Below are 70618 nucleotides of genomic sequence, written 5' to 3' on the forward strand. Positions count from 1 at the left end.
CAGGCGTCGTTGAAAGAAAAGAAAGTAAGCTCAGCTCACTCTACGTTTGAAAGCAGTTATAATATTGAATGTGTTTAATTGGCAAAACATTTTTTTGATGTGGACGTGTAAGATGTTTTGGCGTGCAGGGAAATTGATGTCTGAATGACTGTGCACTTCCTTGATGTGTTTATTATGTGGAATTCCAATGTCTGGGCGAATGTTGATGAATTCTGTTCTGAATGGGAGGTATACGTGTTTCCCCATCTCTGTTAATTACTACGTGTTTTTCTGTTAGCGAAGAGTCATTGTTTTTATAAATGCTCTAGTGTGATTTCCCTGGTGTTTTTGCATCATTGTCTAGCCTTCAAGGTATTTGCTGATGATGCCCAGAAAAAACTTGCCTATCCCTGGAGAAGTGAAATAGAGAGTTTGGTTGCTTACACTGATGACCTGCGCTTTTACACTTGCCAGGGTTACCCTACCTTCATTGATGCCCAGCAAGAGCTCATGCTAGTCTTTTACCGAAAGCAGCTGAGGTGGTTGAAGGAGCAAATCAGCCTAAGCTCCGCAGCTCTCTGGATGCGGGCCTGTCATATGTTCTTCCGGGCCAAAACACTGTGCGAGACAAGGTGAGCTGAGTGAGGGTGAGACGGAGGGGACCTGGCAGGCAGCAGCTAAACCCCCACAGCATTCAAAGTGGAGTCCCTGGCGAGCTGCAAGCCAGTCAGAGGGATGCTACTGGTGTGAGGAAGCTGGGCATATGCATGCCATTGCCCAGTGTAAGCGCCAGCCCCCCTGCAATCCTGCTCCTATCCCAGCGTCTAAATTCCCTTGTGTCAGAACACCTGTGGCTTGGATGGCTGGGCCCGGTTCACAGACTCTGTGTAGACTGCATCCTGGAGGGCGTTCCATGGCGAGTCTTGGTCGATATGGGGTCCACCATTTACCTCGTCAGGCCCAGCATGCTTCCCAGCACAGATGAGTCAAGACCACTAGGCTGGCCAGTAACACCAGGTGGACATATCCCGGGTGCAGCTCTGCCTGGGTGCTGAAACCGTGGCCCTTCACACCACTGTTGGATCCATCAACCAGTGGCTGCCCTTACCTAAACATCAGTCCAAAGAGCGTTGCAGCTGCCCATTGAAGAGTAGCTGCCCATAGCCCATCAAATTCCTGTCCTGCGTCCTCAACTGGAACCACACCCACGAGAGAAGAGACTGAGTGCCACAATGTTCAACAAGGTCGTTGTGTCATAGAGCCTGCCTGCTGCAGTCCTCAACCAGGTTGTCATCAGCAGAGAATGGCCGTTAACAGTGAATCAGCAGGGGAACAGAGAACTACAGCATCAACGCCAAACACCTCAAGGAAGCCGGCTCGCTTTCACTGCCGCCAAGGACAGCTTCAGCATAGGAGAGCTGCCAGGACCCGGAGTCAATCCAGAGAACCTTCACATCACCACTGCCAAATCCAGGGGAAGAATCTTTGTGCCCAAGCAGCCGCCTCCACAGCCAGCAGCAGCCACACGGAGAGACGCACGCACCACGTACGAAAACCAGCACACTGAGACCGCCATCGCCAGCTGAGACCAGGCAGTGCCATTGAAGTGCTGTACCAGCAGAGACATGAGTGGATGGAAAAGGGTCAGAGACGTCAGCTACAAGAGCTTCTAGAACAGTTCACCAACCTCTTCACTTCCACCCTTGCAACATGCCCGGCTCTGGTCCCGGTTTTATTGTCTGGGCTGTGGGCAGGACGTAGCTGCATGCTCATCGGTATAATGCCTGAATAGCAAAGAAGGGAACGACCAGGTGCTCACATGCCCCACTGCAACAATACCAGGTGGGGGCTCCCATGGAGAAAAATGACTGCACTAAGAGAAGCGTTCAAGAGAGAGCTGGCTAAATTGGAAGCCGAGTAAGCCGGAGTAATTTCACCTAGTAACTACAGCTAATGGGCTGCTCCCACAGAGAAAAGATGACAGACAAGGTGGCGACTACAGGGACACCATAAATCCATAGTTGAATGTGGAACAATATACTTTACCCAGAACCTGACTGTTAACATGTACAAAGGGTTGTATCATTACAGTTGGTTGATATATGGTGTAGCAAGCACACCAGCAATCTTTCAAAAGATCATGGATCAAGTCCTTCAGGGCGTGTAATCTGTTACAGAGGTATATAGAGAGTTATCTATGGAACTTATGTAACTTAGGAGACTAGACTAGGGTAAAACTGTGAACTCATGCAGAGCAGTGTGTCATATCTAGGGCATGTCATAGATGCAATGGGTATCCAGCCAAATGAACGAAAGGACACATGCTATTTCAGACGGCGTTAGTTCCAAAAAATGTACCTGAACACATTCTCCCCTCTGTTACACTACTAAAGGGAAGTTTATCCCTAACCTATCGACCTTGATTCAGCCGATGATGACACGTTACTGCACAAACATGCAACCTGGGAATGGTGTGAGAAATGTCAGTCAAACAAAGTGTTACTACATTATAACCCTGAGTTACCCATCAGTTTTGGCCAGTGATGAGTCCCCTAATGGGGTGGGTTCTGTAGTTAGCCACAAAATGTAAGATGGAAGTGAGAGACTAAACTAAATTTGCACGAAGAAAAAACAACTAAACAAAATGACTCACCAATTGAGAAAGAGGCACTCAGTAATAGATCTCTCTCACAGCTAGAAAAATGCCTAAAGGTAACAGACTTCTCACAGCTAAAGATACCTAATAAAGATCCTGTTTCGGAAGAGTGCTGAAACAGCTGGTATTGACACGCTGGCCTTAACCTGTATGCAATAAGTCACTGAAACCTTTTTAGAAAACCTTGGAAGATGATTGCCTAGGTTATGGTAGTTGCTGAAAAACTGAGAGACAGGTTACATCAGAATTGCATGAGCACTACTGGGGAATGGTTAAGATGAAATCCTTGTTCAGAAGTCTCTTCTGGTTGCCCACAGTGTAGTATGCTTGCTACCGCACCAGTACACACATGGAAATGGGCTGAAAGTCCCTTGGAGATAATGCGCCTTGATTTTGCTGAGGACAATGAGCAGATGTTTTTGGTAGTGATGGATGCGTTTGCTAGATAGCCAGAGATAGGCATTTACTTCCACACTACTACAAAAACAACTGAAGCAGTGAGACATGTGTTTGATGCTTATGGCTTACCAAAAGAAGTAGACAATGGACCTCAGTTGGTATCATAACAATTTGAGCCACTTCTAATCAAAAATTGGGTGAAACACATTAAATGACCTGCATAACACCATGCAAGTAAAGTAATGGTTTAGCCGGAAGATCAGTGCAATAGCTCAAGAGATCACTAGTCAGAATCGAGCCATTGGTGGGGTAACATTTGAACATTGTGTAGCCAATTTTCTGTTTGGATACAGAACAACACCCCCATACTGTGACAAGGAAGACCTTGGCTGAGCTATTTCTGCGAAAACCTGGTTTGCACCTGTCTTCTCAGAATGCAAAATGAACCCGACCCAAACCTTCCTCATGTCAGATCTTTCATGGTTGGCCAACAGGTGTTCGTTGAGAATTACAGGGGAGGGAAGACATGGCGGGAGGGAGTCCTGTTACTTCCCTTGTGCGAAAAAAACATGTAAATCAGATGCTGAGTATTTAGAGAGAGCAAACTTGGTTGTCACAGGGACGGGACTCTTCTGCTGTAGGATGTTGGGACTCTGATGAGTTGAGTGCAGACAATGAGTTGGAACAATAGTCTCTACCACATACTGGGGAGGAACAGCCAAGAGCTACACCACCACAGCGCCACCAATTGAACACTCATCCAAACGTCCTCCTTTAAAATTGAACAAGTGACCGAGATGTAGATGAGGAAGTGTTTTTTGTTGTTGTTGAAGAATACACTAGGGGTTATTGGTTGAGGGTAAAGGGGATATTTGAGGACCCTTAATAAAAGTTTAATTAGGCCAATTTACAGGGGCGGTGGTGTTCTTGAGACACAGGAAATGCAGATGATTTGAATTTTGTGCATATTTATGTAAACTGGTTACTGATTTGTAATAAGCTGTGGTGGAGCAGGTCACTTGCTGGGTGCATATAAGAAAACAAACCTGCTTCTAACAGTGACTCTATAGATGGATAGCCAGGGTTAAGTAGATGCTGCATTAAATAGTTAACTCCGTGTTCGTGATCTTGACATGTGAATATTCCTGTTTATACGTGAACATTCATAAACAGGTTATATAATGTAAATATACAACAATGTCTTCATGTGCTGATGCGCATCTATGTCCTATTTGCATTCTGCCTACTGTGGTGTCAGCCCTTTCAAAGAGGACTTATTGGAAGGCTATAGTCTAGTCTTTTAATAGATGCTCTTTGCTAGTACTAAGACAAGTAATGTACTGCATCTTAACAATTTTAACTGCCTGTGAAAAAGCTGACTCGTGACAACCAGTAGTGGTGCACCTACATAGCTGCCAGCTGAATGTGCTGCTCCGTCTCTACCACTCACTGAAGTGTGCCTCTCACTCACAGGGCAGTATTGGTGTCACTCTCATGGAAAGTAGCTCAGGTTTGTCCAAAAAGTAACTCGATTTGTCTTTATGTGCTGTTTTGGCAGCATACAGAGAGGGTGACAGGGAGAAGCGCAGGCTCGTACACCGAGTGCTAAAGAGGAGCCTGAAGCAGGCCAAGAAGGAATATAAGAAGAAGGTGGAAAGGAAGCTGCAGCACAACAACACCAGAGAGGTGTGGAGGGGAATGAAGACCATCACAGGCTTCAAGCAGAAGGGCAGTCTGGCCCCTGATGTGGCCAAGGCCAATGACTTCAACAACTTCTACAACAGGTTTGACTCAGCGGCCTCATCATCATCATCAGCTCCCCCCCCCCACTTCTCCTCCAGCAGCAGCCTGCCCTCTCCCTTCACCAGCTCCTCCTCACATCACAGATGAGCCCCCTCCCCCACCAATCCTCCCCCTGTGCCTCACAGCTGACGCGGTTAAGGTGGAGCTGAAGACATTGAACGCAGGAAAGGCGGCCCGGATGAAGTGTGCCCGAGGCTGCTGAAGGTCTGTGCTGATCAACTGTCCGTGGGAAACGTCATGTCTCGGGCCGGTACCCAAGACTGGACGCCCGGCCGTGCTCAATGACTACAGACCGGTGGCCCTCACATCCCACGTCATGAAGACACTTGAGCGGCTGGTTCTTCGTCACCTGAGACCTCTGACTGAACAGGCACTGGACCCCCTGCGGTTCGGGTACAGGGAGATAGTAGGAGTGGATGATGCTGTCCTCTACTTGCTTCACCGGGCCTACTCCTACCTGGACGAGCCGGGAAGTCAAGTGAGGATTTTGTTCTTTGACTTTTCGAGCGCTTTTAACACCATCCAGCCTTTCCTACTTGGAGAAAAGCTTGAAAGGATGGGGGTGGAACCCTTCTTTACATCCTGGATAACGGACTACCTAACAGGACGGCGCAGTTTGTCAGACTGGGGAGCTGTGCCTCTGACATAGTTGTGAGTAGCACTGGGGCTCCGCAGGGGACTGTGCTGGCTCCGTTCCTGTTCACCCTCTACACGTCAGACTTCAGCTATAATTCTGAGTCCTGTCACGTCCAAAAATATTCTGACGACACAGCTATAGTGGCGTGTGTGAGGGACGAGCAGGAGGGGGAGTACAGGGAACTGACGAGAGCCTTCGGCGACTGGAGTGACAGGAATGGCCTACTTCTAAACACCAGCAAGACCAAGGAGTTGGTCATTGACGTACGTAGGTCTAAGCCACATCTGCAGCCTATTACCATTCAGGGCAAGGACATCGCGGTGGTGCAGACCTACAAGTTCCTGGGGGTGCATCTAGACGACAAGCTGAACTGGTCAGCTAACGCAGGTGCGACATACAAAAAGGGACAGAGCAGATTGTTCTTCCTGAGGACACTCAGGTCCTTTGATGTATGCAAAGAGATGCTGCGCATGTTTTATCAATCTGTCATGGCGAGCGTGCTCTTTTTTGCTGCAGTCTGCTGGGGATGCAACATGTCTAAGTGGGACACTGGGCAGCTGGACAAACTGGTCAAAAAGGCGAGCTCAGTGGTGGAGCAGACCCTGGACTCTCTGGGGACTGTGGTTGAGAGACGGATGTGGGGCAAGCTCTTGGCCATCATGGGCAATGTTAATCACCCCCTCCACCATGTCCTGGCAGGACAGTCCAGCAGCCTCTGTAGCGGGCGGCTCAACACGCTACGTTCAAGGACTGAGCGACATAGGAGGTCCTTTGTCCCAGCTGCCATTAAACTTTAATTATTATGCACTTTACACAATACATCCTTCATCCTACACTGTACAAAGTTCAATTGTATTGTTTGTATTGTATCATATTTTCTGTATATATTGTTTGTAATTATTGTAAATATGAGAGAGCTGCAAGATACCAGAATTTCCCCACAGGATTAATAAAGTATTTATCTATCTATCTATCTATCTTTGAAAAAGCATCTTTAAATGTCAGAATCTTTTAGGTCACAAAGAGGGACAATAGCAAGATCAGTTGCCAAGGCACATGGAATCTGCCATTTAACACCAAACAGATATTGCAAATCACTGCAGAAGTTGAGAACCCAGTGGTCCTTTCATCTTCACAGTGTAGGTTACCGGAGGTTACTTTGAGATGCAGGAGGAAGAACCTTAGATAAGGTGTGAGACCTCTGAGATGACCTCTGTGATGATCTTTAACATCTTATTCACAGCCTAGCAAATTATGCTGCTGTACTACAAGACTAACTTACATAATGGTAGCAGAATGTTGGGTGACATCGCAGAACCGCTGGCTCACAGTGTTACACGTGACACAAGGTAGAGCTAGTTAGCCATTACATTTTTGTCCATGGGAAAACTGCTAATATTGCTATCGCCTCCTAATTATAAAACCAACTGTTTTCACAAAATAGGAGTTTATTGAGAGTACTGAGTCACTTATTCTCCAATAGGATTCCATCCAAATAGAACAACCTCTGGTCTCCTCTTGAAGACCCCATAGCTGTTTCGCGTTTTCACCCAAAAGACCTCCTTCTAGAACATCTGTACTCATTCCCACTAGGGGTGTAAATCACACCCATCATGGCGATTCGATTCAGTATCGATTTCCTGACCCAACGATTCGATTATTTTCGATACTCATGAATACACCACGATACGATTCGATTTCGATTCGATTCGATTAATTTGTTCTTTTTTTTACCTTACAGGCTAGACAATGTTTCAGATTTGAAATAAATCAATGAAAGCTGTTATATCGTTATGCATTTTATTTGAGAAACAACAGCCAATAACAGAAGTAGAAAAGTTGTACTCCACCTAGGCCTATGACAACCTCATTCACTGAAAAATAATAATGCCCCTGTTATAGATTCTGAAAGGCCTTGCATCAAAAAGTACTGTACAAAGTACAAAGTGTTAAGTAACAAAAATAGGCCTATACCACATTCACTATAGAATAACAATACTCAACAAAATCAGTGCAAAAGTGCACTAGCAGCAAACTGTAACAAAAAAAAAGGCCTGTAGTTAATTCAATTTAAAATGACAATGCTCCACAAAATCAGTGCAATGAGTGCAAATGTGCACTAGTAGCAGCAAATGGTAACAAAAAATACCCCTGTAGGCCTACTTCATTCACTATAAAATAAAAATACTCATCAAAGTGCACTAGCAACAAAAAGTAAAAAAAAAAAATTTAAATCGATACTTGCGGACGTGTCGATGCATCGTATCGTCGGCTGTTGGATCGATGCATCGATGCAAAACGATTCTTTTTTACACCCCTAATTCCCACACTCTATTCAAGCAGTTTAGACAGATGGAATTTGAATCCGCTGGCACAATCCTGACTCCCGAGGCTTAAATGGCTCAGATATAATAATGAAAATTGTGGAATTTAGTTGAATTTGTTATGCCGATATTGTATTGGTTAATTGTACATTGAGTGTGTGTAGATATTAAAAGGTTCAGGACTAAGAAGATACTTGTGCATCCATTGGAAACAAACAGCACCATTATCCGTATCCTTTTTTTCCATTTTGACCCTTTATTGTCAGAAAGTAGAAGAATGGTGTAACTGCTGGACCTGATTCCGTGTACTTGATGATACCTGAGCATAAATGGCATCAACATTCTTCCGGATTTGGACTGTGATAAGCCTGCATTGTAACCGAGGTGGATGATGATATAAGTTAGCATTGGATACAGATACAATCAGGAATAACTTTTACTGTGCCCACATAAAGGGGCAGAATTATTATGGAACCACAGAACTGAAATGTTGTCTCAACAAGTTGGTTTGATTGTAGAACTGAAAATGCATGAGTTCTCTGTTCATGTATAGGCTACTTGGTGGCTATAATAGTAGGCCTACTCACTGACACTACAACTAATTCTATATTTTTATAGACTGTTTTTCATACTACACTGATTATTACTACTCCTGTTATAATAAAATCAACAAGGGAGAGTGGACTAGTAAGTAAAATGTCAATTTATTGGCATAGACATAATTCAAACAATATGTTATCATTCAATTTCATACACAAAAGACTGTTAAGACCTGGCACACACAGCGGTGAGGCTCATACTCAAAATCTCTACCTAAAAGCTTATAGAATGGCATTTTTGTTGTTAAACCCCACAACATTGACATTTATGAATTAAAAATGTAAGTCTTATTTTACACTTCTAAAGTTATCTTCATATCTCAATTATCACACTCTTGATTTCATGATGGCACGCATTGTAAGTAATCTAGTAGAAATTTGTGATTTTATAGAGCTTTTAAGATAAATGCAGTGTCTGCACTGCCTTATAGTTGTAGCACCACCTTCTCTTTAGCACATTGTTTTAGACAGCAGCAAAGCAAATGAATACAGAGTATCTGAAAACCTGCACAAATTGAATGAAAAAAAAACCTTCACCAGAAACTCCCTTGCTTTAAGTGCACTCTCTCAAATTATCGGATGTGACATACATAAACGATTCTATGCATTTCACACGTTGATTATGTATTGGGATCTTTATACTGTTGTACAGCCGATTGTACAGCCCATCAGGAAAATGTTGTGTGATGCACTGCACAAATGTGAATATGAAAAGATATGCCCATTCTTTTGGGTGTAATAGTATTTCTGTCGCATAATGCCTATATGGACTGTAATGAAACTCCACAAGAATCCACGTGTGCTTGAGTTAGGGTCCATATGTCTAACATATAGCATTGACCCTGTTCTTCAAGATGTTACGGTGCAGGCCCTCCCATGGACGCAACCCTGGCATCCATATGTGACACATACATTACTCACGCCAAGAGTTGGTGTATCCATTTAAAATACTCTAGGAGTAGAAAATATAGAGGGTATTTATCAATAACGTGAGAATGCAGTGAACTTGCCATGGTATCTGTTTAAGAACCAACATGCAGAATGACTTTAAAGCCTGTGGAGCTTTGAAGTGGTGGAGATGGTTTGGAGAAAGACAGAGAGAAAGAGAGAGACCAGATTGTTGTGCATGTGAGATTAAGGGTCTTAAATCCAATAATCTGGGTGGTTTATATTAAACCAAATAGTTTGATCACAGAATTAGGTTTTACAAAGTAAAGGCTTTTAAAAAAAAAAAAAGGAAACAGCCTGAGAAATGTAATTGACCACGTAGGGACCATTCCTTTTAAAGTCAGATACATGAGAAGTTATTACTTCTACTATCTTGTTAAATTAGAACAAAGAAGAAGCAGAAATGGTAGATGATGACTAGAGAGCAGAGAGCAGTAACATGCCCATGGCGTTCCACCTGCTTAATCTCATTTTGAAGCTAGCAAAGAGCATTAACACAGGTCCTACCAGCGGATTTTTTTCCCCCCTATGCCTATGACCAATTCATTTTAGGTATGTTATTTTTTCATAAAAAGTTTTGACAAGTACAGGAAAACAAAACCTGAAAAGGACGTGTGACATGGCTAAACATTTTACATGACTGCAAGAGCTTTATGCACTATACCTGTGGACAATACAAAGATTGGTTTGATTGACCTGTAAGATCTACAAACATTGTGCTTAATTTCCTACAAAATTTCAAGGAATTGTAAAGCTGACATCAGATTTATTTGCAGTCCCCAATGTCAGAGGGCTGTGATGGGTAAAAGGATGGCCTTTCCATTTTGGTACATATAGCACATATCCTAAAGTTTCAAAAAGTATTTTAAAATGTAAGGACTAAATATAAGTTTGTACAAGAAATTTAAGTTGCATGGAATGTGACACACTCTTATAAAAATAACAAAGCTTAGTTGAGAAAGTCATAAGCATTCCATTAGTTTGAACATGGTGAATGTATTAACTGAATATCCAGTTTTTAATAAATGGGCAGCCAAAAAAAATCATATATCAAACTTCCCATTACTTGAAAGTCACTTGAGAGTAATTATTATACAGTACTTAATCAGTGTTTAGTTTTTCTAGAGTGAATGGGAGGTTCAAGTTACAATTCATTTCAATAAAGATAGCAATGCATATCTCATCTAATGGCTGTTGGCATATCTAATGGCAATAGCAGTACCTTCAGTGTAGCAATATTGTAATGTGTTGTAAGGAGTAAAAACTAGTTTTTTTGCAATGCTTGGCTCATTTGTGTTTAAGCCCTGAACATTTCGTCATTTCGTGCTCACAACAAGCGTCCACTAGCCAGGATATTTTGTCAAAATAACATTACTTCCATCAGCATGCCTACATCCTCAGCACTTGATGTCTATGGGAAATCTTTCTGAATTTTCAGCAAGTAAACTGATTCTTGGCATTCAAAAAAAGAAAAAACATACAGATGGTGCTGGTTTACCTAAACTTTTCATTCCTCATGGCCAAGCCCATATCAGCAATGTAAGAATAAGTTTTGACAGCAGCCTAGCTTTTTAAGAGCCACATTTGTGCCAGATGCCTGTGTTGTCTGCGATAAATTCTCCATTACTTAAAATGGACATGTGACACCATTTATTATGTACTGTTGCTTGTAATTAGGGTTGGTTTCCATTGATATGATTGTATTGAAGTTGGCTCCTCTGTTTGTGAAATGTTAATGTTCTTTGGCAAAACTTCTTCCCTTCTCTCAAAGTTTAGTTTTTCCCTTGTCTCAATGTTTGTGTTAATCTGTAAAGCATTTAATAAAAAAACTGTATAAATCCAAAATACTGCTACTGTGTTATATAAATGGCCTGACTGGATATAGTCTTACAGAGGTTATAAACTCTGGTAGCTACAGCAACAACAATAATTGTTTAAACCCCATAGTGTAACAGAGACCTCTCAACTCTATATAGTAATGATGTCAACCTGTACGGGGAGGTATAATATTAGCATGTTGAGTCTGAATATTTACATAGCAAACTTCAGTTCTTCTGTTTCCTTAACACACTTTCCCAAAACCCCATTTAGTTTACAGAAAATCATCTGAGAGCAGAGTTCATTTGGGAAATTTGTCTCAGAAAAAAAAATAAAAAAATACTGAAACACACCAATGATTATTATTCTGCAAATCTTTTTGCAGCCACTTCACTATCAGTATAAAAGTAAAGTATCTTCAGAACATACATTACCCTGCTCCAAACTGGTCGGTGGAACTGTGTTATGAATACATGTTCTTAGAACCCATCCATCACTCAAAATAAAAACTTTACAAGGACAATTAAAAGTTATTATTTAATGATAATAACAATAGAAATGTTTTCAATTATATTGAAATGTTATTATTAATGAAAGCAAAATATTAATGTAAACATACAGAATTTATATCAGTCGCTCTATTCACAATATAATATTTTAGAATTCAATGTTGCATTGGAGAACATTGGTTTCTGATAATGAGTTACTGAAATGAATTCCCAAAATGGCCTTGACAGGTTGTCATTATGATTATGTATTCCAGCAGAATCTCTTATCCCTGCCTAACCTAGGCAGAATGAAAACCACACTAAACATATCCACTAACAGAAACTGTTTACAATAATTTTATGTTTATGACTCTGGCTCTCTATTTAGAACAATAGGCATTTACCACTGGTTTTGTGGTTAAAAACACATTCAGAAATTCTTGGCAAACAGAAAATGTCACAACGGTAAACAACGGGCATGCATTTCTCTAACTTGAAAACAGTGTGATTGTCAAACGTGACAAAACAAACACACACACACACACACCCACAAACCCACCAACTCATACGAAACACATATAAAGTTGAAGAGAGAGCAGATGATACGTACCTCTAAGGGGTTGACTGAAAAGAAAAATGGACGAGGCCAGAGACTCTGTGGCTGTGCACAGCCCTGGAGTCTTTTGGGAGTGTAGCTTACATAGGACACCCACCATCTTTCTGGGGCAAATTGCAACAACAAGATGGCGGAGAAAGAACCTCAAGAACATATCCTCAGTGGCTGATGAAGGACCTCTAGCTGAGGCCACATAAAGGCTTACTCATAATGTACTGTTTATGATACTGAGCTTCCAATATGAAATCAACTGTACTTCCTCCAATGACACATGAGGGTTTGTTTCAGTATAATTCGAAAAACCATAAAAAGAACGTGGTGGGTAAAGAGAGTTCCGACTATTCTTTAGTATAAAAAAGGTGAAGAGACAAGTGAGCGCCAAGTTGCCCACATCTAGCATCGTGTCTCACAGGCTTCATCCTTGTGTTTCAACTGCGTTCATTTTCTCTGTGCGTCTATTTGACTGCCTTTATCTTTCCACAAAAAAAGTGCCTTTCACTTTGCAGTATTAAAAATAGTTCCTTATTCCTTCATGCTATTCTCTTCTCCCATCTCCTGTAACTCTCCCTGCGGCCCAAACCCCAACCCCAGCCCCACTACACCCACCTCCCCTCTGTCTGTCCCTCTATTGCACTGCTGAACAGCCAATCGCGTAAAGCTCCACTCAATGCTTTTGCTGTTGCTGCTGTTGTAACTGCTGCTGCTGCTGCTGCACCTGAAAGACATTAATTTTGCTGGTGTTCTTGAGCGTCTGCCGGCGGTTGCAGAACCAGACGCGCACCACCTCACGGTCATAGTTGAGCTCCTTGGCGATCTGCGTGATCTCCTGGCCCGTGGGCAGCGCATTCTTCTCGAAGTAGGAGTTGAGCACCTCGATGGCCTGCGGTGTGAAGCTGGTGCGCCGCTTGCGCTTCTTGGACGGTTCTCCACCCACAAACTCCATCAGGTTCTGCTGGCCCTTCTGGTTCCAGAGCTCAGCCTCGGCCAGCCAGCGCTCCAGGACTGGCTTCAACTTCTGGGCACTCTTGGGGGTGATGTCCAGCTTCTCAAACCTGAAAAATGAGATGACTGAATTGAGATCACATGTGTGTGATGTTTTTTCTTTAGATACCTATGCCTACAAATTACATATTTCAAAATGTCATAGTGTATTGTAGCCTATACTTTCTATTTAGTCTCACTTATATACTTCAATGCAACATGAGTGATCTGCCCTCCCCATTGTCGATAAGAGTGGTATAACCCCTGGCACAGCAAGTGTTTCACACGCGCAGTCTATCCCTGAAGTGTTCTGGAACATTTCATTCATGAGTTCATGTGTGAATGGGAGCAGGGATCGATATTCAGGGACATTTGTACTCTCAATTTCCCACTTCAAGACCTAGAACATTTCTGGAGAAAAGAAATATATGGCTGTGTTATGAATGAAAGCATTAACATAGCAAGGCATAGTTTGTAAATCCATCTGCCGCCATCAGCTGGACTGTCCCTTGCTCCATCTATTCCAGCATTGCCATAGCATGTGTGAAAAGGCACCAGAGGGTAATGTTCCTGAATGTTATTGCATGCCTGAATAGTGAAAATCACCAGCGGTGCTTGAAAAGTTTTCCCACTAATTTACCAGGAACTACGTGTAATAGAGGCTTGAACGTGGCCACCTCTGATGCAGAAGTAACTCTGCGGTCCTTTCTCTTGTTCTGTGTGTGTGTGAACTTACCTGCAGATGGCAGACTGGCTGTAGGCGGGACCCTCTGTGGCCGTGAGTGCTTGGCCCACCTGCGTCTGTGTGAGGCCCAGCGAGAGCCGGCGGATCTTGAAAGTCTTCGCAAATTCACGGATCTCCTCGAGGTTTATGCACTCTTCATCCGTGCCCCCCTGCTGAGGCTCTGAAGACAGACATGTGCAGACCATGTGTAGACATCCTTGTAAGTCGCTTTGGATAAAAGCGTCTGCTAAATGACTAAATGTAAATGTAACACAGGCCAGGTTTACACTGAGCTGCTTTAAATCAAAATCAGATCGACTTCATTCAAGGGCAACATAAACCAAAATCCAAAGGACGCTTTCTCCCATTCCCCTTTACCTGGTACAGGGGGCAGAAGTCCACATGACAAAATTGTACCCATGATTGTACACTTACAGGTTGAGATTTTAAAGACAGATCAGCTAAACATAGTTAAATGTTAACACACATGAACGATTTGTTGATGTGTTAACAAACATTGAGGTTCAATGACATTGATATATAACTGTTCTAAACACTGGGAAAATATCCAGATAATACAAATTTGAGCCAGTATGATGAAATGCCTGTAACCAAAGAAAAGGGGCAATAAAAAACGATACTAATTATGGGGGGGTGCCATCAAATCCTGACACAGTGTGCAGTGTAGTGAAACAGAAGCATGGCAAGGACAGTCCATATAAGATTAACGTTCTCAAGAACAAATTAATTGAACTTTGAAGTATAGGGCATATGTCATCTTTACTAAAAGAGTACAGGGAGCCTGTGTTGATATCACCAGGCAGGCACCAAAGCACTGATCGTGCAAAGCCATTTATATCGTAGAGCTCACATCCCCTGCCGGTATCCATTCCTAAATGGGATGTTGTGATTATAAATAATAAATAAATAAAGAACGCTATGTTCTCAGGCATCCCGCCAAGGTTGCCAGGCGTAATTTAACTTTGGGCTAATTTGGACCTTGTGCCCAACATGGAGGATCATAATCAACAGCAAAACAGAGGCTACGCACTGCTGACAAGCTGCCCGACGGTGGGTGCCTCTCCGCAGGCCAAGGGTACTGCGGACGCCAGTGAAGGGGGTGCTGGTTTCACCACAGAGGGCTGTGGAGCGATGACGACAGGGGACTGGGCCACAGTCACCACAGGACCCTGGAAGAGTAAACAAATGGAATCAAACACACGTTTTTTTTAGAAGTGGCATAAAGTTGAATTATTTATTACTGCTGTGTGTAGTGAACATGAAAACAGTGCCTGCTGCTACAAGATATTCACATACAAAGCGTTCAACATCGAGTGTGAACTACTGAATCACACCATTTCACATCATTTCTGTGCAAATAGATAACTCTAGCCAAATCCAGCTTTGGCTCTACCTGGGAGGCTGGCTTGGTGAGAGTCAGAGCTGCCGGGGGCTTAGGAAGGACAGTGGAGGAGGTGGGCACCTGGGCAGGGCCATTGCCGATGGTGGCGATGATCTGGCCCTGTGCATTGAGCAACAGCTGAGGGGACATCGTCTGCAGCTGGAGGCCCTGCGTGGACAAGGCTTGTGTGGTGGCACCACCTGCCAGGGAGGCAGGATTCAACATCAGGGGTAAGGTGCCAATCACCTGAAAAAGGGAGTGACAAAAGCACGTGGAGTTTATAATAACCAATACTCTGCAAACTGCATAGATATATACCCTAGCAGGTACCAGGGCACCAAAACATGGTGCAGAAACAGGGATTACATTTCTGCTTAGAGAATTAAACTCAACTTAAGAGAATAAAACATCTGTATGCATTCACAAACAACACTGGAGTTCACTGTGGATGAAAAGGTGTAGAGCCACATTTTGAGGGCTAAATCTGGGTTGCCACTGGCCTAATCACTAGTCACAATTTGTCCTCCTTTCCCTCTCCATCACTGCACAACCATTCCCTTGACTGAATTTCTGAGAAAAGAAACATCTCTTCCAGGTTCTCAAAAATGAATACAACTAAATGAGTATATCTATCTCGAGTAGCGCACAAATGTGACTGTGTTGTTAGGTCCCTATAACACCCACATGGGGTGCCTAGGCAGTCATCTGTGATAATCCTTTAATTTAAACAGTATTGACAAGAATAATGTAGAGCTAAGAGAAGAAACCAGATGCATTTCAATTCACATACATTATTGGGGTTATAGCATTCATTTTATACTCCATGAGAACAATTTAAAAAAAATTGTAGTGGCCATAATATGACTGCAATTGTCTAGTCCGTTGTGATTCACCTGTCCTTGGGCATTGGTGATGATCTGGTGACTGGTGAGTCCAGCCATATTGGGCATGGCACTTGTGAAGATGGGAGTTGTAGTCAGGGAGCTGATAAATTGTGGCTGGGCACCCAGAGAGGCTGCACTGAACTGTGAAAAAGACAATTATATGAATAATAAAATCAGGTATCCACCGTATAATTATAGACACATTAGATACACTGGAATTGATTTTTACTTCACAATGTAGATTACTGTGGTACAAAAGCTGCACTGTGGCTCAGTGAGCAAAATAAAAAAAGGAAAGCCCTAAAATGCAAAATGTAATAAGTTCAGTAGCCCCAAGGTTTTTCCAGAGGATTGTTCTCCTTCCTTTCGAGTTCCAAGCTGAACTTGACAGCACAAATTATGGGGTTCATAATTTAACCACAGCAGAAACTCCCTGGACGCAGACCCACATTTCCCTGTCTGCACATCACTGAGCACACTGACTCCAGCAGCGTCTTTTAAACGATTCCCCATGGAAGAGTTTCAACAAGAACAAAAAGCATCCGTACTATGGCGGGGTTTAATGAGAGCCCGGCCGTCTGCAGCGTCGCCACAGATGCGCCCGGCTCAGAGACCTTAGGAGTGGCCGCCGTCGTTGCTGTCGCAATCTGTGCTGCGGTGGTCGGCGTGCTCTGTGTGCATGTCTGAACTGCGGCCTGCATCGACTGCAAGGTCTGGGGGGCGAAGAGCGTCTGTGCAGGCATCTGCAGCTGCGGCTGGACTGAATTCAGCATGGTGGCAGCTGGGAGGAGAGAGAAACAAGGGGAACAGATGAAGCCCCACAAACCAGCAGACCCACGGTCATCTCTGATGTTCCGCGGCCATGAAGAACTCATTCAGCACCAGCCAAGCCCTGCTACTACTGTACGCAAGCCCAGCAAAGGTCCAGCTTCCTCGTTGAGGTGGCCACAGCAGGGCTCTCTAATCTAGACATGTGAATACATTTACAGTGGCCTACTCCAAGAAGCCTATAACATCCGTGCTATTACAAATGTCCCCAGATTATACCAGCAATGTACTGTTGTTTAGAACCCAACGCTTATACAGGGATCAGGTCTCACCCTGCAGGCCAGCGAATGGCAGCTTCAGGCCGGGCAGGGTGGCCATGGTGGCTGTGGGGAAGGTGAGCAGTGCCATGCCTCCTTGCCCCGTCACAGAGTTGCCCATGCTGAAGGGGATGAGCAGAGGCTGCCCCAGGGAGCCGTGTGGGGCCATCATGCTTGTCATTAGGGTGGCCAAGCCTTCCTGTGTCAGCACCTGGAAGAGCATTCCAGAGGTCAGAGGGCACACAACAGCTTAGATACTTTGACATGTATACTGTCTTGTGAAAACAGTTCAACAATTCATCATTTTTAGGTTTTCATTTCATACTGTCTTTAGATGTGTGCTTGTTTTTCAATTAACTGTAATGGTTCATGTCAGATAAATAAAAGAAGAAGAAAGGTGTATTTCTGTGGATGGAATTGAGATGAACCTGACTTCCTGCAGTGTAAAACCAAACTCGAAATCATCCAGAAGCACCTTCTATGTTGATATGTGAGAGACAGTGATGGTCTATAGAGGCTGCGGGAGGCTCACCTGGGGACAGGCCTGAACAGTGATGGGCAGAGTGGTCTGTGGCTGATGGACAGACACACTGACTCCTTCATGGCCAGACAGAATCTGAGCAGCAGGCGTTGAAACCTCGGCAGACACCACCGCCTCTCCCAATGCTGTCCGTACACACCACACACATACACACATACACACACAAGCATGCAACACACACACACACACACACGAGAAACACCTCAAATAAAATGATACAGTTTACTAATATCTAGAATGTCAGTTCTCTATAGTGCTATTGACACATATATGTCTCACAAAATGGCAGTGGGTCTACTGCTGCATGAACACATTGTAAGAGTAGCCAATCAAGAGCTTAGAACTGTGCTTCAAATGCTTTGGAGAGCATATGACTTAAGAAACTGAAATGCTTTGACTGTCAGCACCTCACCTCCAGTCTTTGTCTTATTGGCTTCAGTGGGACTGCTCTGAGCCCTTCCCTCTGAGGTCAGCTTACCCCCCTCCTCGCCCTCCGCCACTGCCTTCCCATCCGAGGACGTTAGGGAACCGTCAACCTCCACCTCAAGGACACGGATCGTCTCATGGCCAGACATCACAATGACCTGCAAGAGTGAGAGGGGATGCTCAGGGACATCAGGTCAACAGATAACTCAATCTAGCTACTCTGTGGTAGACTGAGGAGCAAATTACAGAAATACCACCTGGGCACTGCTGTTTAGTACAGCTGCTCTATCAGAGTGAGTATTTCACTGTTGGTCATTTTTCTAAAGAAGAGGAACCCCAGGAATTCTGTGAAGTTGCATGAAATACCAGCTGAACTTGCAGAAGTAAGGAACTGTTCAGTTTCACAAGTGAATCTAGAACTACACTCCTGGTCTGCATCTCACCCTAGCTAATCCACCAAGTGAAAAAAAAAAAAGATTTTTGGTCAGTCCTAGCCCCCCAAAACACCCAGACAAGGCGGGAGGGCTTCAGAGGAAATGAAGAGGAGAGGGTGGAGTGAAGTGCACCTGAGCAAGACATGGAGCATTCAACGAAACAAAGGAGGAGAGACAGTTTGCATACCTGGTCGTCATGAGCAGAGAATTTCACAGTGCAGGAACCTAATGGCTGCAAAAAACACTTCTGCAGTCAGACAGTGAATGGCTAAGGAGAACAGAGAGGCCAAGCACACATTAGGACACAATGAATCAAAGTAAACTAAAAACTGAAACACTAAAGAAAAGAAGACACACACAAACACACACACGTGACATGAGTAGAGCACACTTAAGCAACAGCACAAGCCCACGAATAGCATAAGCAATATTTTTAATGTGCCAGCCTCAAACGACACAGGTTGAGTAGGCTGACAACGAGCTTGAGTAGGCTGACAACGAGCATACATCGCTTGAACAGAGAGTAACAGAAGCATGAAGAAGTGTGACACATTTTCTTAAGGGAGCAACTGCAGCTGTGTTATTTTTAATGGGAAAATAAATCATAGGGTGTAACAGAGGGTTTAGTTCACTCATTCCCAACAAATGAACATGTGGTATGATGAGGGCACTTGCAGTGCGGAGGACTCACATCGAACATCACACTGAACAGACAACACCCTGGGTGTGTGGGCTACCTGTTCGTTAACGGTGAGGGGTGGTTTATTAGCTGAGAGCTCCTCGGAGTCCATGCTTCAGAACTGGGTCACCCCCTGGAATCTCACTGGCTCAGCATTTTGAGTGAGGACCAAGCCCTCAGCACCTGTGAGGATCTTTGAAAGAGACATATGGTTCACCTCTGCAATGCTCCATTTCAGACTCACAGATTATTCCAATGAAAAAGAGGTCTTAATGTGGACTTAATGATAACATAGTGTGAACTCAAAATAGGCACAATTTTGCCTAATAATAACTGATCCTCAGAACTTCAAACCATTGTTTGTTTATAAACACACAAGAAAATCAGGTTCATGTTGTCATATTTTGTCACATATTTTTAGGACAGAATGTAGTGTGCCTGGTTGGTGATCATAGAAAAGAATTTTCAAGTAATTGATCAATGACAAAAACATGCTTCAGAGAGTAAAGCCTTAAATAACTGTCAAGATGTACACGGCAGACAAATGTTCTCCTTACCACTGGCAACGAGCCCCTGTATTGTGAAAAATGTGTTTCAGTCATAATCTAATCAAAGTTGTTGTCATAATCCAATATCCTAATTTTCAACAACGAATTACCCATGTATCCACTTTAGTTAAAAACCAAGCAAACCAAGAGAGTAACAATGTCCTTGTCTCAACTTTGCTGCTGGCCCCCTTCCATGACAATGCTTTGTATCAAACGAATGTTAAGGGGAAGGAGAACGTGCCAGTACATAGGATTTCACAAGCACATTTGCATCAGACTAGTGTCTAGCAGGGTTGATTAAAGGAGGCAGTCTGATGGCAGATGGAAGTTGTTGGACACTTACAAGACTCAATTTAATATGAACACAAGTCAGGGCTTTTATAGGCTGTGAAACCAAGTATGCTCAGTATGTATAGATATGTGAGCACTACCTGTATTTCATGATCCTATGGAATTATAGGTTATAAAGGGCTTTTTTCTGTGTGGATCAACTTTGCAAAAGTGTTCTTTCTATGAGTGCCAGCTTTCGCTACAACAGTCCCCTTTAAAATGATACACTTTTGATGTGTTTTAAGAGAATTGCTAGATTAAGTGGGTATGGATCTGATGTCCAGGGGCCTAAGGCATGAATGCCTATCTCAAGGTTCCAGGACACTCGGAACACTACCTCCTCCCCAAGTTGCAGTGGTACATGCACTGTCGGTGAGCAGCAATGAACCATACATTTCTAGCAGGTAACCTCAAGCCCTCTTACGCTCAAATTATCATCGAATGTCCTAGTAGCATTCACAAGGAACTAGAAAGAAAACTACGTCAAAGAGTGTGCAAGTGTGCTCTAAGTTATCTGTTTAATTTGTACTCATTATGACGGGAGCTTGTCCTTTACAGATTTAGCCCACACTGTGCAGGGTAGAGGCATCTTCTCAGACTGCTACAGTGAACCAGGCGTGCAACATTTCACTAATATGGGAACGACGAAGCGGCTTGGCTAACTTGACTTTTCAGTAGCTGTCTATTTGAAAACAATAAGGCATTATGCTAGCACTGCGCATCAAGGAAACATTGTTTTCCTCCTCGTTGTAAAGCGGCCTACGGCGCCTCAACAGCATTTCTATGATATTCTTAGAACAGTGTACATGGTGGATGCTGTGCAAGGATTCAATGTCACGTCCTGGTTTCTTCCTTCCCAACGCCGAACGAACTGATTAATCTGGGGCTGTGACCCAACCCACCATGAAAATATTACATCTGTCAAAACTTCAGCAGGTGTTACAGCCCACCCCACCCCGATTTTTGATCCAATAAAAATCTCCCCGCGTACAGCTTTCGGGACACCCTGTTACCCACACAGGTCTTCAACACCATGTAGTTCAGTGATATGCCCGGGGACAGCATTTTGTGTATTTCCTTTCTCTTTATCATAAATATATAAATTATGCTAATTACGAACATTGCATATTAACCAAAAACTCATTTCCTCTTACCAGTTCGTCTCACAATGCGATAAAAAACATCATCAGCTGTAAATGCATTTCCTTTGAAACTTACCTTCAGAATGTCGGTTAATATCGTAGATTCTCCTCTTTCGGACAGCTTTGGCACAGTTTGATGTAGACACACATAATTAAAAATTCACCTCACAGCTTCCAGACAGGCGCTATGGCTGCACACAAAAGAGGTATTTGCATTGATAAGGAGGGTCGTAGCGCGAAGAACCTCCTTTCCTAAATATTTAATCACGATCTTCGTCAACTATTGCTCAGGTGAAGTCTAAACACCTGAGGACAAAGCACTGAGTCGATATCAGCAAAAAAAGTCCCGCAAAATTAATACAATTTTGGCATTTTGCACTACGTCATGAACATAATTTATGCGGGCCAAGGCTAACATAGAAAACATGTCACTAGCTCGACTTAAGGGGAAAACATGGCGGCCTTAAAGTGACAGTGGGAATTTCTCAAAACATGCGCAGTGTAAAGACCTCACAACTGCTGTGTTGTTTCAGACTGAGTATAGGCAATGTCTATTGCTCATATTGTGTACTACAATCTGAATGGTGTGTGGATATGGGGGACAAAACCTGCCATATTTACATGTCCACATCCATGCATATTTTATGTCCACATCCATGCATTTAGACAGAAATAAATGAATACATGTATTAATTAATGCACAATTGTCAATAAATAGTTACTTATAATTTACATTTATGTATGTATTTATTTCTGTATTCATTCATTCATTCATTAATGTATTGATTGATTGATTGATGTATTTATTCATGTATTTATTCATTCATTAATTTATTTCTGTATTCATTCATTTATTTATTTATTCATTCATTAATTTCTGTATTTCTTCATCTCAATATGTTAATTAGATGTGTCAATCAAAAATAGGTAGGCTAATCGTTTTCAACGCGTTGTATTCGATTATGTTAGCCCTACCTTGCTGTCATGGAAGACATAAAAAGGGCAATTGCCGAGTGTCCGACAACTTTGAGGTCTGAGCAGCATGGTGAAACAGTGTGCTTACGGGACTTGTAGATCTGACACAAGGTACCCTGAGAGATAGGAGGGACACATATTTTTTTTTCCGCATTTCCAAAGCCCAAAACACAGGAGAAAAGGTGCCAGCTGTGGATTAAACAGTGTGGGAAACTCAATATATCGCAAAATACACATATGATTGCTCCAAAATAAATGAAGCTGTTTGCAATTAGCTAGCTATCTATCTAGCGAACTGCGCTATCGCTAGGTATGATGTCTAACTATCAAAGTCAAAGCCATGTTTTATTGTCACACAGCACGACACACAACACCACACACCTGCATTTGGCGGTGACACAGGACACACACACACATACGCATGCTGATGAGGTCGCCGGTGAAATTTGCCTTCTGCCTTTAACCCATCCTGGAGTCCTTGTCCTTCCTCAAGGCAGCTAGGAGCAGTGGGCAGCCTTTTTTACGGCGCCCGGGGACCAGGCCAAGTGTTCAGTCCAATCTTGGTCAGGGACAGGACAGGAGAACGGTCTTTTTGCATGTTTTTGTGTTGGGGTTCTATGTGGAGGAAACATGGGGAGAACATGCAAAGAACAAGGGGAGAACATGCAAACTCCACGCAGAAAGGCCCAGGAGATAGCCCACCTGAGCACTGGAGGCCTGGGAAGAACTTACCCCCCAGGACCACCAGCACCCCATGCGGGAATCTTGCTGTGAGGCGGCAGTGCAAGCACCTGAGCCACCGTGCCACCATTGAGAGAACATCCCTTACAATTATGGTTCATGGCAACAAGTATTATTACCATCAGAAGTACAAAACTAGTCTCTCCAACAAATGTGTTAATGTTAAAATCAAAAAGTTAATGTTACCGTCAAAATGCTAATGTTACTGTCTATAAAATTGCACGATGAGCTATCCTAGCTAGCGATAGCAAACGACAGCTAGTTGCCAGGAGCTTAACATACTGCATCAATGTTGAACAAAACGTCCCAAAAGGCCATTATGAACTTTTTTTATTTTAATCTTTGTAGCATTTTGTGAATGGGCAACCTACTCCTGAGTATCCCAAGGTATGCATTAGGCACAACCTGAGAGCAATAACCTGGCCATCTGATACAAAGCCATAGCATTACATCAGGATCATCAAGGCTCTTGATTGATTGCAAAATGTCTGAACGTCAGTTTCCACGCCTACTGGCCTCCTCTCATTGTCATATTGGGAACAATGAATGAATGAATCAATCAATCAATAAATGAATGAATAAATACATGAATTAATAAAAAAAATGAATACATAAATAAATACATTTAAATAAATGTAAATTAAAAGTAACTATTGATTGACAATTGTGCATTAATTAATACTAGTTCTGTCAGTTTAACACGTTAAAACTTTTTTTTTAAATGTATTTACAACTTGTTAATCGCGCGGTAAAAAAATGAACAGCGTTAAAATGGACTTGCGTTAACGCCGTTAATTTTTTTATCGCGCGATTAACAAGTTGTAAATAAATTAAAATTGCACTATAGGCTGAGTCCTTGTTTATCTGAAATGTGCATTTTATAATTTTATTTTGTACCGTCCTGTTTGGCAATGTTGTTTTTCAATAAAATAAAACATGTGATTAATACATTTACGATTAATCGCGATTCATTTTGAGTTAACTATGACAAAAATGTGATTAATCGCGATTAAATATTTTAATCGTTTGACAGCACTAATTAATACATTTATTTCTGTCTAAATGCATGGATGTGGACATTTATTTATTTATTCATTCACTCATTTGTAAATATGGCAGGTTTGGTCCTCCATATGTGGAGTCCTCCAGTCTCTTTCTCTAATGTAGCCTTAATAAAACATTGACACTAATGAAAAAAAAAGTCTGAAAAACGAGCAGAGGATTGTTCTTTTCATAGACTTCACACATCAATCTATTATTTTTCTGTCACACTTGCATTATTATTAAGTGAATGTCCATTATAACTATAATGATGCTAACACACACTGACACTGGCAAATAAAAAATAGCAAATTTCTGCACTGCCAAATCCAGGTTATTGTGCACTATTGCCTTAAAATTACATGGCCACTAATTCAAATAGAACTAATGTGGAAAGTTATTGGGTCTTCTGCTAAAAGCTCATGTAACAAAGCTAAATAGAGAGAGTAGATCTAAAACCATAGGGAAAAGAGACATAACATCTCTATCCCAACAAAGGCAATTCAACTTTCGTCTCATGACCACAAAACTTCTGAAAAAATGGATCCAGATCTGGCTTTTTATTGATCATTTATTGTTTTTGAAAAAACAAAACAGTAAAGATTGGTAATAGATAACCTCTTTTGCTGTGTGATTGGACTTAAAAAAATGTAGTATTATTTGGATGATTTAAACTATTTGGGTTTCTAAAGGTCCACTTGCCATAGTGCATATGAAATCATAACGCCCTTTTATGCACACTCCGCTTTGTTTTCAATGTGTTTTCCTCTGTTTTGTTGCCAGCTGGCCAACATTGACATTTGCATGCATTAGCAACATATTGCCATGGAGCTCAAAGGGAGAGCTAGTATTGCTGAATAGCTGAATCTTTAATTATCGCCATCCCGCCTTGGTGACTGCTCAAAAGAGAAGACCTGGGTGTTTCACAGAGTATCATCTGTAATTACTGCATTATATCCCAAAGTACCTCTTTTGGTTGATCCATGGTTTACTGCAGTAAAGCAAAATTCCAATGTCTGTTTAGCAAATCTGTAGCCTATTTGTTCATTAAAAAATATAACGCTTCCATTGTATCATGGTAATTTAATGCAATAATGCCGTTCTTAACACAGGAGTTTATGTAACTGCAGTTACTCTAATAGCCATTGAATCAAAAGTACCAAGTAAACAGGACATGTCATGTTATTGTAAAAAAAGAGAATTATAATGAAATCTAAAGCTGACATGTCTCCTGTATTTGTGCCTCTACTGTATTTGAAGACACATGGTTTTGTCATTTAATATGTTGAGATGCACTGTTTTTAGATTTCATGAAACGGAAGCCTACCATTAAAGACATGGGTCATGAAGAAAACATTACAAAACAATACAACTGACCACTCAAATTGTTCCCAGAGAGAATCCACATACATAGCAACTTCAAATCATCCACCATGGCACCTTCAGAAATATATGTGGAATTTAAAAAGACCTTTAGCAGCGATCAACATATCAACAACAACAATGCCTGTGCAGGTGAGTACCACACTCTTCTAAACTGACAATCGCAGTCAACCCGCAGACCAAGCTGTAGCCTACGTACAATGTTATAATTTCAGTGCTCAACTTTTAGGCCTACATTATTCCATTGTATTTAATTCCCCTGTAATCAGGTATGCATACACACACAAGTTGAGGAGCATGAGGGCCATGAGAGATGTATTGCCCATCATGGACGGGGCCTTTCCTGATAATAAGTCATGTCACTTTAACAAGGAGTTGCCGAACCAGGATGACGTAGTATCAACCATCACAACTGCACTCAAAGGACAGCACGACGACCATGAAAACAAGGAAGTGAAGACAGTGAACTGTGCCTAGGCTGTTGTGTTTTTGTTGTCAAGAAGGCCCCGATTTTACTTCAGCAATCAAGACTGCATTTGTGTCTCAAATTCCTTGTCGATATAAACCAATTCACGGAAAATGAACAACAAAGGTATTACAACTGTTTGTCAGCCTTCTCTGAATAGTGATTTTCGATCTTTCATAACAGGATATTTAACCCCGCTAGCTCGACAGTTAGCTCGCTAGTCAGTTATATAACAAACGTTTTCACGTTAGCAGCTAAAATTAGCCAGCTAACTAGTCAGTCAAATAAATAACGCAAGATATCATAAAATGATAACCTAATGTACACTGTCACATCCTGTTATTAATCTATGTGCGTTGGAAAGACATCATTTGTTGAAGCATAGGGTTTGCCGTGTGATAAATTAGCTCCGTCAAATTCGAATTGTGGTTTCCTAAGATAACGTTTTGCTGTCAACAAGCTAATGTTAGCTAACAATGAGTCGGCTAACTAGCTAGCTGCCGAGCCTGGCAAGCTGACTCGATGACGTGATATATAAGGTGACCCCAAAATATTGCTCCCCTTGCAGCATGTTTTCTTGTGTGTTGTTTACTATGCATTTCTTTGTCTAATCTTACACGGTCAGTATTGTTTACACAGTTCAAGTCAGTAGTGATGTAAGGCAAGTCTGATAAGGAGTCGATCCGACTCTATTGTGCGATGCTAACAGAATAGACGGGATTTTGATTTGGGCCTTCTCTTCAAATACGGTCGTGAAAAGATCACCGACTATACTAATATCCCGTGTTTAGCTTTTGTTTGATGCTCATGCTAGCGTTTTTTTCTTTTCTTTTTTGTTTAAATTCTTTGTCATATTTATCCTCAATCACCTTTGTTATGTTGCAATCCTTTGTGATTTTACCTGGGGGGTATTGCAGGTAGCTTACGTGGTTAGTGATAAACATTGGTAAGTTTAACACATAGTAATGACAATATATACCGTATATTCTCTATATACCGTTATTGACCCAGAGTAAGTAGTAAAACGCCTAATAGAAGAGACCGATGTCTTCATTCTCCAGTCAAAACAAAGCCATAGGGCTCTTCTATTAGGAGGTTTACCACTGAGTTTATTTACCCAGGTTTGTCACCAAACCAGGCACTTGGAATAACCCTCTAGAGTAACCACCCTGAGCCTTATTTGATTCCTCATGATGCGCTAAAAAACCTCTGGCGTTCATACACCAATAATCCTTAACCTTAATGGACCCCCTCCCCCATTCTACATTTTGTTGAAAATATAACTTGTGGTGGCAGTTGTATACTACAATACAGATTAAATGTCAATTAAATGTAAATATCAAACATACATATTAAATCCATAATGTACATTTGATGTGAAAGTACTTGATATATTTCTGGTGAAACTTCCTACATTTTTGTCTTCATTCAGCCTGCTAGGTATCTTTTAACCAGCTTGTATCTATGGCACACTGGTACTTCTCAAGCTTCATATTACTTTTATTTTCTGAATAAACCTACTATCGTACAGTCTTGGCAGATTTTCAGATGGGCCAGGTTTTTTGATCACTAGAAATTGGACAGCTTTATAGAATGAATTGTTCCCAACAACAAATTCACTTTATCGTGAGCTAACTGGAATCTTTATATGTCTATACAGGCTCATATCCTCAGCAAGGAGTGTACTCTCAACAGGGCACTGCACCCATGTACCCCCAAACTATGCAGGTCCCTGCCCAGGCACCCCCTTACTCTGATGCCCCTCCTGCATACTCTGAGGTAACACACTAACTTTTGTTCTCCATGAGCCAATTGCACACATTTGACCATGCTGTTTGCTTTCCCATGTGCACTCACACTTAAACACTCTCTTGCCGCCAATAGATCTACCAGCCCAGGTACATGCATCCAGCCCCTAATCCTGCTCAGATGCAGCAGATGTCTTCTGCCTACCCTGGGACCCAGATGTTCATGCAACTGCCACAGACGATGCCTGTGGGGACCATGGGCCCTAATGTGCCCATTGCCTACTATCCCATGGGTGCGATGTACCCCCCAGGCTCTACTGTCCTGGTGGATGGGGGCTTTGATGCAGGAGCTAGATTTGGAAATGCCGCAAATCCTGCCCTTCCTGTAAGTAGACACAAATATTTAGTGAAACTGTTTTTATTTTCTTGAACATCTTACATTCACATAAATGCGGTTCTGGGAAGTTAAAGATGTGATCCGCAATTTCAACTCTGACTTTTTCAGCTAATTTCTCCTCACCGTCCGTTAGCGGTCTGTTCAGTCTTTCGTACACAGTCCTGGCTCTGTAAATGGAAAATAATCAGAGTAGTTTAGACCAAGCCATAAACGGTTCCCCCAGAGACTGATACAGATTGATCTTTAGCAATGACTAACTGTGATATCTGGGTAGCAAATCACCGAACTTCGCTCTAGGTTTTGCATGGGTGGTAAATATAACTGTGTAGCCACAGTTAAATAATTCAGTAGGCTACTTTGTTTCACAGATGCAAAGCATTTTGAAATGTATTACAGTGCAAGTTCTTGCTGCAGATGTTCAGTCAGATGTAACCTCCAGCAATGTGGTTAACAGCATTATGAAAATGAATAATTCTATCACATTGCATTGTTATTTCAGCTGACTGTTGGCTCTGTTAGCAACAGTCCAGCAACAATACAGTCCAGCGGTATTTAAGGGCAGTATGTAGAGTTGAGGGTGATCTATTAGCAGAAATGATTATTCATAATTATATTTGTAATGGTGAATAATCACCTGTAACTACAAATTGCAGTGATTTTTCATTAGCTTAGAATGAGCCCTTCGTATCTACATAGGGAGTGAGCCCTCGTCCGCAGAGTGCACCATGTTGGGCCACCATGGTTCTACAGTAACCCAGAATAGTCAAACCATAACATGACATAACACTAGAGTGGGCCGTTCACGTTTTTATGGCACCTGGCGGCCACTGTAGATTCTCCTACTCACTGGGAAAGGGGAAAATATTCAGTAGACTGCAATCTGCGGCCTCACTGCTAGATGCCACTAAATCCTACATACTGAACTGTAATTTGCAAATATTTAAAAAGCTGAGTATACTCCATACATCGAAGGGAGGGACTGTTGAATGTTAGCAAGACATTTCTAACACTATTACATCATATAATGTCCATGTACTAGGTGTGCCACCATGAAGGATATGACTGACAATGGCATAGGTGGGGAAAGAATATAGAATGTTAATGTGAATGTTAGGCAATGAGATCGGGACACTGGGAAATGTAATCAGGCCAGATAGATGCTGAGTGTCCAAACCGGTATGGTCACTAACTTTTAATCTTTACCGCATATTATACTTTTTTTGTATATTAGCAATTTAAATATGCTTGCCTTCTGAAATAATGATAATTTTGTTTTGCCATGGGAGTACTCACTAATGAAGCTGTTGTGGGCACGATGAGAACGGATGAGAACAACACTGTTATTGCAATTTGCCAGTGTAGTGTTTTGAAGCATTTAAGTGTAAACCACATGATTGTAAAGGCTTTATAGGCATTATTTTCTTTGGACTCATTGGTGAATTTCATTTTTCTCCCCCACCCGCAAATAGCCACCTCCTCCTGGATGCCCACCTAATGCTGCCCAGCTTGCTGCCATGCAGGGCGCCAATGTGGTAATGACACAGCGCAAGAACAACTTCTTCATGGGTGGCTCCAGTGGTGGCTACACCATCTGGTAACAGCGGGCATTACCCCAGGCTTGTACCTCTCTGTCACCCTAAAGCCCCCTTCTCTCTTTGGGTCTCACTCTCTCTCCCCCCTTCTTCCTCCTTGTCTTCTCTCTCTACCCACTCTCTCTCCCCCTATACTTTTCTTCTTTGCTTCCTTCGGGGCTGCTTGGCCATGCCACAATACTGATATCACCTAACGGAATGTAATATTTTAGAGCCCTTAGTCAAGGTACAGTACTCCACTGCAGATCTAGAGCACAAATAGCTCAGACTACTGATAGGCTGGCCATATCCTGGACTGCCCCTTTAAGGCTAATAGACAGAGCATGAAGCTGGTTAGTAACTCGACTGGCCAAGAGCTGATGCACCCGTTGGTGGGAGTAGGATTATACCCTTTGCCTTTGGGCAAACAGTAAGAACATTATGTTGTCATATTAATATTTACTTTTACACATATAGACTCATATACTCCATTGTCTGTATATCCTCCATTGTAAAACCATTGTGCAATGCTTTAGATTTACAGGTGATAACTCTTAACTGGTATTTTAAGGCCTTTTTTGTTTACCATGGACCCAAGGTATCAATTTGTTTGTTTACTTTTGTTATGAAATAGTCTTGCAGAATGTCTTCCTCTGTTAAGGTTCGGCCACAGCACTAGCAGACCTAAAATATGTTTTCTTTTTGACTGATGTTGTATTTATTTGGTAAGCACAACATCTTTCTACCATTGATGAGGATTTGTGTTATGAAGTAAGAGATGGTAACACTATTGTCTAATCAAAAGTAGAAAGCATGAGAAGGAAGACCTCAAAATTAGTTTAATGAAGAGAACTTAATTTGTTTACAGAGAGAAATCATGGTGGAATACTGTACCTTCCGGGCGAGCTTAGATGAACTATAATCAGGTGCCAAAGTCTAAGAGCACCATTAAAATATAAGCAAAGAAATTTACAGATGAATGCAGAACCCAATGCAGTTGCAAATTTTTAAGAAGTCATTTTGTTTCTTTTGTTTTTGTGGAGAGGTTGGTTGGCTTTGTGACACGTCTGCTGTTGTTATGATCCCCTCCCCCTCTATTCATGCCCCCGCGTCGGATACCCAGAGCTGTACATAATTGCAGTACTTGAGTTAGTTGAGTAAAAATGTTAGGTCTCCAAATGAGTCCATGTTCATCACGCCCACTTAGGATGGGCTAGTCACATAATAGTCCTGATACTACGGTCAAGAGTTCATCAACTTTTTTTGTTTTGTTAGTTTTTTGTTACAGTTTTCCAAACTTTGGCACATCCAGAGCAAGGCTTTTTTTTTTGTTTTTCCTTCTTAGTGAATTTCCTTTGATGTATAACCAAGGAGCAGGTTGTACCAAAGATCTGGACTAGAATGCACTAAAAGCTTTTGCTGTGACTTGAAAGTCATCTTTCATAATAATTCTGCACATACGGTAAATTTGAAAAAGAATAACGATAAAAAACATATCAAAATTAGTGAATGGTGATTGTTTTGCAGGCATTCCATGCCCGCAGAGGCTCACCACTGCTGTGACTTGTCTTTTGTAGTGGGGTGCGTGAAAATGTATTTCTAGTGTAATTGCATCTTGGTGGTTCTGCATGCTTTTTGCACTTTTCTTCAATTACAATTTTTGTTTGTTTTTAATAAAGGATTTATCATTGTTAAATTTTTTAGGAATACTACAAATATTAATTTATGTGCACTGTCAACCAACTCTGAAATGTTAGATTTTGCAACTTGTTTTTTGTACAAATGCTTTATAAATGCAAATACAATGTCAGTCATGCACCTCCCTGTGTGGATGATTTTACAAAGCCGTTTCATTAAAAATGTACCTTCGTTCTAAGGAGGCGAATGTCTCATGGTTTCTAAGGGCTACCACTTAACAAATGTAGATTCATGCCTTTGGTTCTGCACGAGGGACCGAATGGTAATATAAAATCCAGATAAGCTTAGGAGTGATACTGAAAGTTGTATTCTACATGTGCAGTCTTTTTATGTATTTGTTTGGTCTTTCCAGCAACCAAGTCTTTACTTTGACCTCAAGTCCTGCATTAATATGAAATACTAAATCACTTATTCAGGTTTAGGTAAATTAGAAGATGAAAACTGTAGGAGCTGTAGACATTATTAAAGGGTTCTGGTTAGTTTTTGTGAAAGAAATAGTACAGCCAGTCATTGTTGCATTTTGCTCCCAAAATAAAAGTGAAATGTTCATGGAGAATCATGCCTAAACACATTCACACAAGATCATAAGGCACCCTCAACATGGCTTCACTCATTATTGAAGTGTGTCACTTTTGGCTGGATCGTGTCTGGAGACCATGAGACTGCATGAGCTGACAGCAAGGCACTGTTTTCAGACTGAATGGGAAACATGGTTGAAGTGTACAGTCTGGTTTGCCCTGCTCACTACTAATGCCAAACGGAAAATCTGTATTGCCAATATTTTCATGAGTGCCTGTTACCTTGTGCATGTGCTACGTGTGATTTTCAGTGATATTTAACATTAACAGCCTAATTAACCAAAAACAGAAACCGGTATTTACTGATGGGATATTTGGACATTAGAAGCCTAAAATATATATATATATATATTACAAATGTATAACAGCAGTTAATTTAGTCACAGAAGATTACCAACTGCAAAAGTAGCAAGCTGTCTGAACTTTAGCCAATCCTTCTTTCAGTTTGAACTCTTTTGAACCACATGTTTCTTTAAACACACATTTCTCACAAGTACCCCATGCAACTTCGCAATGCAAAGCTGTCCATTTGGCGTTTTGTTTAAAATTAACTGTATCCTAGTTTGTAGTAGTGTCAGATCACATTGGCACATGTTTACATTTTTCAATATGACAAACATTCCTTATTGCATAAAATAGATAGATATGAGGAAACAATAACTTACAAATGTCCATTAATTCCAATGTTCACAGTGTTATTATTATTATTATTAATCAGTTTGAAAGTGATCTATATATTGGACAGTGCTGTATCACTGGGTATCCGACATGATAGTTGTGAAAGTTCTTGCCCCAAGTTAAACTTAAAACAGACTTTTATGCAAATGTGAGTTTTATTCGTCTTTTTGGCTGCAAAAGCGTAAATATTTTATTTTTCAAATATTTAACTCATAACACTTTAACTTAATGAAAGTTCCTAATCTCTGAAGTGCCACTTCAGTGTGGCATTACCATGGTGAATGCATAGCTAATAATGATCTGAAGTTTCATGATATCTTGGGCAAAGCTTTCAGAACAACAAATTAGATTCCAACATTTATTTTAATGTCTTGTTATCCTTTGTGTCTCTTTAATGTATTTTATTGCAGATGAAGAGCAAGCTTGCCTGACACCTTATGTTGGTGATGCAGTTCACAAAGCAGCTGTGAAGTAACTGTTACTCTGATGGTATAGCATTAGCACTGTTCTCGTTGTATTTATACATAGTCTAGATATAATGCCAACCAAGAACAGAATAAATGTAAGAAATCTGAGGCCAGAATCTGAATAGAAATGTTTTAGCTAAATTGAATTGAATCACAATAATATTTAGCTGCAAACTACCTAGTTAAATTAAGTTTTTTGTAGAATGACTGGTGGACATTTTTAGTTTGGTATTCCAATTTTTTTCAATGTCTTTTTTTTTTGTGTGTGAGAAGTAGGTTGGTCAGTGGGCACATGAAACACCTAATGTTTGGTTATCTGAAGCGATATCTCCATTGGAACTGTGGTGCATTTAATTCTTTTATACAAAAAAATACAATTAAAATTTAGAATAAATGGTATTTTGGACAATTGAATTCCAGCTGTTTTGTAATTTGTTATGTTAGCGACCAGCATATCACTCAAGAACCTCATGCACTGTTGTTCAGAAATCGGATAGGAAATCACCATACAGCACAGTGTATAACCCTAGAGCAGGAACATGAATGTTTCATGCACAATGCTACGATTAGGCTAGAGCTACCTTGTGGTCTCATATGTGACAGCATCCATAAACATGGAGATATTCATCGGGAACATACAAAGGCAAGGAAAAACAAACTTCACATTTTTATAGACTTCACTTTGACAGACCACTTCTGTAGATTATGAGCATATATAGGTCAGTGAGTTTCTATTTCATTCAACTCAGAAGTCATGCAAGTCTGTAGTGTACAATAGGAATAACACATTTCAGATGGCAAATGCAGGAAGAATACACACTACCAAACATAATTTCATCGTATTTTTGGATTGGGAGCCAATTGGAAGCATGAGTAAAGAGGTGGCACTGTGATACAAAATGCTGACTTTGTGTAATAATCAGCTTCACAGAATCTTTCCATTAAAAAATAGAAAGATTCTGCAGTCTAATAAATATTGACCTGAGAGTTTAACCCTACATGTCCAAAAAAACACACACACACACAACACACACAAAAAAAGCACACTTAAAAAAAACCTGGTGACATTTTTCCTTCTCACAATACAACGAGTTAAAAATCATTCTTCATTAAAAGATCATACAAAATAATTGGAACATCATTTGTTTTGATACAAACAAATCAAGATGCAGAACTCATAAACTGAAAAATTGAGCAATGGAGTTAACTGCACAGTGAACTGTTTTCCTATACATCTTTGATGCTGCACTATTGACCACTTTTCAATCATTCCCTGTAGTATGATCAAAACACCTGACCACCCTTGTATTAAAGCACCAAATGACAAACTGCATAGAACAAACAGGCACAATCTGAATTCAACTAGATCTCCCCCCCCCCGCCCCAGCCCAGTGTCTTCATTAGCCGTGCTCTGGTAAATAGCTTTTCCCCAACATTCTGTTTCCTCAACAACACACCATTTGTATCCAATCCTTTGCCTTCAGCTTCCTGTCCTTTTGTGAGTGGGCACCTTTAGTCCAGAGTTGGAAGCTCAAATGAAGTACTCCTTCTTGATGGGTGCCACGGTGTCATTGTACACCTGGTCCGGATCCTCTCCAGGCGCAGGCTCGCCTGTCGTCCTGTAGGCCCCTTTATTATGGCAAAGGTATCGGTACAGCAGGAAAGCTCCCGCAGCTACAGTCAGCAGCACCAAGACCACAACAACTACAAGCAAATTAAGAAACGCATGTTGATTTGCCAAGACAAACACATTCACAATGATTAACTGAACCCAAACACATGACCCTAGTGGAGAAGTCTACCAATATAACCTCACACTAGAAGTTGCAGCTCAGGTTTTAAGATTAAAAAATAAATGCCAGCCAACTTTTAACACTAAACGTCTAAAAGAATGATCATGAACTGGAAAAAGTTCAGAAAGGACTAAGCAGTTACATTGGTCATTGTTTTTCTGTTACTGGTTTACATTGACATATCTAAATGTGCTAGTTCATTGACAAAGTATTAAAGATGACCACTCATCCTTCTGTGAATTCAGGGTAGTATTAAGAGACCTTTTGTGGCTCACATTTGAGGGAGAGCGCTAGCACTGTTCAAGTTCAAGAAACATAAATTACCTCCGATGACAGCAGACTCTGGCTGGTTTGAAGAGACTGTTGTTGGTTCCACAGATGCTGCTGGTGACATAAAACATAGCATGCTGTCACCACAAAGCTGGTAGGCCAAGATTGCCTACACTTGTGGATTCGAATTATTTACTAACTCATTCAGAATCTGTGCAACATTGTGACGCACTAAGCAGATTATGACCTGTTCAGCCAGAAATACTGCCAGTATTATGAACTGTTCAGCCAGAGACGCCTTTGTTTTAACTGGGAAACTACCCTAGAAAGGTAAACCATAAATATAAACACTTATGTTGTACACACGGTCTGTGAAAGTTTGGGGTTGGATTGGGTGGTGATGGGGTCACCTGTTGCAGGGCCCAATTTGAAGCCCTGCAACAGGTGATGGTGATGGTGATGTCATAAAAAGACCAATACTAAAACAGGCTCACAAAAGGCGTTTTGTCCATGCTGAGGAGACATGTAATGTTGTGTTTTCAAATGAGAACAAAACGGCGGTAGATCAATAAACACAACATACCTGTCATGGGTGCAACGCTTGCCATGATTGATTTTCCTTTGATCGTAACTTACGCTAAAAGAAAAGTTACAAATATTATACATTAATGCATCACATTTGAAGCTCCTTCTGGTGCGGTTTAAAATGTCGGAACCGAACAAAACAAGTCGGTAGTGAAAGCCATTCATGGAGTCAGTAGTTGGCCTGGATTCCATATGATTTTGGCTACCTTCATTGTTCAGAGGTAGGCTACAAAATGTATGCTCGAACCGCTAACAGACATTCAAAAAACGCAACACTTTTGTTATTCGTTTACGGGTAGCACATGACTTACGAAGTGATCTAAACTATAACTGAAGAGTTAAAAAAAAATAAAGTATTTTGCCATAATATGGTCTTACTTCATCACGCATGCTAATCAAATGTCAGAATCAGATGTCGAACGGATTAGTCACGTTTCTTACTTCCTGAAAACAAAGCCCCTGGAACGCATCACATGCAGTCTTCGGTCGAAGTTACTGCAACTCTCAAACCTCAATTTTCAATCGTTAGGGACTACACAGAGATTATATTTTAAACATTTCCTTTCCCTGATGAAAGTTTAGCCAACTCAGGCCTACCAGAGACAAAGAAATACACATCAAAAGCTACAGTTAACTCCTGTCTGAAGTCTTACCTACCGCCCTTGTTACACAGAAAGAGTGAAATGAAATGCAATACAATGTCTTAAGGCGGCCTGGTGGATGTCAGCGATCCTGCGTAGGTAGCCTTACTCTATGATTACCCAAACTGAATAGGCTACGATGTTAAACCCTTGAAATCAAGAACCATATCATTCCAACAGCTGTGGCAGCACATAGACTACTTACGTTCCAACAGTAAACGTTCAGATTCGGAAAGAGCAGCAACTCAATAACGATATCTAAATCAACATGAACAGCTCGAAGGAAATAAGGAACCACTCCAACGCCAGGGACTTCTGGGTTACCGCGCATTCGTGTGTATTTTCCTTTAGCGCTCTCTCCCTACAAATTAAACAATGGTGATTCACGAAGCCAGAAGTTGAACGTAGTAGACAGGATGCCACCTTGTTAGGCGGGTTGTTCCTGCAGGGCGCCATATGAGGGGTGACATCACAACGTGTAGTCTCAGCAGGACATCGAAAACACAGTCAAGATGAGGCACACACGTGTTTTGTATTGTTAATTTATTTTCCTTGCTTTGAAAAAAACCTGTAAAATTGTTGCTTTCCAGAAAATATGATTTGCAGATTTGAATGTAGTCTCTTTTTTACATAAGGCTTTAAAAGCTAAAGTTACAGTATATGCCTTTCAATGATTGCACATAAAACACTAGGACTGCAGGATTTCACTATACCTGGACTATATAAATTGGTAGGCTATACAAGTTGAGCCGAAATATTCAGATTCATTATATAAGGAATATATCAAGAATCAGGCAATACCAATCTGCCATTTTTAAACAGCAACTGTGTTCCCTTTTCATTTAAATGATCTGTGAGACAAAAGCATAGATATGGCTGTGTTTATCTGGGCAAACTGCATGCCAGACATCCCATGTCTTGATGGAAGGTTCTGTTATGATCTTCTGACCCTTCCATGGAATGTTCCCTATCAAGAAAAAGCATTGTGGTGAAACACTCAAGTAAAGATGTGGCATGTATATTATCATTTTCAGTGAAAGAAAACCAACATATCTTGTTTCAAATGGCTATTGTAACGGTATGTGTGGTTAAACAAGTTAATTCCAGACTTACTTTCCTGTGTACAGTATTAGGTTTCACATCACTGTCTCCCTGTCAAGACCAGATTCCTCAGCTGCTGCTGCCCCCTTACATTAGAAACACACACATCTTTACTGAGCAGTAAAGGAACACGCTACAACGCCACCAGAAATAACCATCAACAGACACACAGCGACTGGACTGCAACAATGTTTACCTCACTTTTTACAGTGTACTACAGTGTACCACAATCATACAGATTGACACTCATTGGTGCAGATCAGGGAGCCATTCAAAAGGAAACTCTGACTCACTTTGCCATGTGAGGATGAGCAGTTGACCCCAGCATTCTGACTGTCAGATGCCTCTCCATTCTCCAGTATCTCGCTGCTGTCAGGGTTGTTCACCAGTGCTTCTTCTTCTGCCTTTGCCTCAGCTGGTTTGTTGTCTGCCGGCACTGGGCTCTCTTCAGTTTCCCCTTTACCTGGATCAGCAGACTCCAAAGTCAGATCTGGCTCGCCTTGTTTGTCTTCTTGTGGTTTCTCCTCTTCTTTTTCCGCCTTTTCACCCCCCTCATCGGCACCAGGTGCTCCGTTTAACTCCTCTGCCGGTGGCTGCTCAGAGCAGGTTGAGCTCACCTCGACGTCCCTGACTTCAGGGATGGTCTCCACTTGTGGGTCTGGAGTAGGCTGGGGTACAGTTTCACTGTACACTTCCAGTGAAGGTCTATGTACACTCCTCAGTGGGCTAGTTGGATTTCTCCTTCTGTAGGGAAAATAGCCCAACAATATATTGCACAGGTAAACCATAGCCCCTTTTTAAACAGAGATCCTGATATACTGCCGCCAAGAAGACCCCTCAATAACAGAGGAGGCATAATGCTGGCCCTGCATGTGCTTTAGCATGCTGGTGTTCCGGTGTTCTGGACCTATCATGGTTCATTTCAACTGGGGATGGGAGACCACAACAATGCATCTTACGTGGTTGACCAGATTCACAGTCACAACCTATTTTTTAAACGGGGAACACAAATCAAACTTTGTAAATGTGTGGATGTTTATTAAAAATGTTTGATTATTTCTATATTTCTAGGTTACAATATCAATGTCAGATTAATTTACCAATCAGACATTATTTGCAAGTTTGCTCTGCGGGCAGGCTGTTAACTTAAGGCGAGTCGGATAAAGTGTTTAACTGTGTGCAGAACTTTTCGCACCGCATTACATTATATGCTTCATTTTTGGTTCGCTGCTAGGCTGTGTTACCCCCTTTTCCGCCATGCTGGCCCTCTCTTTTACACAGACATCAATATCCGGCCCTGTGACTACCTCTGCTGCCGGGACAACAATGCCCCTACCATTCCCTGTTTGTACCTTCTGCGAGGCGGAAAAAAGGTGCAACACTCCCGCCTTAAACAAGCTGTATAATAGGCCCCTATGAAGCCTCTCATAATGTACTGTACTATCATACTGATGTGAAAGACATTTAAATCATGATGTCTACATGCAGGCAGTTTAATGATGCTCCCATTAAGACAAAACCTTCTATTTATGCAGGTAACCATTGCACTTGGCTTAACCTTCGCAGTTAACCTTACCGAAGGGAGCCTCTAGGACTGATGTTTGACTGGAGCTCTGAGAAGCTGGCCCTCCATGCCCTTGGTGAAATCAGTGATCTCCTCTTCAGTGATGCAGAGCTGAAGACAGAGAAGGTTAGTGCTGGTATTGATATTTGATCTGATCAGATTAATTTAAGGGTTTGTGAAAGATCGGGATCGCAACTTGGAGGTCTCTTAACATTTTTGGAGCAGCACAGATCAGTGGAGTACTATTACAGAGAAGTACATCAATATTTTGCTAACCTATATACCTTCAATCAAACAGTTCCATCAACAGGTAAAATGATGTAGGTGCTGACATACCGCTGGAGGTTGTTGATAACAAACACTTTGTCTGGATGCTGAGCTTTCACATCAGTGAGAACATCTTGGAAATCATGGTTCATCTAAGAAGAATATGTATAACCAGATCATGGGTGACTGAATGAGGTAAAATTTGTTTTCACAGTACTTATTTTTCTAGTTGTTCTCTCGAAAAATGACACTGAATGTACTCAATTTTTCTGAATACATACGTAGTATGTAAGCATTTTATACACCTCTACAACAAGTATGCTATATCATGCACTGAATGTGTGGAGGAATTAACTTAAACTGAATTTACCGTGCTCAGTTCTTTATACAAGATGTCCCTCAGGTTGGAAATGGCTTGAAATACTGTCACATAGCATCCAATGCGGCTTGATGTGGGGGGAAAACAATCATTTTCAATGATTTCTCCATGTTGCACTATTCATATTAATTTATTAGTCTGCCATTAGTCGGTACTTTGCCCTAATGTTATATATGTTTAACCTCACCAAAGAAACTTGCACTTGTGTGGTAAGGTCAAATTCATATTAAGTGGGAACAGTGTGCTAAGTATGCCATTAAAGCATGGACCTTGAAAATCTCACCTCCCAAAAAGGACAGGCAGCTCTTCTTTAAGTTCCTGGTTAAGATCCTCATAGATATCCTTGGTTGTCTGCAACTCTTCTTCAGCCTGGCCAGGGCAAAATGTCATTATGAATCAGACCACTCCCCCATTTCCTTCTGCTAAAATGACAGCTCTACCATATTGCTGCTTGGCCATATTAAGTCTCAGAGCTGACATATTACATTTACTATTAAAAGGTGCAATGACACCAAGATGACTCAAATATTCAATGTACAAATGTACAGTGACGTTTCAGTCCCTCAGGTCTTCAGTATAGATGTGTGGTTCCCTTCTTTTCCTCAGTACCTTGGCTGTCTTGACCTCATCTTGCTTTTTGGCATTCTGCAGCGCCTCTAGGTGGCGGCGTGACGAATCATAGTCCACTAGCTTCCTGTTGCGTTTGGCCACTTTCTCCTACAGGCATGCAGGAAGTTGGCAGCATAGAGGTCATTAAAAGAGCTGGACATAAAAAAGAGAAGTGTTGTTTGTACAGTATGAGTGCTTATCTTTTTTTTTACCTTGACATCTGGAAACTGTTTTATGTAGGCGTCCATGGTGTGCACAGCTTGGTCTAAGATTTTTGCTTCGTAGTCATTCCATAAAAGATCTTCTCCCTTTTGGACAGAAAATATGAGTTTGTTTCATCTTATGAGCTCCTGTTTGTTGGTTTATCTTTGAGAAGTCATTCAAAGACACAAAATAATTGGTTTAAAAGTGTAATTTGTGACAGACCTCCACAATGACTCCCAGATCGTCCAGTCCATTCCAGTCAGATTCAAAAGCATCAAAGAGAGAGTGGGAGAGCCGTTTGGAGGCCTCTCTCATGACTGTAATAACAGGACACTTTGGAAACAGTCCAAATATTTTTCATAGAAAACATTCAAAACCAGGCTGTGAAGATGACTGTTAGTTTTAATTTGTAATAATAAGTGCCTGTTGATAAAGCAATTTAAATTACTTTAACATATTACAACAAAGGGTTGTACATGTTTATGTACTTTCTGTAAAATATTCTAGTAGATGACCAGAAAAATGAAGTGGAATAATTGGAGTATATTTAGTTTGCTGTAAAATTATATATAAATACCTTTGACAGCATTGTAATAAGCCTTGAGGTCTTTGTATATCCTACTTCCATCATTCTGAAAAATTAAACAAAATATTTCAACCGAAGGCAGAAAGGGTGTATTTTACATTCAAACTAAGAAAATCAAACACCTATTTCTCAGTATCATAACCATTATTCACACTCATTATCTTTCACTGCTAAATATCATAAATTCATTAGACAAATATTTCCGTTCATTGCTTGTGATACCTGCTGGTCATTTAGATCTTGAACGTAAAATGAAAATTCTTCATCTTTGGATTCGTCAGTCTTCCCAAACTTCTGTAAGACCTGAGATACACCACAAATGAAATGCCTTCAAAACATCACACAGAAATGGTTCTCTTCAGAAACAGTCATTTTCATAAGAGCTTGGTAGTTTGCATTCATACAGATATCTGAGTATCTGTGATGTGATATGGAGTGATATGTCCACAGGATCAGGTTCTTCAAAAGAAAGGATAGCATCTTGCCACCTTCCAAACTATTTGCTTGTGTAATTAATAAAGGGGAGATACAAGTATATTTTGTAATGCACCACAGTGCTTTGGAGAAATAATTAAATTGCTGAACCCTACTACTAGCCTAACACAAATCCTCGTACCAGTTGAAAAAAAAAACTGTGTGGAGTTTGACGATAAAGAGCCAGTACTGGGTTTGTGTTTATTTGGGGATCAGCAATTATTGTCCCAATAAACTTGTCCTTCTGCTAGAAGCAGATCAAGTGTGTTCACACAAAAGTACATGTAGTGTTATGAACCAATGAGAATTACATTACCAGCAGAAAGTGTTCATGTTATTCCCCATCTCTAGATTCTCACTGGTCATAATTTCTAAATTAGTTTCATTTCAGCTTACAGCCTTGTTGAGAGCACTGAGAGCAATAATTGTCTGGGAATATAAGGGTCCATAAACCCAGGGGATTTAGAGCCTTGTTCCAAGAGCAAGTATTGACTTTAAGAATAGTAGAAATCAGTTGAGTTATGTAAGTTAGAAAGCAAACCATTGAAAGACTTGAAGCCTTACCTTCTCTTGAGCTCTGCTTAATTGCCGCTGAACCCGTTTAGCAAAGACTCCAGCTCCCTTTGGACTTGTGGCAGCACTCTCACTTGTTTTAACTGAATCCATAAAGTTAGTCTTTCTGTCCGTTGCCTTATCAGAGAAATGTTCTGTAATTTGAAAATGTAATGTCAGTTGGTATGTGTACAGCTTTCTTTCTACCGGTATTATCTCGTTTGACTCATATGATGTTTGGACCCAGGATGTTCCTGTGAGTAATTCATATAGGCTAGAGAGCAATAAACTATTTTACTGCCTGGTGCTGAAGTCAGATTGATCCTCCCTCTAACCAATAGTTTGTATGCATGGACACAGCCATTATATCTTTTTTTTTAATATTCAGCTTTTTTAATTAGATAAACTTATGGTGAAACATATTCACTAGTCTGAAGTAACATGATCATGAGGAAATAACTGTAGCAAAATCACATATGATCAAGTGTTAACCAGACTAACGAGCTACTGTAATGAGTAGTGTAGCCTACTTTCTAGTAGTGAGTTATTGGTATGGGCTAGACAAAAGTTAAACTATTGTACTGCTTGGTGCTTGTGTCAGATTGGTCCTCCCTCTAACCAGTAATTTGGGTGTATGCACAACCCATATTAACGTTCTTATTATAAGTAATAAGACAATGCTATGGTGAAACAGATTCATTCCTCAGACGAAGATGATACTGTGAAAATAACTAAAACAATCAAATTCAGATCATTCACTGTAGCCCTGCTGCTAGCAAATCGTTATTTACTACATTTCCCACTCTACCTTGCGATAATTCATCTTATTTCTAAGCCACTCCCAATACGTGAACTTTGAGCTGGCGTCTTGTCAAAAGGGTCAGGGCTAATGTTCGATTTCACTTTGATTTCGCCGATACTTCTGGACCTTCTAGACATGACCATGGGCAGCACGTTAGCAAAATGTGCTGTCACTGACCTAGGAATTCAATGGGTTGGGTGGGCACTTGCCTCAGTATTTAAAACTGAAAAGTTTTACGATTTAGCAGGTAGGCTGTTTTACCGGACTGGTGTGTACTTCTTCTATTAGGCTACATAATGGTATAAGTTTGTTTGTAACATATAACTAGTATTGTGTCGGTTGTTCGGCAAGTAGGCTGCATATAGGCAAAAATAAGTTTAGGCTACGTTTGTAATACGTTAGGTTAAACGTGCTATACACTGTCTGGTTATGAAATGAGTCCGTTTTACTCCAACGCATTACGAGTGCGCAGCTTGTTGTGAAACACTGCGCCTCCGCCCCCCTTAGAGTAGGTTACTGTTGGACTACACACTACAGACAGATTGATACACATTTTGGGTGCGTTTCTTGAGTGTTAACTATTAAGAGTAGTTAGCTTACACTATAGTTTTGTCCCCATGCAGGCTGTAGCAACAGTAGCTTACACGAACATTTGTTTAGCGTTCCTAAAGTGGCATGAGACTAGTTTGTTGCAAACTCTGCACAACTCCGCTATCTCATCTGCAGTGAGTGAATGTTACAGTGTTGGTATTGTTAACACAAATACATTTACGTGTGCATAGTGTCAAGGTTCGATGTTACTTTCTCAAAAATACTACATATGTAGTAGTTTTAACAGCAGTCAACGGTGATTGCTTGTTTTGAATAATTTGAATGTGACAGATATCGATGCTTACCTGTCAAAACGCTATTGGCATCTCTTTCCAGTAGTTTTAATCATGAAGTTACTACGACCTTAAATGTGTGCGTCCTTGTCGCTCCTTTCACTCCTAAGAACTCTCCTCTTAACGTCTGAAAGTGTTCCTTTGAACTTTGGAACCAATAACCAAGTAAAATATTCATTGAACACGCCTCGGTCAGCAAAGGGTACACACCCTGGCTGGCACACAATTAGATCTAATAAAAATTATATTAAATGTTTTTCATTTTAGGGTCTGGCACATTTGTTGCGCTGGCTCACCTGAGTCGCATCTGGGGAGGGACTGGACACCTGCGGCAGAACATACAGACAGGCCTGGTTACTGCATGGGGACTGAGGTATGTCTGATAATGTGTGTCAGAGACACCTGTGTAAGGACCATAGAGTCAGAATATGTGATAGGACAACCCCCCACACACATACACACACACACATACACACACACACACACACCCACACACATAACTTTTCTATTTGAAAGCAATTTCAATAGCACGCCAAAGGCTCAACGCAGGGTTACTAAGAGCAACTGCATTTGACAGACCTTCTATTAATGAATTCCATTAAGGAATTTGGTTAATCAGTAGGGCAATGCTGACAATGAGTGATTTAACTGACTTCACTGAACAGGCTTGGAACTTTCCTCTTCCTGAGGATTCTGAAGGAGGGACAAGACCGCAGGTTCAATGGTGTCAGAGAGAGCCCTGGGACATTTTTTGTGTACTGGACTGTGCAAGGTAGGCTATTTGAGTTGTTCATTTCCTCTATAGTTATACTGCAACTCTACCCAGAGTCTACCTAGTATGTACTAGTATGTCAATTTGCAGTATAGGAACTGCAATATGCTTGACGAGTAGGCCTACACTCTATTTAGAACATTTATAAAACTAACTGCTGACAGAACACCATATCAAGTAATTATGTCCCCTCTAAAGGTACGGATTTAATCTGTACCAGACTTCTTTTGCCCGTTTTTCTACCTGCCAGTTATATCATTAGATTGGTGCATCTTCATTTTATATGGTGTTTCACTTGTTTGTACTGAGCCCCTAAAGTCTCGTAAGATGATACTTTTTATCTTGTGTGTACAAGATAATAACTTGTGCGCACAAGATAAAAAATAGCATCTTACGGGCATGTATGGGATGCCTATAGCAGAGATTGCGTGTGAGTGATGTCCACTGAAACCCCCTATGGAAGGGGGTAATGTGATCTTAGAGCTACTAGCCAAAAGGAGGAGAATAGGTAGGATGTAAAGCGTGCAGCATTTTCGGCACCGAGGAAAACTAGCATGCCGCTAAGTGCACCACGGTCGTGTGACCAATCAAAATGGGTGGTGGGAACGAATGTACATTTTAAAGTCAAACCCCTCTCCAACCCATCTCTCTCTGCAGTCATTTCAGTCTGAATGCTAAGTTTGAGGAGATCTATGTTCATGATCATGTGATCATGCTTGTTTACTCCTCCAAAGCCTTTTTTTCAATTCGACTGGTTGAGTGGACGTTTACTGCACAGGTGGGCGTGGCCTAAAGGTGCAGCATTACTATAGTCAAGTTGGATAGGCCTTTTGCTACACCAGACACATTTAGTAGTAAATAGGTAAGGAGGGTTTAAATATCCTAGGAAGTGGATGTGGGATGAGTGAGAGCATCATCCCTATGGGCTCTTCCCAAGTGCCCTAGTAGCTCGCCGTGATCGTATAGTGGTTAGTACTCTGTGTTGTGGCCGCAGCAACCCCGGTTCGAATCCGGGTCACGGCAGGGATGAATCCCTGACACGGCAAGGGGTCAAGCTTTTACAGTGGCACGGTGGCTCAGGTAAAGTCTGACCATTATATATAGCTTTGTTAAGAAACATTATTTTATCAATGGCTTGACCGAACAGCAGATGAGGGAGAGCAAACAGTATTGAAACATTTACTGCGAACACAAACTGATATTTTGGTACTTGTACAGTATTCATCCAAATGAAGGCAGCATAAGGAGGCTGTGAAGCCCAACATGGTTTGAGTTTTTGCCATGGGTCATTTGAGCAGTGCCTTCCATCAATGAATGCGGGTGGCCATGCTGTGTGCTTACTGGTGTTTATGCTCCTCTATTGCACAGCTCTCTGGGTCTTCATCACCCTCCTGCCCACACTCATCCTTAACAGTGAGAAGCGTGATGTGCCCCTGGGGCCAACTGACTACGTCGGCTGGGGCATCTGGGGGCTCGGGTTTGCTACAGAAGCCATTGCAGACCAGCAGAAGTGGAACTTCAAACGAGACCCTGATAATACTGTAAGTTATTTCCCGAGGATTTTTGCCAATAATGCAGACGTACACTGGTGTTTTTGAAGTTTCATTTTCTGGTAATTGTAATAAACACCAGCTCATCAAGACCATGTTATTATAAACCTTTAGCATGCATTTATCAAACCTGAACTTATCTTTCATCTACCAGGGCAAGTTCATCCAGAGTGGCCTGTGGGCCTACAGCCGACACCCAAACTACCTAGGGGAGATCCTACAGTGGTCTGGCTTATTCCTGTCAGCGTCATCAGTCATGCGTGGCCCGCAGTACCTGAGCGTGGTGTCTCCTTTGTTCCTCTGGTTCCTTTTGCGCTACGTGAGTGGGATTCCCATGCTGGAGAAACAGGGTATGAAGAAGTGGGGTGCTGATCCAGCCTACCAGAACTACATTCAGAACACTCCCCGCCTCTGGCCCTGGCCAAAGTTCTAAGAGAAGCATTCCTAATGGTGCCAGTGAGATAACTGGTGTTTTTTTTTTTTTTTTTTTAACTAGCACTCTCAGCTTGTGTTACGAAATTATTCTGATGGACAATGTCAATTTGAAAACTTGTATGTACAGCATGAAGACACACTACCTCCCAAATCTGTTTGTGTAAAAGATCAGATTGGAACAGAAAAGTTTGAGGTGCAAAATTACTAATGCAAGTTAACTGCTGCTATAACAGCAGCTTGGACTTGAGACTGTTCCTTCTGTATTTGTTTACAGGCTGAAATGAGCCTTTTGGGCGTTTGCAGTGAGAAAGCATACACTACTTGCTGTAAATTTACAGATTCTAATAAAGGCAGATAAACACACATGGCTTCCCTGCTGTGAATTAATGTATTTTTTACAAAACACACAAGTTGTATTGATAACTCAAAAGTGGTAAGTGGTTGTCATTCTTTTAAAATGCTATTTTTTTTTTTTTTTTAAACAAGTCCGGTGAAGCCAAGCAGCACTGTTAAGATCACACAAACACATGTATAATAAAAAAAACACTGGCAAACTGATCACATTAAGTCCAAGTGTATTTCATTAAATATGGTTGACTTTGCATAGTGAACTTAAAATTGTACAATTCAAGACTTGATCCAGAATACCTCACAAGTCAAGCAGCAGGAGATGTTCAGAAATAAACTAATTCATTTATAAGATTTGTATTGCCCATTTGGAGAAGTGCTTTTTCACAGGCATTTGCGTAACAAAATCGATATTTTCATTTTTTCTAAATTGAGTTGAAATGTGGTCTGAAATGAGGGGACATGAACCTTTAAGAGGGTAAAAAGCTGTGACTAAAGGACCATTACAAATAACACGACAGAAATAAGAACATGCAAAAAGACAGGGCATGTAATAGGTTCAAATAAGTAAAAATGAGGAAATACTTTTTTTTTTCTTATAAAACTTAAATAAATCATTGGATGTCCTTCAAATGCCAAGAATCGAGGTTGGACTATACAGATTTACCTTGTCAAATACAACACAGCCAAAGGTGTAGATAAATACAGAGCAATCCTGCAAAACTCTACAAATCCAATAACTGTCCTTTCCCACTGTCCCTATGCACCATAGCACAGCAGTCAACCTGTTGGAGTATCTTGATGACAGACACCCCATGATTGACTGGCTGACATTGTATGGGACACTAAAGATGGTTCTTCATTGGCAGCTTCCCTTTGGTTGATTCAAAATGTTCTAGGACCAAACATATATAAAACCTACTATATACATAAAAACAATAAACAATCTACTTTGATACATTGAAAGAAGAAATGACAATAATAAAACAAAAAAGCAAAGCAAAGCTGAAACACTACATAGGGCAGTGCAATAGTAAATATAAAAGCTATTGCCTGAAAATGGCAGCCAGTATCTAGCATTTGTAGGTTAAGCTCAATAGTTGCACTTGGACTACTTCAGGAGTGGAGAGGCGAAGAAATTTCCCTGGCGGTTGAAGCCCACTGCTGATTTACTCTTGCTTCCAAACCTGCAAAATTGAAAACAATTATTAAAAGGAGCACAAGTCACAACACAGACAAAAACTTGTCTGCGCGGCAGAGTTGAAATGAAATGCTTAGGTGGAGTTTTTAACACTAGACTACAAAAAAAAAAACTAGACTTTGGTCAGGAGTTTCAAGGTCAGAAAGAGCCTAGGACTTGGCATAAAATTAACCAAGATCTCAAACAATTCAAAGATAACACTATGTACACATGACTCAGGAACAGGTACTGTTAAACTCCAAGTTAGGCACTCACTACATATACATCATGCATGGAGCCACTGGCTAGCAAGTTAAACATCTACTTGTACATCTGTACATGCAGCCTCCACCATGCTGAGGTCCAGGGCTTTGGAGCTCTGACCAACACCAGAGGATTGTTCACTTACTTGGGAGTAATCTTGTTCATCACTCGGCTGGACAGGGAGCTGGAGGATGGAGTCTTGCTTATCTGGTGTTCAGGAGTGGTGATTGGTCCCAACATACTCACTGCGGAGAGTTGAAAAGAGTTGGTGAAAGACGCCTACTGAGTCATTCGGCCATCTGCTGGTATGATGAATTTCTACTGTACAAAGTCATATCTTCTTATGCTTGTCCAAACCTAAGCCAGTGGATGGCGCTATTTGAGTGCATTTCTTCTTAATGGGAGTGAATGGGTTTGAGGCATTTAAAGTAGGCTATATTACAGTAAACTATAACATTTGTGATAACTCACAAGATGATCTCTAAGAGAATATTTTCAGAGTCTGGATGTGACACATGAGGCAAGCAACAGTGTCGATGACCCTTGAAGTAAGCGACACTGATGTTGTCCATATTATTTTTGCTTTGGCAAATTTGTAGCAACATGAATTTTTTCCATTGCAAGACAACCATGTTGTTACAAAAGACAATAAATAAGTATATTTTAACACAAGGTTTGCCTAAATTTGCTTCTAGTGTTATTTTTTCTGATTTAGCACAAACCCTTTTTCTTTAGAGCCAGGAAGTATGCAGATTTCTGTAGGATTGTTCTCCACTTGGTTTGAAGAGCTGACCAGCATGCCTACTCACCTTTGTGGTGGTCTGGGGTGGCATAGCAGTTTGTGTTCTCGAAGACCATGTGATCAGGATGGTTCTGGTCATTCTCTGCCATCATGTACTGGCTCCAGTACTCAGTCGGGAGAGCCAGCAGGCGCTCCACCACCTATTGCCGCGCAGGAGAAACCAAATTATCAGAGGATTTCTGACTATTGCCTCATCCATTTTCATTTCAAAGCCACATTAAATAAATAGTCTACCTCATCTTATAACCTCAAAGCAAAAGACATTTCATGAGAAAATGAGGCCTTAGAGAAACACAATTTCTCTGCCTTAGGGCTTGCTTCTAATGAAGGGCATTGTGGATGATGCCATCGTTGATCAACACACAGTTGTATTCATTAGAGCTCTTTTTAAAAAGGAAAACTGTGTAGTAACTGTGCTAGTCATCATACCATTGGCTGGCGTTTGGTGTCATTAAGGATCGTCATTGGGTCAGGGTCAGCCACTGCATGACCCACAATCGTGGGTCCAAACACCCGTGCAAGATTAGTGACGTTCATCCTTGTGTCAGAACTCTGGGAAACTCTGACAATGAGAAGAAATGCAGACGGTCGGTATAACAAAAACAGAAAGACGTAGATGTAATTGAGAACAGCACACATCATCTCTAAGCACAGAAAGCACGGTGATGTCCCTGACCTCTGCAGGTGAATGATCAGGAAGGCCAGAGTGTCACGGTTGGGCTGAGGCAGGTCACTGATGGTCTGGTACATCAGGGCAATGCTGTTGTCATCGTCGCTCACCTCTGAGCAAAGGGAAGAAAGGATTGTTCGTTAAAGTCTTACCTGTAATATGAATGTGCATGGAAGTTTTGGAAGAATTCAGCCTGATGGATGTGAGCCAAGAGCCATAAACGTGAGTGAACCTAAGTGTTTCGTACAAGTGACTAACAGGTGTAAGCACATCAGTATTGATTTAACACAGTAAAATACAATTTTTAAAAGGTGAGGTTTATGTTGTTTAAAACCATTAGAGCCAGTTTCCAGACCAAAAATAACAAAGAAACAGTACAAAGGTTGTCCCTCAATCTTTTTCTACATTCATATAAGTTCCATTTGTGCCGTTGTCTAAAAATGTAACCAATGTCAAATGGAATCAAGATGCAGAGACAATACAAACTGTCGTCAGAGTACTTTGAAGACGACATCTTTAATACCATTATAACTATAAAGTAACTCAGTTTGAAACACAACAGGTACTTATTCTTGAAATACTATTTGAACACTCAACACATGCAAGTTAATGTATGATTAATGCTGTGGAGATTATTTTAATTTCTTTAGCATTACCATTCAATGACGGAGGGTCAGTGTATTGTTCAAGTTACCAGTCTCACAAAATATATGACCCGATCATATAGGCACAAAAATACCAGTCACATAATACATGGCCTGATCAAAGTTGGAAAGTTGGCTTGTCCTCAACTCTGGCACCCACCTGCAGCATCCATGAAGGTCCGGTTGAGCCGGAAGGTGAGCAGTGGCTCCCGCAGCTTCCTCAGGAAGTCCTTCAGAAGACCTGTGATGGCGTGGATATCGTCCACCTTGCTGAGCAGGGGGACAGCTTTCCCACGCAGGAACTTCTCCTTCAGCTCACGGACGGTCCGCTCGGCTCCAGACAGCCGGTAAAGCCCAGCCTGCATGGGGTGGGGGTTAGAGAGAGGGAGGATTCACACATGTGAGGGAGGATTTGGCAGATGTTTTCACAGTCAGCTGAGCCACTCAGAGACAGCATGCTGTGCTGCTTTACAGGCTGAACGCCAGTTTATTCTCCACATTCTTACAATCATGGCAATACACAGCTGTCTTAATCCTGTAATCCTGTTTAACAATGTGAAACTCTGATAAAATCATGGTGATTAATTGGTCCGTTCTCATGGTGCAAAAACTTGATAGCAGTTTAGAAAGTCAGTCAAGCACGCTGTAAGGTCATGCTTGGGTCATTGGGAGAGTTCTCACCTCATTCAGGCCACGCTGCTCGATCTCGTTCACACAGTGCACCACCAGCGAGGGGATCATGGGAGAAGAGCCGGACACATAGTCAGCCAGAGTGCCCTTATCACACAAGAGGAGTAAAATGAGGACCATCAGAGTGGAACACAGAACACAACAAAAACAACCAAAGTGAGGAAAGATTACAAGTGGACCCTTAAACAACTGGATACATAGCTTTGACACATCTCCACAAGGAAGCGATGAAAGCATGCCATGGGATGATGGCTAATACCACTGCCTGGTGTCACACCACAACAGCAACAATGAGCTCTACATCAGATGTAAAGATTATCGACTCCCATGGTAGCAGTACCTTTGTTGAGTATTTTAATATTATGCTTACAAGATGAGCCAAGATCAATTGTGGATGAGCAAGAGACCCAATCTTAGTACGATGTGGGCTTATTTTCGGAGATTTTGTGTGGCCTGACTGCCTTACTTCGGTCACGCAATCTTCCCACAAATTTCAATTATAATGTACAATTTACCATGCCATGACATTACAAAAACACTGTATCCTCTTGTCAGTAGACATATCTAAAATCTTATCTGATAAAATTGGTAATCAGTTACTGTCCCAGGCTCCCCTGGGTTTTAACAATTGAGTCTATTGATAAAAAAATTCTACTCTAAGGCTCGGTTATCTGCTCTCCCATATGCAACCATACCTCGCCAATCTTCACAGGGGTGCCAACCATGGTTGGTATGCATGGCAGCGGGCAGCGTTCACGGCATTCAGGGTGGGACACCACACGGCAGTCTCTGCACTTCAGAGAGATCTTCCCAAACTTGATCCTCTTCCCACAGGGCACACAGGACTCAGGTTTGATCACCTGTTTGCAAGAACGAAAATAATGGCACATGATTCAGACTTAAACAGCCATGACTTTTCTTTTTCAGGGGTCCCACATCTGTGTGATGAGTGTCCATCATCATTACCATACATTTAGTTCACACTTTTTCAACAAAAATGTGAATGTATAAAACCTCAAATATTGATCAATACCAAGGGCTAGAAGTGAAACTAGTCCAGTCACAAGCAAAAATATGCTAACGGAATTTTGGTATGTTATGGTATTGTTTCCTATTGTAGTCCTCTGCTAAATTTTAAACACTGTAAAATCCAGGAGGGATCACCACTACTCCACAAAACACGGTTTTTACTCTTTTTTTCTAAGTGCAAACTCAGCTACTGTGTTGTTAAACCTGGCAGCTGATGCTGAAAGTGACAGCACATGCTCTCCTAACTCTTTTACCGTTTTGGAGACAAACTCATGCAGGCGCAGGCATCCATTGCTGGTAGGAGTGCTGGGTTGTGTGGAGGTGGTAATGAGCCTCTCTGGCCGGTTTGGTTGCTTGAACACTGAATCATTGGACTGGATGGAGTCGGTGTCCCAGTCCTGTACTGCTTAGGCATCAGACATAGAACAAAGCAATTGATTACTTAATAATCAATAATCGTTATAAACACCACCTTTAGAAACAGTCTATGTAATGAAAACTAAAACAGACACAGACTAATCTCAGTTTCGGTCACATCACTGAATGATCACCTCTACTAGACTATATAGCCCATTCTTGTTTTCATCATGCTAAATTAATTGAAGTGAGACATTTTACCTGTCTTTCTCCTGCTGCGGGTCCAGTAGGGTACAGCTTCAATTGTAGAAACAGCCTCAATGGGTCCTCCATTACAGGGCACCGTCACCGTGGTCATTGTCACCAAGGACTCATTACCCTATGGTCAAGCAAGACAATCTTTTAACACTCTACAGCCGCATCTTTTAATTGAGAAACTTAACATAGCTAGATGTCAACTCTAAGGTGGCATCACTTATTTTTAACAAGCAGAACACAGCCGGTTATGGTCAACAAGTCTCTCGGCTACAAACAATCAGTACCTGAGCTCCACAAGGCCGTCGGCTCACCGGCTCTTTTAACACTGTACAGAAACGAGTGCTCCTCTAGGCATTCACAGAATTATAGTTTCAAATGCTCAGATGATTCTGTTATGTTCAGTTTACTTAAAAATAATGGAGTTTGTTGGTAAGTGTGACACAAATAACCTAATTAAAAAATAAATATTCTAATCATAATAAAAAACACCTGGATATTACTTTTGAAAAAGTTGATCACAGTACATGATCAGCCAATTGCACAAGTTCAGTCCTCTAAGTATCTTGGTGTCTACATGGTTTGCACTTCAACCTGGAATGCTGACTGCAATAATTCTGAATTATCAGTCAGTTTTAAGGCGTGTAATCGAGTATGACTGCATGGTTTGGGAACCTTCCTGTGTCATCAAAAACAGAGTTAACGCATTTGGTTCAGACGGCAATGAAAATCATTGGTCAGAAAGATTACAATTTTAATTGAAATTGGTCTATTTTTCACCAATGCATATTGAAACAGGTTAAGTGAATCCTCTGCAATCCATTCCATATTCTGTTTGCTCCGTACAAGCTGTTAGTCAGACAATATAGAGTTCAGCGGTGCAAACTGAATCAGCTTAAGAACAATTTTGTGCCTGTATCAATCAGAATTAGTAGCCCAACATAAGGAGGGGTCACAGAGGCTGTGTTTGCACATTTGGGCACCAGCAAACAGAAGACATTATAGAGTACACAGAAGAAAAAAAATCTCCAATCTGAGCGAACTTGTAGTCAAGTCAAATTTCCCCATGGGGACAAGTACATCTCTATCCAGCCATATCCACCCATCTAAACATACACAACAACTGAAACTGTACAGCCAAAGTAATATGAATGAAATATGTACATGTGAATAGGAACTGAGGAAGGACAAAGAGCACTGAAGAGCCAATTTGCTTTGAAAACAAACACAAAGACCAATTCAAAAATTACCAAGCAAGGTCACAGGCTCTCAAGCACTGTAGTTGCCTTACCTTGTCTGAGGTGCGTCCAGTTGAGCGGGTCTTCTTGGCACCAGCATTAGGACCGTCTGTGTGGTTTCTGGAAGAGCGCTGAAATTATGTTCAAATATTAGTTTTTATGACATTTCACAGTAACTAGATACGTCGATTAGGATTTAAATAGTCCTACTTACTCTTTTTTGACGTTTCTTGAGACGCACATTTCTGACCAAGGAGGAATCCCAGTCCTGTTGTGTCGAAATTAATTGGAGAAAAATGATTTACAAGTACACGAACAAGCAATGGAACATTTAGCCTCCATAACAAAATTAATTCACGTCTGAAAAATAGTGACTTACCATCGAGTCATCAGTCTTGTCAAAGCTGATGTCAGACAAAATGGAAGCAGACTCATCTATGGTGGTCAATCTGTTGAGGTGAAAGGAATGAAACTTGAGCCTGATCAACTGATCATGTGCACAGGAAAAATGGCTTTTACCTTGTCAAACAGAATAGTCATAATATGTTCTTATCAAAGGTCTGTGTGGCATCCTGCTCATTTGTCGGCAACTTTATCAACACAACTTCAAATACTAAATCAAAGTTATAGTTTCACTAAACCCCTTGGAGAGAGGTATCTTCATAAATGAAATGATGAAACTGTCTACATCTGCTCACTGACTGGTAGTACAAATACAATGGACTGAGAGGCTCTCTTCAGACTATAATCCCAGAAAAAAAACAGCTCAGAATATGAAATCTGTCTTGATTAATTTTAATGAAGCCATAACAGGATTCCCATTCAACTGACCACTATATCATCTGTAAAACTGACAAATGCCATTGTCCTTACCTTCGGCTAGTATTAAGGTGGGAGGGAGCTGAGTTTCGGATGTTGAGAAAGGCCAAAGCAGAGCGTTGTTCTTCATTCAACTGGATGCTGTTGCTAGAGCCCTCTGACACCAGCAACTCTTGTATCAACTGTATTTGACGGTCCTGTAGATCCAAACACGAATGAAGGACATATAACCACATCTCTACATAGAGGGCGAATTGTTACGTATAGAGTTGGTTTCAATCATGTTAAAAGATCTGCAGTAGTTTTTTTCTGTTCAATTAATTTCACAAACCATCTTTTGGTCATAACACAGGTCAACTAAGTCTCAAGGCCCTCTTACCAATTTCTCACAGTCCGCCTCTGCCTTCTGCCGTCTACGAATCTCAACGTCCACTTGATTGCGTGCGTGTTTGAGCTTCACCTCCAGAGCACCTCTCTCAGTCTCCGCTTTGGTCAGCACCTCTTTACATGAACAGAAGTCTTGCTCCAATTTCAACCATTTGCGTCTACACTCCTCGAAATTCAGTGCCATTTGAATAAACTCTGTTCGAGAAAAAAAAAATGACAGTAAGTGACTACATTTAAAGACAAAGTATTGGAAAGATTGCTCTGTAACGCAAGTTAGTTAACTACTTACGCGGCTCAACGCCTTCACTGAGCACGTCCACCTGAGCCCGTAGGTTCTGGAAGAGACTTTGGAGACTCCTCACTGAATGCTCCATGGTCTCTGATGCAAGTAACCCAGACAGGCGTAACGTTAGAATGCATTGCTACAACAGTTCTTATACAATTCACATTGCAACAGCAAATAACGTTTCAGTTAACCTAGTGAAAGAAACGCACTGCTGAACAAACTCAGTAACGGTTATCATCATGCTACAGGGCAAGGTGCCCCAGCCACGTTATTAACTCTATCTACTATTACACCACAGCGATAGCTAACAAAAGTGTAGCGGTATAGGTATAAGCCAGCTAGGTAACGTTAACACACTGCGAACACAAATTGAAAACAGTTGTTGATATGCAACAGTAAGGCTCAACGTTATTATTACAGTTTATAAACGAATTCAACACACTAAATTTAAACAGCAATACTTGGTTTCGACATCAGATCATGCCTTTGAGCTTGGGCCCCATAGTACACGTATCTGGTACATTTATAACGCTACTGAGAACGGAAGCTAGCTAGCCACCAATGCTAACGGGTAACTATAGCAAGTGAACGTTTTCTGTTAAAAATACCAGCCAGTTCGGGACTTACATATTTTTCAGCTCCAAGCAGTATCGGATCTTGTTGCAATAACTTTTATGGTCCGGAACAACTATCACATGAACTTCAAATGTTTGGCCTTACCATGGCCGGAGTTATCGCAATAACAACAGACTTCACTGTTTGTGAAAGGTTTAAAAAGTTACGTTTCAAATTTTCCCGGGGGCCAATGATTAAGAAGATGTAATGTCGTAAACTAGATGACGAAGCGCGTATGGGCGGAGCCAGACATGAGGGACTTGGGATCATGAATGGGCGCACACAGCAAGTAAGGTCGAGGACTAAACGGTAGTGTTGTTTATTCTCAGACAAAGGCTGACTGTTAGCCGGATCGGGACTACGGCAGGTCAACGTCAGAACCGGTCCAGATTCATCTACTCCAGGAGTTGAAGATCACCATCGGTCATAATAATGCCTCAACCATTCACAGTGCTGGCAAAATAATGAAATGCTATGTTTTAAAATAATTTAACTGTTTGTAGGGCACTAACCCATGTAAAAGATCCATACGCTACCCTGGAAAATTTCACACAAGGGAATATTTGCCTTCAGTATCAATAACCCAAAAAGCATTCACATTTCTTATACCAAGAAGCAGGAGACGTGGTTACACCCATTAAGATAATTTTATTTACAAAAATACCAAAAAAATAGAAACAATAATAAAGAGCCATTAATCACACAATCTGCACATAAATCAGAGTGGGACCGGAGTAGTATTCAGAGCTAGGAGTAGTATTAAGACCAGGGAGAGGCAGGCTAAAGGAAAAGAGGTATCAAATAAGCCAACCCAAATCACACATCCACAATCATGAAGGGTCAAGACCAGTGATGTCCACATGACGATGACACACTGGAAAGGAAATACCACCACCTGAAGAAACCAGCCTCTCCACATTAGGCTCTCAGCTTCTGGAATAGACAGAGAAGGAATACGTATGCCTACAATTAATGGGGCCAAACTCAAACAAACAAACACACAAACGAACCAGCAAAGAGCCAAAACACCTCAACTCCAGTTGACTTAATCCTAAAACACTAAACACTGGTCATCAGCAGCTATAGAAAAATGCCCCCCTGCCAATGATCTAGAAATGAAAAAAAAAAGTGATTAAAACAAATAGCCTATGTAAAAGCAGATAGAAACACACAGAACAATATTGATTGTGTGGGATGGTCACACACGTAATTTGCTTATTAGGATCTAAATCAATTAAATAACCCCTCACAACACACATAAACACACACAACTAAGATGACCAACACTAAAAAGGGAGTTATAATGGTTGTCAGCTGTTCAGTACCTTGCAGAGGTTATAGGCAACTATCACAACGAGTTGGGAAACAATTATGAACAGACAAAACAATCTGAGACAAAGTAGAAGCATAACCAGTTATAGCCAGCTTCAGGCAAAGCATGCAGCAGTGTTCTTGCAGTGTGAGCCAGAGTAGCAGCCATAGTTCCCCAGTCAAGCACCTAAACACTAACCCAGGTCTACGGTCTCCATCAGGCAGCATCATCATCTGAGGGGAGAGGATCCACAATAAGAGGATCTGTGAAAAGGAAACGGGGGTGCACTCGGTGTCAGGCGTACACTTGGACAGCTTGCTGACTTCATATCGAATGCCTATGCTTGATGATTGCCAAAAAAAGGGCAAAAAAAAACAGAGCAACACAAACCTGAATAGACTAGACAGGAATACGATACAAATCCATTCTACTACAGTAGCGTTATCTGATCAGCTCAGGATGACCACACTGCTGAGGCGTGTTGTTAGAAAGGCAGGCTGGAAACTAGCTTAGTGAAGGTGCAGATTGGCCTAGCAAAAGTAACTACCCAACATATGATATCCCAATATCAGTATGGTGAAATTGTGGAAAAACTGAATCTGTACAAAAACAGCATGTTCAGTAATGTTTCAGGGCAAAAAAGGCCAGGGTTTTACTCTCTCTCAGACAGTCTTACTTGGTGTGTTCCGACTTATCTAGCCGACTTGTTAGAAATGCTCAAAAGAGATTTGTTTATTAGACCTGTCAATTGGGACTGATTCACGTTAAGACGAAATGGAATTCTCTGATTTGAAATTCAAGCACAAATTAAGCTGGCTGTATTCCATGACTAAAAGATTCCGCTGATATGATTTCAGGCTGATCCAATGAATTTTAATTCTTAATTATTTAAGTGTTTCAAATAGTTTGGGAAATATATGCTATATAACAACAATAAAATAACTGAAAAGATGAAACTGGATTGCCTTAGATTGGTATTTTGAAAGAACAATGTATTTACAAGACCCTTTGGAGTGTAGGCTTTATCTTGAGAACTTGGTAAAAATGCTTATTTCATTTGAACCAGGTATGGATATTTAAGTTTATTGTTGACATCAGCTAAAAAGTTTTATATGAATCAATGACCTACCAAATCTATGAATGACCCAAGCAGGCAAGAACATTTTGACATCTTGTTGACTTGGCATGACACCCACCCCCCACCCCCATTGAAAAAAAATGCCTAATAATAATATTAAAAAATACCTACCTAATTTGACTACCATGTGACTTGCCACTGGGATACTATGTCAACTGTATTCATAATTTACGACAATGACAAGGTAATGTTGTATTCTACAACCGGCATCCTTTAAACATTTTGGTTTTGTGTATCAGATTAGTATTAACCATATGAGAGCGCAGTGAAAGAAGTTACGCGTTGTCTTCATTAATTCCTGCTGGTCAATAGCATTGATCACACAGAAAGGGGGCGAAACAGGCAGTGGGTTGTGGGAGACGGGGGGGGGGGGGGGGGGCGGTTAGAGAGCGAGAGAGATTGTCGAGCTCCAGTCGAGAGGTTTGCCCGTAACTTGCAAACCGAAGTAACCGCCTGGGGTGCTCAGACCATTCAGCGGGACTGTCCAACGCGTGGAAAGGCTGTTACATCCCGGAGAGGACTGCTCAATTGACGACCGCAAAGATGATTGCAACCACGCAACAAAACATGACAACAGACCATGTAAGATAGCATTTTTATTTGACTTGTCTCAGCTCCTCATGTTCTGTGGATTCTCGGTTTCTGCGCAAAAGGAAAAAATACCATCTTTTTAAACTCCGTGGTCGTGCCTGTGGATGTTCACAGACACGCGTTTTTGTTGTCACCATTCATCGTAATATGCTCATGATTGTTGCCTCTCCTAAGGTTTCAATTCATTGGTCCATTGTTTATCGATTTAGATTGGAATAGTTCCCCTGAAAGCGTTCTCATTCATAGTTTCAAAGAAACAATCAATAACCTATTCCCTCTAATCTCAATTCCAATTTACCGTAGACTGCAGTGTCAATGGATTAGGCTACTTCTGTATGCTCAATGCAGCTATTTATTGATTTCAAGCTACAGTTCTCTCAGATAAAATCTCCGGATGTTTATTGAATATTGTAGTAAATCTCCCTCCAAAGCTTTCGGTCACTCATGTCATAACTTTGTTGTTGATTTTTTTTTCTTCTAAAAGAACACCTCGTGGATTAATCCTTTACCCCAATATTTTAAAACGTTTTTAAAAGCTTACAGGGAGACACCAGTGCAAAAGGCAAATGGTGTGTCTCCCACCAAAACGGTGCGCAATTGTTTTTTGAGCCTCAATCCAAGCAATATATGCATTCATGTTAACAGGTATTGGCATAGCTGTTATGAGCGTAACCACATGCATCCATTAGAAATGTTCAAGTATTTGAAAAACAAAATGAGAAGTGGATGACATAAACAAATCCACATTTCCTTGTGCTGTAGGTGTGAGCCAAGGTTATGTGTCTTTTGTTGATATACATTGATAGGCTATCTGGAATATTCAAAATGTGCAAACAGGTCAAATATTGGAATGTGACATTTCCATTAGAGATTTACTAATTCATTTCGTGTCACTGGGTAGTCCCTTACTAAATAATAAACAAACCAAAGCGATTGACAGACATTTGGGCCACGTGAACTTTGCATATGTCATTTATATTTTATATGTCATATGACATATTTGCCTTGCAGATGTCTCCCTCTGCCTCTTTAAATATCCCCTGGAAGCCTTTCTGGTGAAGTCTAAACAACTTTTTGTATGTCACGTGATGTCAGTGGCAGGCTCGCTCAGCAACAGAACTGCTGACACCCAGAAAGTGTCATGGTGACTAAATGTTATTGTTGTTGTCTGCACATTAGTTTGAAAAGAGGGTGAGATAGACTGGAATAACACAGTTATTTCACAGCTTTATCCAGATGACAGCAGGGGTCTCAATACTGAGTATATGGGTGTCTCAGTTGGAAGGTCTCCATGCAATTTATTCTCATAAATTAATTTAACCGAACAATGTGTTGCTGCAGGGTGGCAGTAGGAGATGCATTTTTACTCACAGGCAATTCTCTGCTTCTCATTTCAGACCGCAGGCTTCAGTCTACCTGAGTAATTAGTTTCTTGCTTTTACATGGCTTCCTTGGCATTGTGTTTTATGACCGAAAGCAATATTGCCCTCAGTAATTTGGTTCCCCATTAGTAATCACTGAAGCTATAATGGATGGCAGCTCAACACAAGGAGACATATTTCTTCCTTCTCTTGTCACTGTAATCATTTTTATTCTCATTTGGTGTTATTTTTTATTCAAACAGATTTCCCAATTACGTTTGAACGAAAGACAAACTAGTGCACTAGATGTAGTGTGGTCAGATAGCTGTATTGTGTTCTGTTAAGGTGGCACAATAGAGGCACATTTGTTCATTTTGAATTATTTTATCCAATGCAGAACACTGTCAGCAGTCAGCAGCACCTCTAGAGACCCATGATATGAAGCTTTGTTGCACTCTCATTTCATTTAATCAGCTCACATCTCATCTTGGCCCTTCTCCTCTTTTGCTCTGTTGCTCTTTTTCCCCCCTCTCGTTTTTCTTCCACTCTTATGGTATCCTTAGCTGTCCGTTCCTGTCCTGCACTCTCCTCTCTCTGTCCTGTTCTCCTCATCTCTGATGTTATAATGCACCACTGTTTTTTTACCCTGCTTTTACTGAACATCATTCATTTCTATCTACTCAACATTATGAAAATTAGATGTGGATAAATATTGGTGGGAGGATTAAGCTTTCCTTTATATTTCCCACAGGATACATAAATATGTATGTTTCTCTAAAAGCAAAATTGTGCCATAATTGTTGTTGGTACACTCAGAAGACAAGTCATTAATCCCAATAATGCTAGTGCATGCAGTATTCATCCCACTCCCTCGTTATTATGTATTCTTGTTACTGTGGCATCTTTTCCTCACCTCCCTGCACTAGTGCCTATCAGAACCCTGTAGTCTGGTTCTGGTTCTGTAGTCTGGCTACTGTGGCCCATTTTCCTCACCTCCCTATCAGTATATCCGTGCTTCTTTGTCACCAGAGGCAACCAGCCCTGTGCAGGCTCCTTTCAGTCGTGTGGTTTTTTTAGCACTGAAATATAGTTATTGATCATACACATTCCCTCTGTCACGAAATTACTTTGTTGTATTTGATTAATGTTGATTAATTCAAACCATTCTTCATAGGCTGCTATTATTTATGGATGTCAGAGTCACTGATCGGTGCTTGAAGACCAGAGACATTTCTTGCGTTGGTGTTGTGCATTGTGCACCCCAAAGGAAAGCTGAGCTCTTCTTTTTGCTGTGAGAGTCTCTCAGTAGTCTCCGCAATTGTGTTCAGATTAGTAAGGGTCTGCCTCCCTGCTCTATTGCTGGGCTTGAAAGTCTTACCAAGAAGCCAGATTTAGAAACAACACAGTAAGCCATCACCCTCTGAGGATAGACTACTCAGCCATAAAATGTGTCATAGTGATAGATTTTCTTCACTTTTTAATAGTTTGTTTGGAGGGCAACACCACTTTTACTTTCTGTGGTGTCAGTTCAGAAGTACAAGGAAATCTTTCCAATTAAAGTGAGCATATTGCAGACGATGCAGTATTCTGATGGATGACACTGAATGAGATCGGCTGAGGCCATGTTGCTCAATACTGTCGCATTCTGAATACTGCATGAGAGGTGTCTTTAGGAAAGACTAAAAGCACCACTTTCGTATGCGTGTGCAGCTCTGAACAGGTTGTCTTGTGAAATACAGTGCTTTTTACTGTGTACACCGCTCTGACTCTGCGTCTAAATGGAGATACTGTCATGCAGCACGAACAGTGAAGTTGTTTCTTAGATCACTTGTGACCGGCTTTGTGTAAAAGCGAATAACTCTTGATGTAAACTGAGCCACTGTGAAATCTGGAATGAGAACTGAATGTTCTACAGCCTTGGGCTCTAGACTGTCCTTAGCCTCTTGAGGTCTCCACATTTCCTTTCCTTGTTACTGTTACATTCAATGATCTCTTGTGACTGTATATTTTTTATCATGTTGAGGATAGCGGCGCTTAATGCTTGTAATAGTGATTTTAAGCAGTAAATATACCAAAGGCTTGCACATGATGTGGATCCGAATTTTTTTGGGTCACAAGGAAAAATATTGCACAATGTATGTGACATGTGTGCCACAACCCTTAAATATGCTAAACTTGTGTCCACTTGATCGAACACAGGAACCTTGCAGTCATCTGCTTCCTCTCAAATTATTCAATGAGCTTATATCCTATTGTTACAGCTAGGGCTGTTTTATCTTGGGAACTAAAGCCCTGTATCCTAGCTAGGTGGGGAATTGCCACATAGGCGACTTTATGATATTTGGACCTCTGTACGATATTATTGTGATTCTCGTTGTACGATACAGCCAGTATTGCGATTTGATATGATATATTGCGATTCATTTTTCCCATATATTACGTTCGTATAATGGGAGTCTCTGCAGCCATCTTGGAATGGTAACTTTGTTCTTGAGGTCTTGTGCCATCTTGTGGACTTCTGAGGCAATGTTATCAGAGTAGCTGTACGTATGTACCAAAATAACATTAAAATCAGAATGTAAGAATATATATATATATATTCAATATAATAGTGTGCCAAAAAACATCGCGATACTACACTGTATCAATTATTTTCTCCCAACCCGAACACCAGCCAAGTTTTTAGATTAGACAGTGGTGCCAATCACCTCCATTTCATCCTCCATTTTTTCTGGTCAATTAGTGCTTTCGCACTTGAGTGGCTAAAGCCCGCATTTAGATTTAAAGACTTTGGCTGTCCATCATGCAGTGCTGGACAGTAGTAGTGCCTCAGCAAAGTGAATGAGGACTGCTGGAGGATAAAATGCTGAGATCAACCTTTACCTAAAGCAGATGGGCGGTGATAGAATATATCCACGTCACCCTGTCCAAGGGTGACTGTATAACTGAGCATTCTTTCGCATGACAAGTGAAAGACAAGGTGAGCAAGCAAGCAGAGAGAGAGAGAGAGAGAGAGAGAGAGAGAGAGAGAGAGAGAGAGCGGGAGAGAGAGAGGGTGAGAGGAGAGAGAGAGAGAGAGAGAGAGAGAGCGGGAGAGAGAGAGGGAGAGAGAGAGGGAGAGAGAGAGAGAGAGATAGCGGGAGAGAGAGCGGGAGAAAGAGCGGGAGAGAGAGCGGGAGAGAGAGAGAGGGAATGAATGTGACTGAAGCTGAGCAGAGGAGGGTTTCGCGGGGGCTGGCTGGTGCTCAGGCCACCTGTGTGCATTTGTGTGCTGTGCACATGCTGGGCGGGAAGCATGAAAGCCAGCAGCAGTGGGTTGGTCATGACACAGGAAGCCGGTGCTGCATGGCAGTGGTAATGAGGAAGCTGCAAGGGAGGTATCAACCAGCCCTCATGTGCTCTCCTTTTTCCTCCTGGATGCCAAACCCAGGAGAGGGGAATCAGCAGTGTCTCAGAGAAGCGCTGTTTTTACACCAGAAGCACCAAGCATAATTTAGATGAATCACACCAATGGCCACCATTGCCTTTGGCAGAAAAAAAGACAAGCATATGTCGAGAGCTGCAATATGCCCGCATAGCAGTATGCCAGTGGATCTCATTGGCCTCGAGGTCATTTCTCATCTCCTGGTTGTAATGTGTCCTTGCTGAAATACAATTACAAGGGGGAAAAATCTGCCATTTACTGCATTGAAAAGCTGGGACAAAACACAACCTGCGGTGAATGTGAATTACTTGACATTGTTTTCCACTCTCATCATTACATCATTGCTTCCGTTTGATCCATTGAATTTCCACTTTTGTCTCTGAGGTCTAAGGCTAGGTTTACACAGAGCCTGGATTGCCTGAGTCCAGAAACATTTTTGGATCCGGTAATTTTTTTAATCACGTTCACAAGGAGCCGTGTCAAGAAAAATCTGTGTGGCTTGTTAATGTCATCCCTTTCCTAACCAGCTTTTTAACAACATCGATTTAGTTTATGTTGTTGCTGTTATGAAGTGATGCAGTGGGGTTAATAAGGGTTCAGGCTGAGGTTGCGAGGCGGGGCGTGGGGCTTTCACGTGGGGCAATGACATCATCGGGTTAGAAAGTGTGCCGATCGGGAGTACACACGAACACGTTTTCACTGGCGGGTTCAAATCTACCCACTCTGGAGACCGGATTGAAAAGGTGGCGGATTCAGTGACCCAATCCGCCGGGTTAGTGTGAACCAGAAGCCGATCCGAACACATTTCTTTCCGGATTCAGGCAATCCAGGCTCCGTTTTTCCTTCACATGTCAATGTCTTATTGATGCTCCGTAATGAGATATGGAAGGGGCAGCTTGCTGCTGAAAGGAATTCAGCCTGCATACATGTACAGCATTAGGTAGCCAAGGCCGTCACTTATTCATCACTTCCAAGCTTTACATTTCTGGACTGAATACGTTGTGAAGCAAACAGAAAGCTGCAGGGGGTACCAGATAGCTATGCAGTTTCATTTATCAGCCCTAAATAACATTACAAAATTCAGTCCTGTAACCTGTTAAATCAAACCAATTTTACATCTCTGTGTACCACTTCACTGAACCAAACACAGGTCAGCAAATACCCCTCTAAAAAGTAAGGTTGCAAACTGCAACTCGGCTAATGACCTCCATTTTTCAGTCACCAATACGTTTTGGCACAACTGCAAATTTGGAGATGAATTATATGTTAATCAGCAATTGTGGCACAAGATCAATGGCAGTCAGTCATTGTAACAAGACATTGTTCCGCTCTGATGGCTGACGGATGCGCTTATCAAGGAAGCTGCAACAGATGCCATTCTCCGTTGATGCTCAGATGCCAGATGTTGACCCACTCTATCAACTGTATTAAATTAATGCCTATGAATTTGTTTCCCATGGTTCACCATACGTTACAAAATGATGCAAATAAAAGTCAACTCTGCATGCAGGGCTTTTATTAGTTACCCAGTTTCACTCAGGATGATTTATCATGTGTTTTTTTATGACCATAGAATGAGGAGACATGTGGAGGAATCCCCCCCACCCCCCACCCCCCAGAGACTAATTTATGAATCATTCACACCCCCTGTGGAACGTGCACAAAAGTAGCCTTGCTGCTATGGGAGTAAATTGAGTGCTTGTATTTGTGTCCTTAGGCTGTGGTTGCTTTACTGCTCGTACTGTCTGTTAACACTGGCCATGCAGGCTGCAATATGCGCATAATTGTAAAACACATAATCTCATCTTCCATAAGCCATAGTATCCTAGTTATAACCTCTAGCTTTAGAGTACAGTATGCTCAATATGGCCGGTTGTGCATGGAAGATGTTTTGGCTGTTCTACATGCATTTGTCACTTTTCTCAGAGCCCGGACGTTCTCCAGAGACACGTCATTATAATAACACGGCTGCCTTCTTGCGCTTGGCATTCCTCTTATAAATTGTTCCCAGTTGGATCTGCCTCTGTGCTCTTGGCATCGATCCTTCCCCTGCGTTGTTGCAGGGCTTATGGTTCCGCACGACTGCCGTGCGTTGTACAATATCTCACATAGCTAACGTCTGACACCTGTAGACGGGCCTCTCTCTCCTCGCAGAGGCTGCTCCCGATGAGGTGAGAGTGGGCGCCCACTCAGAGGCAGTTCTGCAATGCAGGAGCGACCAGCTGACTGACAGTTTCATTAGGTCCTCGTTCCGCTAGACCTTGTTGTGAGCGTGTGCGCCACTAATGGGAAATATGCTCGCCCTTAAGGCTCAGCTTTTCATAGGTTTCATTTCTTCATGACACTGGACTTGTGTGTGCTCAAACACTTCTCATAGGTTGCATTCAGGTTAGCTCAGGAGAGGAATTCTACCCAGCCCCCAGCTCCCAGCCACCCTGCTGATGTCTCATTTGCAAGTTTGATGAAACTCTGTCTCACTTCGCGCTGGAGTCTCCCTTCTCTCGGTTACGACAGAATGATCTTAATTGGGAACGGAGTCTAATTTCTTGGCTCAGGGGGATCCAGCAATCCAGGCTGCTACCAGCATCCGTTATGGGACACTCTTTCCAGCTCCTCCTGCAACTCATGCAAAGCCTAATTAGAGGGGATGTCTTCAAAATGAAAACACTATCTATGTGTAGTCAGCAGCAGAACTAATTGTGTTCATAGCTGCCTCTACTAATGCTTAAACTTAGGCCACTTTGTAGACTAAAGAAACAGTGTAGTGCTTTAAGTGATGCTGCTCTTAGGTCTGGAGGAGATGAAACTGTAAGGTAAGGCACAATGGCATAGAGCAGTCACTGAAGAGGAGTGTTGGCAGGGGGCCTCAGGTCTCTCTCTGGGTCTGGGGGTGTGTAGGATGGGGGGAGAAACATAGTTTTGTGAATGTCCCTGCTGACGTGGCTGACAGCGGTTTTAATTTGAGCATGTTATGAACCTTGGGCAAAGGAGATTTATTAAAGATGAGACCTTGGCCGGCGTCCAACTTGGCAACCACACAAGTTATAGAAGTACTCATCTTTCTGCTTGCTCCCAGCAACCATGCCAATGACTGTGAACTCAGTCACCAAATGAGAATTTTTTAACAAGCTTGCCCTAGATGGAGAAAGTTTTTTTTCTAATGAACTGGAAAATTAAAGCAAGATTAAATCCTACTTTTTTTCGGATAAAGATAAGCCACAGGCTTGTTTGGATATCAGAGATATCTTAGCTATGTTGAGCACTGCTCTTTGATCAGAGCAAGTTCAATGTATTAAATATGTATTACAGTGGTGTGGACAAACTCTGACACTGTGTTATTTGAAAAGGCTTGTTACAAGGCTGTACTTGGACTGTGGGGTATGAGCTGTGCTGCCCTACAACAGGGATTTGAGGATTTGAGGCAAAAAGCAATATACTCATCGAATCTCAGTCATCTCCTTTCAGAAGTTAGATATGGTCTCATGTCACATACCACAGTGTTTATGATCAATTTGGCCCACAGGGAGTTACGTTAGGGGCATGGTCTCGAGTGGAGTGGACCTTTGCCGGATGGCTGCCCACCTTTGCGTGTCCAGTCCAAAGAATTCACTTCTGCGGCTGGCTGTGGCCTACAGAGAGCAGTTACTTGGGGACAGCTGGTAATGCATGGCCAGCCCAGCAGAATGACAATCTGTCAGGCAGGGAGCTGGATGGATGCCCTACCCCCCCCCAGGGAGAAGGCGAAAGTGGACATCCATCTCTCAGTGGCCTGCTCAGGGGATGCGGATCTGTGGGCCCTGGATGAAGGCTGCTCTCTATGGGTGTGCGCCATGATTACCCTCCAACACTGCTTTGACTCATGTAGTTGATCGTTACAGGTGGCCAGGTTGTGGTGCTCGAAGTGAATGCTGTATTGGGTGCTGTGTGTGAGAGATGGAGCCTCCTGTGGGTGGATGGTATGTTCACTGTTGCCATGTGCCTGTTCTGAGGACGCCTTAACCCCTGCTTGAACTGTGAGAAGCTTTGTGCATGTTTGTTGAACATGTGTCCATTTGGCATGCGCCTGTTGCATGGGTGGCTTGCTTGAAGAATGGAGAATTAAAGTGCCAGTCATTTGAGTGGGTTAAGTGCAAGCTGGTTGGTGGATCGTGGATCCTTGGTGTCTCTCACAGACATTTTTCATGAACGTGAAACCATCTTATTGCTTCATCCTCCACCGTCACCTATGCCCCATTAAAGCTGCTGCAGGGGTAATGAAGTGACAACTTGGGGGAAATTACGCGCAAATGATATCAATCACATGGAATTAAATGATCATTTTGTCACTTTTCTTCTGCCTACTTTTGGGAATAGACACACGTCTATATCCCACAGGTTCCTGTCCAGACTGGGAGGGCTTGTTGTTCCCCTGGAGGCTCTCTGCTCTGATACACATGTCTCTGTGGCAGATCCCTACTGTGGGCTCAGGAAATGAAGCTGCGCTAATGTACTCTCCCTCAGCTGTGAAGTCTCCCGTGTATGTGTGCGTGTGTGTGTGTGTGTGTGTGTGTGTGTGTGAGTGTGTGTGAGTGTGAGTGTGTGTGAGTGTGAGTGTGAGTGTGAGTGTGAGTGTGAGTGTGAGTGTGAGTGTGAGTGTGAGTGTGAGTGTGAGTGTGAGTGTGAGTGTGAGTGTGTGAGTGTGTGAGTGTGTGTGTGTGTGTGTGTGTGTCTATTTTAATGTCTGACACTCATTGTATATATATGTCTGTGTGTTGTGCGTGTGTCATTTGGTATGTTGTTCACACACATTTCCTTTCTCCTGGGCAGGACATGGGGAGCTCAAGTGGACCACCACGGAACTGGAAGGGAATAGGCATTGCCATGGTGGTGATCCTGGCCGTCATGTCTCTGGTCCTCCTGGCAGTGGTCGTTCTCACACCTGGTAAGGCAGGGGGAGTGGGAGTGGGAGTGGGAGAGGCAGTATTGTGGGATAGATTAAAACGGGGAGGGCACAAGGGAGGGAGACAGAGGCAGAACCGGAGGGAGGCTAGAAGACGGTGAAAATGATTGGACTTGAGAAAGCGTTTGAGGGGATATGTGACAGAAATTGAAATGCAGGAGCCAGCCTAGAGACATGGTTGAGGGGAAAAGGGGGGAGTGGGATGGTTGTGTGAGAGCCAGTCAGATGTAGTGAGGGGGAGGCAATGGACAGGTGCAGAATACACAGAACAGCCGAGACCCTTTCAGACACCACAGTCAGAAGCACACAATCACCCGATTCAAAGGCATGGAAACAAAGGCACTGTCACCAATAAAGCTCAACAACACCTTATCCTTACCACCCACTGGGCTTTGGATGCACATGCATTCAAATACATTTCCAAAGTGTCAGGTAGTACAAGATACATAAATGGCTTACTTGTTTGTATCTCATGCTTTACTTTTCTTATTCATTTCAGATGAGTCTCACCTCTTATTACAGTCCCCCCTCACCATGGAGGACATTGAGAGCCGTGGATTCAAAGTCCATGACCCCTGTGTCAGCTGGCTGAATGGTCAGTGCCTTGAGGAGTAAGCAGTGTCTTGACCAGTGTCTGACACCAATTTGTGCGACAATCATGCCAAGCCATTATCCTCTGATTTAGCGACCTTATTTCTGCTCTTAATGTTTTGGGGATAATTGACAATTGCTGGCTCTTGTAAAAGACCTTACTTGGCACTCTTTACACTCTGAACTGGCTCAATGCTCAAAGCACATAATATCTTGCCAAAGAAGTTGCACATACTTTAAATTCAGTATTTACACATGAATATCACACTTCCTAACAGCAAGAGGGTTTCTTGTTCAGATCAGTAACTCATTTCATAGGAAATGGCTTACACAGCAATTGCTCTTTAATAGATTCTGACCCTAGTAGGCTACGCCCCTTGACCTTTACCCTCAATTACAGAGAACGAGGTAGTCCTGCGCACCAGGGAGGGACACGTGCTGACATACGACCTGCAGTCCAACCTCACGTCCACCTTACTGGACAACAGCACAGTGGTGAGTAGCAGCATGCAACATGGGGCAAGACTGTTTTAGGATGGGTAAAGAGATCGGGGTACCTGCACCGGCTTGCATTGATTTAGTCATATTGGCCGACAGCAGGACAAATGGGCCGGTCAATAGAGGCCTGCCCCGAGCTGCAGAGAGAATATGGAGTGCTTGTTAAACACTCTGCAGATGAAAAAAGGGATCAACCACGGTGAGGGCAGGGGAGAGAGTGAAAGCGTTCAGATGTTCACTGTTTAAGCCTCTACTCCCCCCCCCCCCCCGCCCTCCCCTCTGCCTCGTTCTCTTTCGCTTCTCCTCAATCGCCTTTGCACCACTGCCACCACATATGCCCTGCCGCTGTTCCCTTCCCCTCCTGGTAACATATGGCTTCAAAGAGGTTCCCTGAATAGGGGCTTCTCTTTGAACGATGCATCGCTGTCACTCGGAAAGAATTATGTGGGTCAGTGCCTGAGAGCCAAGCGTGAGCGTGCCTGTACTCTCCGAATGAGATGGAGGATCCGGGGGCTTGGCTTTCTCT

General features: G+C 41.8%; 6 protein-coding genes across 9 annotated transcripts in view; 3 read left to right on the forward strand and 3 right to left on the reverse strand.

Moving 5' to 3' along the window:
- Positions 1 to 12894: 12894 nt before the first annotated feature.
- pou6f1 (POU class 6 homeobox 1) lies at positions 12895 to 21813 on the reverse strand. 3 transcript variants are annotated; one of them, XM_080854189.1, is made up of 11 exons: positions 21520 to 21813; positions 19482 to 19616; positions 18363 to 18468; positions 17876 to 18009; positions 17359 to 17554; positions 16807 to 17039; positions 16268 to 16399; positions 15387 to 15620; positions 15024 to 15162; positions 13985 to 14153; positions 12895 to 13319 (listed from the first exon to the last, which is right to left on the reverse strand). In XM_080854189.1, exons 2-11 carry the CDS (start codon positions 19533 to 19535, stop codon positions 12932 to 12934), a joined length of 1785 nt encoding a protein of 594 aa, XP_080710315.1. In that variant the 5' UTR covers positions 19536 to 19616; positions 21520 to 21813; the 3' UTR covers positions 12895 to 12931. The 3 variants fall into 3 exon arrangements, with proteins under 3 accessions (XP_080710315.1, XP_080710313.1, XP_080710314.1); XM_080854187.1 differs by having other exon boundaries at positions 18297 to 18468; XM_080854188.1 differs by lacking the exon at positions 21520 to 21813 and adding an exon at positions 18932 to 19012 and having other exon boundaries at positions 18297 to 18468; positions 19482 to 19562.
- A 4224-nt stretch (positions 21814 to 26037) lies between these two features.
- On the forward strand, positions 26038 to 34710 carry dazap2 (DAZ associated protein 2). The gene is made up of 4 exons (XM_080854104.1): positions 26038 to 26175; positions 27710 to 27828; positions 27934 to 28182; positions 29664 to 34710. Exons 1-4 carry the CDS (start codon positions 26163 to 26165, stop codon positions 29790 to 29792), a joined length of 510 nt encoding a protein of 169 aa, XP_080710230.1. The 5' UTR covers positions 26038 to 26162; the 3' UTR covers positions 29793 to 34710.
- Positions 34711 to 34746: 36 nt separating this feature from the next.
- bin2a (bridging integrator 2a) lies at positions 34747 to 42510 on the reverse strand. The gene is made up of 11 exons (XM_080854106.1): positions 42224 to 42510; positions 41408 to 41488; positions 41177 to 41231; positions 40822 to 40916; positions 40608 to 40703; positions 40396 to 40503; positions 40070 to 40155; positions 39778 to 39853; positions 39477 to 39559; positions 39153 to 39251; positions 34747 to 38320 (listed from the first exon to the last, which is right to left on the reverse strand). Exons 1-11 carry the CDS (start codon positions 42323 to 42325, stop codon positions 37807 to 37809), a joined length of 1395 nt encoding a protein of 464 aa, XP_080710232.1. The 5' UTR covers positions 42326 to 42510; the 3' UTR covers positions 34747 to 37806.
- Positions 38184 to 47217, forward strand: LOC308377445 (uncharacterized protein). Of its 2 annotated transcripts, XM_080854103.1 has the most exons (6): positions 38184 to 38949; positions 39112 to 39266; positions 39439 to 39602; positions 44563 to 44669; positions 46038 to 46210; positions 46374 to 47217. In XM_080854103.1, the coding sequence occupies exons 3-6, from the start codon at positions 39598 to 39600 to the stop codon at positions 46650 to 46652; spliced, it is 564 nt and encodes a 187-aa protein (XP_080710229.1). In that variant the 5' UTR covers positions 38184 to 38949; positions 39112 to 39266; positions 39439 to 39597; the 3' UTR covers positions 46653 to 47217. The 2 variants fall into 2 exon arrangements, with proteins under 2 accessions (XP_080710229.1, XP_080710228.1); XM_080854102.1 differs by lacking the exons at positions 38184 to 38949; positions 39112 to 39266; positions 39439 to 39602 and adding exons at positions 43137 to 43260; positions 44165 to 44270.
- Positions 47218 to 48113: 896 nt separating this feature from the next.
- On the reverse strand, positions 48114 to 55711 carry racgap1 (Rac GTPase activating protein 1; the record flags this gene model as incomplete). Its single annotated transcript, XM_080854178.1, has 16 exons — positions 48114 to 48189; positions 48592 to 48691; positions 49256 to 49388; positions 49678 to 49810; positions 49925 to 50030; positions 50723 to 50921; positions 51244 to 51339; positions 51948 to 52112; positions 52536 to 52687; positions 52900 to 53017; positions 54185 to 54262; positions 54346 to 54399; positions 54511 to 54580; positions 55005 to 55147; positions 55330 to 55532; positions 55627 to 55711. 16 exons carry the CDS (start codon positions 55709 to 55711, stop codon positions 48114 to 48116), a joined length of 1911 nt encoding a protein of 636 aa, XP_080710304.1.
- A 3520-nt stretch (positions 55712 to 59231) lies between these two features.
- The window catches only part of LOC308377033 (inactive dipeptidyl peptidase 10), a gene marked incomplete at both ends in the record, with an annotated part of 30168 nt that continues 18781 nt past the window's right edge, over positions 59232 to 70618 (forward strand). The window contains 4 exons of the mRNA XM_080853574.1: positions 59232 to 59270; positions 68871 to 68985; positions 69503 to 69598; positions 69995 to 70089. Coding sequence (XP_080709700.1) covers positions 59232 to 59270; positions 68871 to 68985; positions 69503 to 69598; positions 69995 to 70089 — 345 coding nt within the window. The remainder of the gene's footprint in view (positions 59271 to 68870; positions 68986 to 69502; positions 69599 to 69994; positions 70090 to 70618) is intronic.

This window comes from Sprattus sprattus (genome assembly GCF_963457725.1).
Source record: "Sprattus sprattus genome assembly, chromosome: 16".
NCBI classification, from domain to species: Eukaryota; Metazoa; Chordata; class Actinopteri; order Clupeiformes; family Clupeidae; genus Sprattus; species Sprattus sprattus.

What these genes read in the sequence shown, in the direction of transcription:
- LOC308377445 (XM_080854102.1), top strand. Translation starts at nt 43,149, where the DNA reads ATGACCATGGGCAGCACGTTAGCAAAATGTGCTGTCACTGACCTAGGA. An exon ending in AAAGTTTTACGATTTAGCAG is followed by an intron (nt 43,261 to 44,164) that starts GTAGGCTGTTTT and finishes TTTTCATTTTAG; the next exon opens with GGTCTGGCACATTTGTTGCG. An exon ending in GTTACTGCATGGGGACTGAG is followed by an intron (nt 44,271 to 44,562) that starts GTATGTCTGATA and finishes TTCACTGAACAG; the next exon opens with GCTTGGAACTTTCCTCTTCC.
- dazap2 (XM_080854104.1), top strand. An exon ending in CCCCTCCTGCATACTCTGAG is followed by an intron (nt 27,829 to 27,933) that starts GTAACACACTAA and finishes TGCCGCCAATAG; the next exon opens with ATCTACCAGCCCAGGTACAT. An exon ending in CCGCAAATCCTGCCCTTCCT is followed by an intron (nt 28,183 to 29,663) that starts GTAAGTAGACAC and finishes ACCCGCAAATAG; the next exon opens with CCACCTCCTCCTGGATGCCC.
- pou6f1 (XM_080854187.1), bottom strand. Translation starts at nt 19,535, where the DNA reads ATGGACTCCGAGGAGCTCTCAGCTAATAAACCACCCCTCACCGTTAAC. An exon ending in CTGTTCAGGCCTGTCCCCAG is followed by an intron (nt 17,555 to 17,875) that starts GTGAGCCTCCCG and finishes ATGCTCTTCCAG; the next exon opens with GTGCTGACACAGGAAGGCTT. An exon ending in TCACCAAGCCAGCCTCCCAG is followed by an intron (nt 15,163 to 15,386) that starts GTAGAGCCAAAG and finishes TTACTCTTCCAG; the next exon opens with GGTCCTGTGGTGACTGTGGC.
- bin2a (XM_080854106.1), bottom strand. Translation starts at nt 42,325, where the DNA reads ATGGATTCAGTTAAAACAAGTGAGAGTGCTGCCACAAGTCCAAAGGGA. An exon ending in TTATTACAATGCTGTCAAAG is followed by an intron (nt 40,917 to 41,176) that starts GTATTTATATAT and finishes CTGTTATTACAG; the next exon opens with TCATGAGAGAGGCCTCCAAA. An exon ending in ATCTGGGAGTCATTGTGGAG is followed by an intron (nt 40,704 to 40,821) that starts GTCTGTCACAAA and finishes TCTGTCCAAAAG; the next exon opens with GGAGAAGATCTTTTATGGAA.